This window comes from Arachis ipaensis, chromosome B3 (genome assembly GCF_059453495.1).
Source record: "Arachis ipaensis isolate K30076 ecotype BB chromosome B3, ASM5945349v1, whole genome shotgun sequence".
Lineage (NCBI taxonomy): Eukaryota > Viridiplantae > Streptophyta > Magnoliopsida > Fabales > Fabaceae > Arachis > Arachis ipaensis.
Genome location: NC_142438.1, coordinates 89,069,299 through 89,141,387, shown reverse-complemented (window position 1 = coordinate 89,141,387; position 72,089 = coordinate 89,069,299). Strand labels below are relative to the sequence as shown.

Here is a 72,089-nt window from a genome sequence, read left to right as displayed (position 1 = left end):
ACACCCCTAAAAATAGGTGTATGAGTTCTAAGATTGCGCGCAGTTTAGAACTCACACACTAGCATAGAGAGCTATGTCACAATTAACAAAAGAAGTGTGCACTTCACTCATTCTAGTATGCTTGAGATACTTCAAAGAAAAATTGTAGCTTAGACAACCAAACGAGTAATAAAGAAGCGTAAAAGCATTCAAGCAAAATTCAAGCAATTGTGAATTGGATAATGAATGGACATTGATTGATATGCAAGGTAACTTTAATTAACAAAATGGAATATGAAACTTACACATCAATCAATGACACACTTTGAATTTTATTTGCAATACCTAATTGACATAGAAGTGGGAGACATTGGTTCTATGGAACTTAGGAAAAGAGGTAGAAATTAAAATCAATCACATAGCATGAATGGTCCACAAAGCTTGAAAAGCTAAAAAATATGCAATTAGGTAAGCTTACTATCCAATTTCACAATTCCAAAATCTCAATGCATGAAATAGGTGATGTAAATAAGAGTAAATCATACACAAGCATCACCTAACAAAAAATGCATTGATAATCCACAAATTGCCTCATCATAATGAAATACTTTAAATCACATGGTGGCCAAAACATGTAATTCAAAAGATTAGAAAGCTTTGAAGGCAATGAGTACTTGGTATTTACAAATGTTAAACATTAAGAACTCAAAACCAAGTAACAAAATATAACATCAACAATGAATCCCAACAATGAATATCAAAAACAATTATGCCAAAATAGCATTCAGTTAATAATAAGCAGCAATAAATAGCAAACAAAATTAATAATCCAACACTTATAATGAAAAACAGAAAATTAAACATAAATCAAACTAAATAAATAACTAACTAACTAACTAACTAACTAACTAAATAACTAAAAGAGATGGTGATAGATGGTGATTGGTAGTGTTGGATGATGGTTGAGGGAGGGAAAGAAAAGAAGAGAAGAGAGAAAAAGGAAAGAAATGAAGCAGAAAAGAAAAGAAGGTGGGTGAAACAGGGCAGTGAGGCACGCGTACGCATCAGGTCACGCGTACGCATCAGGTCACGCGCATGCATGGATGGCAGAAGTGAGGTGCGACGCGCACGCATTGTTGACGCACACACGTAGGTGAAGAGAGATAAGTAACGCGTACGCGTGGTCCAAAATTGTGCTAGAGGCTCAACTTCAGCACACTACACGCATAACTCTCTGGTTTTTGTGCTGTGATAAACCACTATTTTATGGTTTATCTTGTGCTTAATTGAGTGGATTTTATCAATCTTTCATACACTTGTTCATATAAAATGCATGTTTTACATTCTCCTTCCTGATTTTGTGCTATGATTGAAAACATGCTTCTTTGGCCTTATATTTGCTAATATTAACCCTCTCTTATTACCATTCGATGCCTTGATATGTGCGTTAAGTGATTTCAGGATTTACAGGGCAAGAATGGCTTGGAGGATGGAAAGGAAGCATGCAAAAGTGGAAGGAATACAAGAAGTTGAAGGAACTGCAAAGCTGCCCAGCCTGACCTCTTCGCACTACAACAGTCATAACTTGAGCTACAGAGATCCAAACGACGCGGTTCTAGTTGCGTTGGAAAGATAACGTCCGGGGCTTCGATTTGATTAGGGGTGAAAAAAGGCTAGGCGGCCTGCCAGGGGCCTACAGCCTGGCCTGTGTTTGGCCTGGCCTGGCCTGGCCTATTATAAAATAGGCACATGCTCAGGCTGTTATAAAGGCCTTATTATGTTAATAGGCCAGGCCCAGGCTTACTAATTAGCTTGGCCTGGCCTGTCAGGCCTGTCTGAACCATTTAATACATAATTATATATATAAATAATTGAGATATTTTAAATTTACTATATTTAATTATAAATAGTTTTGTATATTTTAAATACTTTAAAGTTTAAAAATTCTTATAAATATTAAATATGACATTTTATATATAAATATGTTTATTAAAAAATATTTTTTTAAAATAATATTTTTATTTTTGTAAAAAAAAAAAATTAGCAGGCCTTTTAACAGGCTTCAGGCCAAGCCAGGCTGAATAACAGGCCATGCTTAGTACTTTAAAAAAAGCCTATAGCAGGCTACAGGCCAGGCTCAGGCCAATCAACTACATGACAGGCCAGGCCTGTTAAGATCAAAGCCTGGCCTGGCCTGGCCTGTTTCCACCCCTAGATTTGATATATAATATGCTATAGTTTCCCTGACGCTACGTGACGCGAACGCACGCTCCATGCGGACGCGTCGCAGTGGCGAAAATTAGCGTGGCAGATTTCTTCTCCAGCGATTCCTGGGCTGTTTTCGACCCTGTTTGCGGCCCAAAAAATACAGATTAAAGGCTATAAAGTGGGAGAATCCATTCATTCATAATAATCAGCTCATAATTCACTTTTCATAATTTTAGATGTAGTTTTTAGAGAAAGAGGTTCTCTCCTCTCTCTTAGGATTTAGGATTAGGATTCCTCTTAAAGAAATTAGGATTTCAACTTTATTATTTCAACTTATTATTTCAACTTCTTCTCAGGTTCAATGTTCCTTTAATTTATGTTTCCCTTTTACTTTTATATATTATAATACTTTTATTTGTATTTGACTTATGTTGCCCAATTGGCTTATGAACCCTTCATGTTAGGATTTTCTTAATTAATAATTTGAGGTATTTCAGATTTATGATTCTTATTTAGCTTTTTTATATTCTTGGATTTAATTGATTAACTGGAAGCTCTTGAGTTATCAACTATCCGTGATTGGTTGTTATGTCGGCTAAATTGACTGGTATTCCACTAACTCTAGTCTTTCCTTAGGAGTTGGCTAGGACTTGGGAATCTAACTAATTAGTTCACTTGACTTTCCCTTGCTTTCATAAGGGTTAACTAAGTGGGATTAACTTCCATTCTCATAGGAGTAACTAGGATAGGACTTCCGAATTTTCATACCTTGCCAAGAGTTTATTTTACAGTTATTTATTTATTTTATTTGTCATTTAAATTACTTGTTCCTTACTTTCAAAACCCCTAATTTACAAAACTCATAACCAATAATAAGAACACCTCCCTACAGTTCCTTGAGAAGACGATCCGAGGTTTAAATACTTCGGTTATCAATTTTAAAGGGGTTTGTTACTTGTGACAACCAAAACGTTTGTAAGAAAGGAATTCTTGTCGGTCTAGAAGCTATACTTACAACAGGAACTTATTTGTGAAAATTCTAGATCGCGCGAGAATTTCGTTCTTCAAAATGGCGCCGTTGCCGGGGAATTACAAACATGTGCCTTATTATTGGTTATTGTAAATATTTGCTTTTTACTTCTTTATTTATTTTTATTTTTGCTTTTTCATAAATTAAGAGGTTATTGGTTTTTATTTAGTTATTAAAAATTTTTTCAAAAAAAAAATTTTGTTCAACTTGTTCATCTTGACCTTCAAGTTGTTCTTAGTTGTTTTCTTCGTTTTGATCTAAAAATTTTAAGTTTGGTGTCATTTTATTGTTTTTCTCTTTTCTCATTTAATTCAAAAATATCTTTTCTCTTTATTTTTATTGAATTTTCGAAATTTCCATAAAAAAAATTCAGATTTTGATTTTAAAATTTTTATCTTATCTTATCTTAGTTTTAAATTTTAAAATTCAAATCTTTTTCAAAAATCATATCTTTTTCAAAATCTTATCTTATCTTATTTCAAAATCAAATTTCAAATTTCAGTATTTAAATTCCAAAATTCAAATTTCAAATTTTAAATTTAAAATTAAAAAAATCAAACCTTTTCAAAATTTAAATCTTTTTCAAAACTTTATCTCATATTGTTGACTTTTACAAAATTCAAATTTCAAAATTTAAAATTCAAATTTCAAAATTTAAAATTCAAAATTCAAAATTTAAAATTCAAAATTCAAAATTCAAAATTTAATTTTCAAATTCAAAAATTAAATTTCAATAACCTTTTAATTTAAATTTGTTTTTATTTTCGTTTTTAATTTTTATTTGCTATTATGAGTTCTCACCCCATTGCTTTAAGTTTGGTCCCAATGCTGTTGCAAGGAATATAAATTATAACAGGAACATGCATCAAGGTCAAAACAATCAGAGATGGAAGGAGCCACGAGGATCTGATCAACCCTTTCGGCAACATCACCTTCCAAGATACCATGGACAATGACCATCCTACAATGCATGCCAAGACAATAGATATGGTGGACCCCCTTGTAATTACCAGCAAGCTCCATCATATGCCAATGAACCACCTCCTCAAAATAGCTTTGGACCACCATACTCACAAGCCCCTTTCCACCATTCACGTCCATATGACCCTAACCCGTATCCACCATACCAACCACCTTATGAGCCAAATAAACCATACACAGAACCACCCCTATTCCAACACAACTACTCTCATGAACCACCACCTCAATATACACCATCTCCTTATCATTACCAAGATGAACCACCTTCCTACCATGAACCCTTTCTCCCAACAAATGAACCCTCCTATCCACCCCAAACCTCCATGGAGAAAGCACTTACCGATCTAAACTCTACTATACAAGCTCTCATCGCCCAAATCAGACCACCAAATACCTTCAACAATCAACCCTTAAACTCTAGTGCACTTCCTTTTCAACCACAGAATGATCTCTCCATCCCATCACCACCATCCATGGAAGAGCACCCACATCCATCAATCCAAGAGCAACATGATCCCAATGATGCTATTGACATGGAACAAGAGAGAAGAGATCATCTTCGCGAATCCATACTTCATAAGGAGCTAGAGGAGGCCTTAAAGGTGAAGGTAGTAAAGACCCTTGAAGTCGAAGGAGTGGTTAAAGAATCAGTGAAGGAAGACATCAAGGAGGAGTCTGATTTTGTCTTAAAGCAAGAGGAGGCCCAAAATGTGGAGATAGGAGAGACCCTTGAAGATGAAAGAATAGTTGAAAGGAGTTGTCATGGAAAGAAAATCATCAAGGACGAGTACGATTTTATATTAAAACTACTGGACAAAGCAGTAATTATTGAAGAGGAAGAAGTGGTTGAAGACTTGGGAGATGCTGAACCTCCATGGGAAAGTCAAGACATAGAGCCTCCTTCCAAGACAGTTGCATTTGATGTTGAGGAGGGTGTACAACCTCCAAGGCATGTCATGGTTAAGGACTTGGAAGAGGTCGATCAAGAGATGGAGATTCAAGAAGAAGAAGCACAACCTCCTATGCCCTTGGTAAGTAATGAAGAAGAGATTGAATTGGAAGAAATCTACCAAGAGGAAGAGGTTGAAATTGAAGAAGCTTGCAAGGAGGTGGAAGTTGTCAAGGAAGAACTCAAGGAAATGGAGCTGGAAATCACCTTGCCAATGTTGTTGGAGACCTCTCCCCCAAAGCCATCACCATCCATTCCTTCATTCAAGTAGGTAAATCTTTCATCTCTAAGCTTAATTAGCTCACTTGAATATGCTTTACTTGAAACAGATAGTCAGCTTAGAGCTCTTTGTGTCATTAAGCATAAAAGGAAGATGGTTAGTAGTTGGAGTTGTCATGCAAGGTTCAACAAGGTTATGTTCTCAAATTTAAATGCAAGGGTTGGTGTAAAGCTCAACTGAATGGGTCTAGGAAGTTGTTTGACCGCTTTAGTGAGAATTCAGATTGCTTGCTACCCGGATGGAATCATAATGATCAACAAGACGGGTGCAAAAGCAAGATTTGGGACCCCGGAATTCATTCTGGCAATCAACACTCTTGGGGCCTTGTCACTTGCTTTAACTTACTTGAAGGCTTTCTATGCCTAGTTTGGGATCCCAGAGGCTACTGGAATTCCAAACATTGGTGGAGATTTTTGGATGAGTTCAAGCACAATCCACCATAACAAAGGACTCACCAAATGTCCAACTTAAGGACTGTAACTAAAAGTGCTACGTGGGAGACAAACCACCATGGTATGATCGTTCCTTTTTCATTTTTATTTAGTTTTATTTGTTTTCGAGTTTTATTTTATTTTACTGTATTGAACCTGGAGTTTTGCATAACATTCATATTAGCATTGCATTCTGCATTTTTCATGCATAAAAAAAAATCGCACGCGACGCGACAGCGTCGCCAACGCGCCCGCGTCACCGACGCGCCCGCGTCGCCAGTGCATTGGGAAGAAAAGAAAATTGAACAGAGAGTCACGCGAGAGCGTGGCTAGAGGCGTGCCTTTGGCACAAATTGATCCACGTGACCGCGTTGCGGACGCATCCGCGTCATGTGCGAAAAATGCCTCACACACGTCCACATCACCCACGTGAACGCGTGGCCCTGTAAAATCGACGTAAACAGGTGTTTGGCAGCAAGTTAGGATGGAATGGGACTGGAACGGTGCTAGAAGCACAAGCCTTACCATGCGAACGCGTGCCCCACGCGTCCGCGTTGATTTGCAAATATGGCCATCCACGCGATCGCGTCAACCATGCGACCGCGTCACCCAAAATTTTCGCAAAATGAATTTCAAACAGAGAGTTGCACGAACGCGAGGCTGCACTCGCGCCAATCGCACAAATCAGGCCACGCGATCGCATGACCCACGCGTCCGCGTCACCTGATAATTATTGCACACCACGCGACCACGTCACTCACGCGTCCGCGTCGCCTGCGCCGCACAACTTATCCAGATCAGCGCCAATTATCTTATCTTTTCTTTTCTAATCCTAATTTCTTCTATCTTTTCTTCTTTTTCTTCCTTTCTTCTTCTTCATCTCTCTAACTTCTCATCCTTCTTCACTCCCATTCTATTTCATTTAATTTATTTGCATACTTTCATTCATTGCATTATTTTCATTGGTATTAGAAATTTATTTAGGTCATTATTTTCTATATTTTTGTGGATTATTAAAGGAATTGTTTGACAATTATATATTACCTTTTAAAGGGTTGTTTGCATGTTTAATTTAATACTTTCAATAGCTTATTTACCATGCTTGCTATGTGTTTGTGAAAAAGCCCGTATGGCGTTGTGCACTATTTTTCGATTCCTTTCTATCTACTACTCTAAATGCTTACTTTTTTACAAAACCCTTTTTATATTTTATTAATTAAATATAATTGTTATTCAAACATGTTGTTAGTTTGAAAGACTTGGTAATCTAACTTGGACATTGAATGCTTAATCTATGCTACTCATGCCTTTGCCAGCATGCCAATAAACATCTTGCATTTAATTGTCATCATATGCACTTGCTATATTTCCATTGATGATTTTTCACATGTAGTCATGACCATGTGTTAACGTCATTCTTCCTTGCTGTGCATTGATTACCACCTTTCCCGCTCTCTTCCTTGCTATAACCCTTAGCTTTAAAAGTTACTTTCTTTTTCCCTTTTCAGAATGGCCACCAAGAAGGACAAAGAAAAAGCTACTCCCAAACCACCGGCAAGGAAAGGAACAAAAAGAGTCCCAGCTGAGAAACCACAACCCCCATCCACTTGCACATCTTAGCATGCACCGAGGACGGTTGGTGCACGAAATTGTGATGTCCAGGCTCAAACAATCCCTGGCAACGTGAGCAACTTGGTACGCGCAATCGTGATTACACTTTGATTATATAAAATTCATGGCTCTTTCTTTCCCTGGCAATGGCGCCAAGAACATGGTGCCAATACCATGGTTCACAACTTCGATACAACTAACCAGCAAGTGCACTGGGTCGTCCAAGTAATACCTTACGTGAGTAAGGGTCGAATCCCACGGAGATTGTTGGTATGAAGCAAGCTATGGTCACCTTTCAAATCTCAGTTAGGCAGATATAAATTGATAATGGTGTTTTCGAATTTAATATAATAAAATAGGGATAGAAATACTTATGTAATTCATTGGTGAGAATTTCTGATAAGCGAATGGAGATGCTTTCGTTCCTCTGAACATCTGCTTTCCTGCTATCTTCATCCAATCAGTCTTACTCCTTTCCATGGCTGGCTTTATGCAAGGGCATCACCGTTGTTAGTGGCTACTGATGAGCGGATATTTTATACGCTTTTTGGGGGTAATTTCATATAGTTTTGAGTATGTTTTAGTTAGTTTTTAGTCTATTTTTATTAGTTTTTAGGAAAAATTCATTTTTCTGGACTTTACTATGAGTTGTGTGTTTTTTTGTAATTTCAGGTATTTTTCTGGCTGAAATTGAAGGAGCTGAGCAAAAATCTGATTCAGGCTGAAAAAGGACTGCTGATGCTGTTAGATTCTGACCTCCCTGCACTCAAAGTGGATTTTCTGGAGCTACAGAACTCGAAATGGCATGCTTCCAATTGCGTTGGAAAGTAGACATCCAGGGCTTTCCAGCAATATATAATAGTCTATACTTTGCACAAGGATAGACGACGTAAACTGGCGTTCAACGCCAGTTCTCTGCCCAATTCTGGCGCCCAGCGCCAGAAAAGGATCAAAAGCTGGAGTTGAACGCCCAAACTGGCATAAAAACTGGCGTTCAACTCCACAAATGGCCTCTGCACGTGAATTGCTTAAGTCTCAGCCCAGCACACACCAAGTGGGCCCCAGAAGTGGATCTCTGCATCATCCATCATAGTCTACTCATATTTTGTAACCCTAGGCTACTAGTTTAGTATTTAAACAACTTTTAGAGACTTATTTTGCATCTCATGACATTCTAGATCTAAACTTTATATTCTCTGACGGCATGATCTCTAAACCCCATTGTTGGGGGGTGAGGAGCTCTGCTGTGTCTCGATGAATTAATGCAAGTATTTCTGTTTTCCATTCAAACACGCTTGTTCCTATCTAAGATGTTCATTCGCGCTTAACTGTGATGGAGGTGATGATCTGTGACAATCATCACCTTCCTCAAATCATGAACGTGTGCCTGACAACCACCTCCGTTCTATATACGATTGAATGAGTATCTCTTAGATTCCTTAATCAGAATCTCCGTGGTATAAGCTAGAACTGATGGCGGCATTCATGAGAATCCGGAAAGTCTAAACCTTGTCTGTGGTATTCCGAGTAGGATTCAAGGATTGAATGACTGCGACGAGCTTCAAACTCCTGAAGGCTGGGCGTTAGTGACAGACGCAAAAGGATAGTAAATCCTATTCCAACCGGATCGAGAATCAACCGGTGATTAGCCGTGCTGTGACAGAGCGCGTGAGCGTAGTTTTCACTGGAAGGATGGAAGGTAGCCATTGACAACGGTGATCCACCAACATACAGTTTGCCATAGGAGGACATGCGTGCGTGAACAAGAAGTCAGAGGAAAGCAGAGATTCAGAAGACAAAGCATCTCCAAAGCTCCAACATATTCTCCATTACTGCATAACAAGTAACCTTTAATCCATGCTCTATTGTTTATTTGCAATTCAACTGATAAACATAATTGACTTCCTGACTAAGATTTACAAGATAACCATAGATTGCTTCAAACCAACAATCTCCGTGGGATTCGACCCTTACTCACGTGGGGTATTACTTGGACGACCCAGTGCACTTGCTGGTCAGTGGTACGAGTTGTGAAAAGTGTGATTCACAATTCGTGCACCAAGTTTTTGGCGCCGTTGCCGGGGATTGTTCGTGTTTGAACAACTGACGGATTATTTTGTTGCTTAGATTAGGAAAATTTTTCTTTTTGGTTTAGAGTCTCTTATTATTGTTCTTGGTTAAAAATATCCTTCTTTAAAACAAGCGTTACATTTACTGCCCAATTGGCTAGAGCGTTAGTCTAAGCCCGTGGCAGTTTGGTACACTCTTTTTAAAACCTTTTTCATAAATAATATTTTCTCTATTAAATTTTGTGCCAAACTTTAAGTTTGGTGTTTTCTTGTTGATTTTGCTGTGTTTTTTTTTTTTTTTTGAAAATTTATTTTGGTTTTCTAAAAATTTTAAGTTTGGTGTTCTTGAGTTTTCCTTGTGACTTGATCTTAAAATTTTTAAGTTTGGTGTTCCTTAGTATTTTTCCCTCCAAAATTTTCGAAAATAAGGAGCATTAGATCTAAAAAAATTTTTAAAACTTGTGCCATCTTATTGTTTTTCTCCTTCCTCTTAAAAATCAAAAATATCCTTTCTCTTTATTTTGAAAACAATTTTTCGAAATATACCTTTAAAAATTCAGATTTTTATTTCAAAATTTAAAACCTTTTTCAAAAATCATCATATCTTTTTTTAAAAAATCTCAACCACTTTCTCTCTCCTCACTTTTCGAAAATCTTTTACTCATTTTTATTTATTCTATTTTGATTTATTTTATTTTCGAAATAAATTAATAAATAAATAAATAAAAATATTTTTTCTATCTTACATCATCTCCCTTTCTCCATCATGGATCTAAGCGGAAATGAACAGTCCAGGAGGACTCTGGGGTCATATTCTAACCCCTCTACTGCTTCATATGGGAGTAGCATCTGCATACCCTCCATTGGAGTCAGTAGCTTTGAGTTGAATCCTCAGCTCATTTTCATGGTGCAGCAAAGTTGCCAGTATTTCGGTCTTCCACAGGAAGAACCTACAGAGTTTCTGGCACAGTTTCTACAGATTGCTGACACGGTACATGATAAGGAAATAGATCAGGATGTCTACAGACTATTGCTGTTTCCATTTGCTGTAAAAGATCAAGCTAAGAGGTGGTTAAATAACCAACCTAAGGCCAGCATAAGGACATGGAAACAGTTGATAGAAAAATTCCTGAATCAATATTTCCCTCCAAAAAGGATGACACAGCTAAGGCTGGACATCCAAGGCTTTAAACAATGAGATAATGAATCTCTTTATGATGCCTGGGAGAGATACAGAGAGATGCTACGAAAATGCCCCTCTGAAATGTTTTCAGAGTGGGTTCAGTTAGACATCTTCTACTATGGGCTTGCAGAAGGAGCTCAGATGTCTCTAGATTACTCAGCTGGTGGATCTATCCATATGAGAAAGACAATTGAAGAGGCTCAAGAGCTCATTGATACAGTTACCAGGAATCAGCATCTGTACCTAAGCAGCAACCCTTCCATGAATGAAGAGGTTGAAACAGTAACTGCTGAATTCAGTACTGTAAAACAAGCTGCTGAATTCAATCAGCAATTGGATTTTCTAACAAAGCAGCTAGCTGAATTCAAGGACAGGCTACAAGAGACAAGGATAGCTAATATACATATGGACGAACAGTTTAAGCAAACAAAGCAGCAGCTATCAAGGCAAATAGCAGAAGAATGCCAAGCAGTTCAATTAAGAAGTGGGAAAACATTAAATACCCCACCTCAAGGCATCAAAAAGTCAAGAAATGAGCAACCCACCAAAGATTCACCTGAGGACAGTAAGAGCCCAGGGAAAAATAATTCTGGCGCTAAAACGCCAGAGAATTGGTGGAAGGCTGGCGCTGAACGCCCAGACCATGCCCAAAACTGGCGTTCAACGCCAGAAACAAGGCAGGATTGGCGTTCAACGCCAGAAATGGGCAAGAATCTGGCGTTGAACGCCCAAATAGGGCAGAATCCAGCGTTGAACGCCCAAAATGGGCACAGTTCTGGCGTTCAGACGCCAGAAGCAGACAAGGAGTTGGCGTCCAGTTTCGCTCCAGCTTCTGACTCTGGCACTCAATTGCCAGTGAGGGATCAGACACACACAAATGCTGATAACAACCCCTCTAAAAAGGCTTCTTTAACCACTAAGGTTGAGGAATATAAAGCCAAGATACCTTATCCTCAAAAACTCCGGAAAGAGGAGCAGGATAAGCAATTTGCTCGCTTTGCAGATTATCTAAGGAGTGGAGAGAAACAGAAAGAGTTCTCCTCACTGAAGAATGCAGTGCAGTCATTCTGAAAAGCTTTCCTGAAAAGTTTAAAGACCCTGGGAGTTTTCTGATACCATGCATATTAGAAGGTGATTGCACCAAGACAGCTTTATGCGATCTTGGGGCAAGCATCAACCTAATACCTGCATCCACTATCAGAAAGCTTGGTTTAACTGAAGAAGTTAAACCAACCCGGATATGTCTTCAACTTGCTGATGGCTCCACTAAATATCCATCAGGCGTGATTGAAGACATGATTGTCAGGGTTGGGCCATTCGCCTTTCCCACTGACTTTGTTGTGCTGGAAATGGAGGAGCACAAGAGTGCTACTCTCATTCTAGGAAGACCCTTCCTAGCAACTGGACGATCCCTTATTGACGTCCAACAGGGGGAAATAACCCTGAGAGTCAATGATGATGAGTTCAAGTTGAACGCTGTCAAAGCCATGCAGCATCCAGACACATCAACAGACTGCATGAAAGTTGATCTTATTGACTCCTTGGTAGAAGAGATCAACATGGCTGAGAGTCTCGAATCAGAGTTGGAAGACATCTTTAAAGATGTTCAGCCTGATTTGGAGGATTCAGAGGACATGAAAGAGCCTCTGAAATTTCTTCTAAAAGAGGAAAAACCTCCTAAACCCGAGCTCAAGCCATTACCACCATCCTTGAAATATGCATTTCTAGGAGAAGGTGATACTTTTCCAGTGATCATAAGCTCTGCTCTAAGTTCACAGGAAGAGGAAGCACTTATTCAAGTGCTAAGGACACACAAGACAGCTCTTGGGTGGTCCATAGGTGACCTTAAGGGCATAAGCCCAGCTAGATGCATGCACAAAATCCTATTGGAGGATAATGCCAAACCAGTGGTTCAACCACAGAGGCGGCTAAATCCAGCCATGAAGGAAGTGGTGCAGAAAGAGGTCACCAAATTACTAGAGGCTGGGATTATTTATCCCATTTCTGATAGCCCCTGGGTGAGCCCTGTTCAAGTCTTCCCAAAAAAAGGAGGCATGACAGTGATTCATAATGAAAAAAATGAACTGGTTCCTACAAGAACAGTTACAGGGTGGCGCATGTGTATTGACTGCAGAAGGCTCAATACAGCCACCAGAAAGGATCATTTTCCTTTACCATTCATAGACCAGATGCTAGAAAGACTAGCAGGTCATGACTATTACTGCTTTTTGGATGGCTATTCAGGCTATAACCAGATTGCAGTGGATCCCCAGGATCAAGAGAAAACAACATTCACATGTCCATCCGGAGTGTTTGCTTATAGAAGGATGCCCTTTGGGCTATGTAATGCGCCTGCAACCTTCCAGAGATGCATGCTCTCTATTTTCTCTGACATGGTGGAAAAATTTCTGGAAGTCTTCATGGATGACTTCTCAGTATATGGAGACTCATTCAGCTCCTGTCTTGATCACCTGAAACTTGTTCTGAAAAGATGCCAAGAAACCAACCTAGTTTTAAACTGGGAAAAGTGTCACTTCATGGTGACTGAAGGAATTGTTCTTGGGCATAAAATCTCAAACAAGGGAATAGAGGTGGATCAAGTAAAAATAGAGGTAATTGAAAAATTACCACCACCTGCCAATGTTAAAGCAATCAGAAGCTTTCTGGGGCACGCAGGATTCTATAGGAGGTTTATAAAGGATTTTTCAAAAATCGCAAAACCTCTAAGCAATCTGCTAGCTGCTGACACGCCATTTGTGTTTGACACAAAGTGCCTGCAGGCGTTTGAAACGCTGAAAGCTAAGCTGGTCACAGCACCAGTCATTTCTGCACCAGACTGGACATTACCATTTGAGCTAATGTGTGATGCCAGTGATCATGCCATTGGTGCAGTATTGGGACAGAGGCATGACAAGCTTCTGCATATCATTTATTATGCCAGTCGCGTTCTAAATGATGCCCAGAAAAATTACACAACCACAGAAAAAGAACTACTTGCAGTGGTTTACGCCATTGACAAGTTCAGATCATACTTAGTAGGATCAAAAGTGATTGTGTATACTGATCATGCTGCTCTTAAATATCTACTCACAAAGCAGGATTCAAAACCCAGGCTCATCAGATGGGTATTGCTTTTGCAAGAGTTTGATATAGAAATAAGAGACAGAAAAGGGACAGAGAACCAAGTGGCTGATCATCTGTCCCGGATAGAGCCAGTGGAAGGGACGTCCCTCCCTTCTCTTGAGATCTCTGAGACGTTTCCTGATGAGCATTTATTCGCCATTCAGGAAGCACCATGGTTTGCCGATATTGCAAACTATAAAGCTGCAAGGTTCATACCCAAGGAGTACAACAGGATACAAAAGAAGAAATTAATTACTGATGCAAAGTACTACTTGTGGGATGAACCTTATCTCTTTAAGAGATGTGCAGACGGAATCATCCGTAGGTGTGTGCCTAGAGAAGAAGCACAGAGGATCCTGTGGCATTGCCACGGATCTCAATATGGAGGCCATTTCGGAGGTGAGCGAACAGCCACCAAGGTCCTCCAATGTGGCTTCTATTGGCCCACACTCTATAAAGATTCCCGAGAGTTTGTACGTAATTGTGACAGTTGCCAAAGAGCTGGTAACCTGCCTCATGGTTACGCCATGCCTCAACAAGGAATCTTGGAAATTGAGTTGTTTGACGTATGGGGAATTGACTTCATGGGACCTTTCCCACCATCATACTCAAACACTTATATTCTGGTGGCAGTTGACTATGTATCAAAATGGGTTGAGGCTATTGCCACACCCACCAATGATACTAAAACAGTGCTGAAGTTCCGCCAGAAACATATCTTTAGCAGGTTTGGTGTCCCTAGAGTACTAATTAGTGATGGGGGCACTCACTTCTGCAATAAACAGCTTTACTCTGCCATGGTTCGGTATGGAATTCGCCACAAGGTGGCCACTCCATATCACCCACAAACCAATGGGCAAGCTGAAGTCTCTAACAGAGAATTAAAGAGAATCCTGGAACGGACAGTAAATACCCGTAGAAAGGATTGGGCACGGAGCCTGGATGATGCTCTGTGGGCTTACAGGACAGCATTCAAGACCCCCATAGGAACATCTCTATACCAACTCGTATATGGTAAGGCATGTCACCTGCCCGTGGAACTGGAACATAAGGCCTACTGGGCAACCAGATTCCTAAACTTTGATGCCAAATTAGCAGGAGAAAAACGATTGCTCCAGCTAAATGAGCTAGAGGAATTCAGATTCACAGCTTTCGAAAATGCCAAGCTTTATAAAGAAAAATAAAAAAATGGCATGACAGAAAGCTGCATCTAGAATCTTTGAACCAGGACAGAAGGTCCTGTTGTTTAACTCTAGACTCAGGCTATTCCCCGGGAAACTGAAATCCCGGTGGAGGGGACCATACGTGATTACAAGTGTGTCACCATATGGTTATGTGGAGCTTCAAGATATTGATTCTGATAAGAAGTTCATTGTCAATGGACAGAGAATCAAGCATTATCTTGAAGGCAACATTGAGCAAGAATGCTCAAGGCTGAAGCTAGATTAAAAGCTCAGCAAAGTCCAGCTAAAGACAATAAAGAAGCGCTTGCTGGGAGGCAACCCAGCCATGGGGCAACAATCCTCTAAGCATTTTGCCCTATTTCTGTTTTTATTTTTAGTTGTTTATATAGAGTTCATTGATAACAAGGTAAATAATCATTTACAGAAGACCTCGGCACACAAAACAGAGAAAAAGATCCCACTGGCAAGAAAACGCCAGTAACAGTGCATTTTGGGCGTTCAACGCCCAAAATGGGCATCCACTGGGCGCTGAACGCCAGTGATGGTAGCAGCTGGGCGTTCAACGCCAGAAAGGGGCACCCACTGGGCGTTGAACGCCAGTAATGGCAGCAGCTGGGCGTTGAACGCCCAAGAGAGCAGCATTTGGGCGCTGAACGCCCAAAACAGGCAGTGTTTGGGCGTTCAAACGCCAGGAAGGCAGGGAGGAGCCAAATTCATTTTTTCCACACGTATTTCCATTTTAATTTAAAATTTTATGCTTCAATGCATGATTTTTACATGAATATGTCAAGAACCCTGATTTCTAAAATCCTTAATCCATCTTTCCAAATTCAATCCAACTCTTTTCAAATCTTTTCTGAAAACAAATCTATCTTTTTCACTCAAAAATCTTTTCAACTAATCCATATCTTTTTTAAATCTCCATATTATCTTTTTCAAAATTCAAATTTATCTTTTTCAAAAATCTATCATATCTTTTCAAAATTAAACTATATCTTCTATCTTATCTTTTTCAACTCAATCTTTTTATCTTATCTTTTCCAATTTTTCGAAAACCCACCCCCCATCCCTTTAAATTTGGGTTCGGCCTCCCTCCTCCTCCATCAACAATTGCACCTAGCTCTCCTTCTATCCCTCTCCTTTCTTTTCTTTTGCTTGAGGACAAGCAAACCTCTAAGTTTGGTGTGTTTATCCGAGATCATTAAGATCATGGCTCCTAAAGAAAAACAACCCACTCCAAGAGGCAAGAAAGAGAGCGTTCCAAAACCACTTTGGAATCAAGGGAAGTTCTTATCTAAAGAACATTCAGACCATTATCTTAAAGTAATGGGTCTGAGATCAGTGATCCCGGAAGTTAGATTCGATCTGAAAGAAGATGAATATCTGGAGATCCAGGAGCAAATTCGAATCAGGAACTGGGAAGTCCTAGCTAATCCTGAAACGAAAGTAGGAAGGAACATGGTCCAGGAGTTCTATGCTAATATGTGGCAGACTGACAAGCAAAAACTATCTGGAACTGCCTTCTATGAATTTCGGACCATGGTTAGAGGGAAGATTGTTCATACCACCCCTGACAAGATCAGAGAGATCTTAAAGCTACCTCAGCTAAAGGATGATCCAGATTCCTTCAACAGGAGGATGATGAGAGCAGACATTGACCTGGATAAGATTCTAGAGGACATATGTATCCCTGGAGCCAGGTGGACCACCAACACAAAGGGTGTCCCAAATCAACTCAAGAGAGAGGATCTCAAACCAGTCGCCAGAGGATGGCTGGACTTCATTGGGCGTTCTCTGTTGCCCACTAGCAACCGTTCTGAAGTCACAGTTAAAAGAGCAGTGATGATCCATTGCATCATGATGGGAAAGGAAGTGGAGGTTCATTAGCTGATTTCAACTGAACTCTACAAAATTGCTAACAAAAATTCTAAAGAGGCCAGGTTGGCTTATCCAAGCGTGATTTCTCTGCTCTGCAAGGACGCTGGAGTAAGGATGGGAATAACTGAATATATCCTAATTGAAAAGTCAATCACCAAAGCATCAATGGAAAAATAACAAGCACAGGAGGATCCCATCAAGAAGAGAGCACAGGAATTCCTCCCAGAGATCCCTCAATCTGAATACTGGGAGTATCTTGAGACGTCCGTTACCAAGATACGGGAAGCTATGGAGTAAATAATAAAAGAACAGAAGGAACACAGTCAAATGCTGACCTATATGTTTAAAGAACAAGAGGAGCAGGGGCGTGACTTAAGGGAATTGAAGCGCCAAAAGTCTTCTCTTGTAGGACCAAGCACCCCAAGGATCAGAGGAACCCCCGTTCCCCCAGAATAAAGGTTGTTAATTTCCAATTTCTGCCTTAACTCTGTGACAGTGTCCTTATAGAAGTTTACCTTAGGAGTCATATAGTAGTAATTAGTATCTATTTTGATTTTATCTCCAATTAAGCTATAATTTATTTTTCTCATCATCAGCAAACATGAATAAAGTAGTAGATCTTTTGAATAAGAGGCAATAAAATTTCGAGTTTTAATAAAAGAAATTCTAATTAGTTAAATGTGGTGGCCATGCTTTCTGTCTTCTGAATGAATGCTTGAACAGTGCATATATCTTTTGAATTTGTTGTTTAAGACTGTTAAATATGTTGGCTCTTGAAAGAATGATGAACATGAGACATGTTATTGATAATCTAAAAAATCATAAAAATGATTCTTGAAGCAAGAAAAAGCAGCAAAGAACAAAGCTTGCAAAAAAAAAAAAAAAAGAGAGAGAGAGAGAAAGAAAAAGAAAAAGCAAGCAGAAAAAGCCAATAACCCTTAAAACCAAAAGGCAAGGGCAAATAAAATGGATCCCAAGGCTTTGAGCATCAGTGGATAGGAGGGCCTAAAGGAATAAAATCCTGGTCTAAGCGGCTAAACCAAGCTGTCCCTAACCATGTGCTTGTGGCGTGAAGGTGTCAAGTGAAAACTTGAGACTGAGCGGTTAAAGTCAAGATCCAAAAGCTAAAAGAAGAGTGTGCTTAAGAACTCTGGACACCTCTAATTGGGGACTTTAGCAAAGCTGAGTCACAATCTAAAAGGTTCACCCAATTATGTGTCTGTGGCATTTATGTATCCGGTGGTAATACTGGAAAACAAAGTGCTTAGGGCCACGGCCAAGACTCATAAAATAGCTGTGTTCAAGAATCATCACACTGAAATAGGAGAATCAATAGCACTATCTGAATTCTAAATCCCTATAGATGCCAATCACTCTGAGCTTCAATGGATAAAGTGAGATGCCAAAACTGTTCAGAAGCAAAAAGCTACTAGTCCCGCTCATCTAATTAGAATCTGAGCTTCAAAAAAAAACTCTGAGATATTATTGCTTCTCAACCTATTAGTCTTCTATTTTATTTGTCTAGTTGCTTGAGGACAAGCAACAGTTTAAGTTTGGTGTTGTGATGAGCGGATATTTTATACGCTTTTTGGGGGTAATTTCATATAGTTTTGAGTATGTTTTAGTTAGTTTTTAGTCTATTTTTATTAGTTTTTAGGAAAAATTCATATTTCTGGACTTTACTATGAGTTGTATATTTTTCTGTAATTTCAGGTATTTTTCTGGCTGAAATTGAAGGAGCTGAGCAAAAATCTGATTCAGGCTGAAAAAGGACTGCTGATGCTGTTAGATTCTGACCTCCCTGCACCCAAAGTGGATTTTCTGGAGCTACAGAACTCGAAATGGCATGCTTCCAATTGCGTTGGAAAGTAGACATCCAGGGCTTTCCAGAAATATATAATAGTCCATACTTTGCACAAGGAAAGACGACGTAAACTGGCGTTCAACGCCAGTTCTCTGCCCAATTCTGGCGCCCAACGCCAGAAAAGGATCAAAAGCTGGAGTTGAACGCACAAACTGGCATAAAAACTGGCGTTCAACTCCACAAATGGCCTCTGCACGTGAATTGCTTAAGTCTCAGCCCAGCACACACCAAGTGGGCCCCAGAAGTGGATCTCTGCATCATCCATCATAGTCTACTCATATTTTGTAACCCTAGGCTACTAGTTTAGTATTTAAACAACTTTTAGAGACTTATTTTGCATCTCATGACATTCTAGATCTAAACTTTGTATTCTCTGACGGCATGAGTCTCTAAACCCCATTGTTGGGGGTGAGGAGCTCTGCTGTGTCTCGATGAATTAATGCAAGTATTTCTGTTTTCCATTCAAACACGCTTGTTCCTATCTAAGATGTTCATTCGCGCTTAACTGTGATGGAGGTGATGATCTGTGACAATCATCACCTTCCTCAAATCATGAACGTGTGCCTGACAACCACCTCCTTTCTATATACGATTGAATGAGTATCTCTTAGATTCCTTAATTAGAATCTCCGTGGTATAAGCTAGAACTGATGGCGGCATTCATGAGAATCCGGAAAGTCTAAACCTTGTCTGTGGTATTCCGAGTAGGATTCAAGGATTGAATGACTGCGACGAGCTTCAAACTCCTGAAGGCTGGGCGTTAGTGACAGACGCAAAAGGATAGTAAATCCTATTCCAACCGGATCGAGAACCAACCGGTGATTAGCCGTGCTGTGACAGAGCGCGTGAGCGTAGTTTTCACTGGAAGGATGGAAGGTAGCCATTGACAACGGTGATCCACCAACACACAGTTTGCCATAGGAGGACATGCGTGCGTGAACAAGAAGACAGAGGAAAGCAGAGATTCAGAAGACAAAGCATCTCCAAAGCTCCAACATATTCTCCATTACTGCATAACAAGTAACCTTTAATCCATGCTCTAGTGTTTATTTGCAATTCAACTGATAAACATAATTGACTTCCTGACTAAGATTTACAAGATAACCATAGATTGCTTCAAACCAACAATCTCCGTGGGATTCGACCCTTACTCACGTGAGGTATTACTTGGACGACCCAGTGCACTTGCTGGTCAGTGGTACGAGTTGTGAAAAGTGTGATTCACAATTCGTGCACCAGCTACATCCCCTCCTCTCAGTGAAAAATATGCTCACATGCTCTGTCACAGCACGGCTAATCATCTGTCGGTTCTCGATCATGCTGGAATAGGATTCACCCTCCTTTTGTGTCTATCACTAACGCCCAGCACTCGCGAGTTTGAAGCTCGTCACAGTCATTCAATCATTGAATCCTACTCGGAATACCACAGACAAGGTTTAGACTTTCCGGATTCTCTTGAATGCCGCCATCATTCTAGCTTACGCCACGAAGATTCTGGTTAGGAGATCTAAGAGATATTCATTCTAGCTTATTTCAAGTAGAACGGAAGTGTTTGTCAGGCACGTGTTCATAGGGGAGAATGGTGATGAGCGTCACACATAATCATCACCTTCATCACGTTCTTGGGTGCGAATGGATATCTTAGAAGCGAAATAAGATGAATTGAATAGAAAACAACAGTACTTTGCATTAATCTTTGAGGAACAGCAGAGCTCCACACCTTAATCTATGGAGTGTAGAAACTCTACCGTGAAAATACATAAGTGAAAGGTCCAGGCATGGCTGAGATGGCCAGCCCCCTAAAATGTGATCACAGGATCAGAATACAATCCAGGGTCAAAGATAGTATACAACTGATCAAAGATGGTCAAAAAGACTAGTAAAAGGTCCTATTTATAATAAACTAGCTACTAGGGTTTACATGAGTAAGTAATTGATGCATAAATCCACTTCCGGGGCCCACTTGGTGTGTGCTTGGGCTGAGCTTGAGTGTTGTACGTGTAGAGGTCCTTCTTGGAGTTGAACGCCAGCTTTTGTGCCAGTTTGGGCGTTCAACTCTTGTTTTGGCTCCTTTTCTGGCGCTGGACGCCAGATTTGGGCAGAAAACTGGAGTTGAACGCCAGTTTACGTCATCTATTCTTGGCCAAAGTATGGACTATTATATATTGCTGGAAAGCCCTGAATGTCTACTTTCCAACGAAATTGGAAGCGCGCCATTTCGAGTTCTGTAGCTCCAGAAAATCTATTTTGAGTGCAGGGAGGTCAGAATCCAACAGCATCAGCAGTCCTTCTTCAACCTCTGAATCTGATTTCTGCTCAAGTCCCTCAATTTCAGCCAGAAAATACTTGAAATCACAGAAAAACACACAAAATCATAGTAAAGTCCAGAAATGTCAATTTAACATAAAAACTAATGAAAACATCCCTCAAAATGTAACTAGATCCTACTAAAAACATACTAAAAACAATGTCAAAAAGCGTATAAATTATCCGCTCATCACAACATGAAACTTAAATTGTTGCTTGTCCCCAAGCAACTGAAAATCAAATAGGATAAAAAGAAGAGAATATACTATAAATTCCAAACTATCAATGAAACATAGCTCCAATTAAATGAGCGGGACTTATAGCTTTTTGCCTCTTAAATAGTTTTGGCATCTCACTTTATCCATTGAGGTTCAGAATGATTGGCATCTATAGGAACTCAGAGTTCAGACAGTGTTATTGATTCTCCTAGTTCAGTATGATGATTCTTGAACACAGCTATTTTATGAGTCTTGGCCGTGGCCCTAAGCACTTTGTTTTCCAGTATTACCACCGGATACATAAATGCCACAGACACATAATTGGGTGAACCTTTTCAAATTGTGACTCAGCTTTGCTAAAGTCCCCAATTAGAGGTGTCCAGGGTTCTTAAGCTCTCTCTTTTTTTGCTTTGGACCTTGACTTTAACCGCTCAGTCTCAAGTTTTCACTTGACACCTACACGCCACAAGCACATGATTAGGGACAACTTGGTTTAGCCGCTTAGACCAGGATTTTATTCCTTTAGGCCCTCCTATCCATTGATGCTCAAAGCCTTGGGATCCTTTTTATTTGCCCTTGCCTTTTGGTTTTAAGGGTTATTGGCTTTTTCTGCTTGCTTTTTCTTTTTCTTTCTATTTTTTTCTATTTTTTTGCCCCCTTTTTTTCTCTTTTTTTTTTCTGCAAGCTTTGTTCTTTGCTGCTTTTTCTTGCTTCAAGAATCATTTTTATGATTTTTCAGATTATCAAATAACATGTCTCCTAGTCATCATTCTTTCAAGAGCCAACATATTTAACATTCTTAAACAACAACTTCAAAAGACATATGCACTGTTCAAGCATACATTCAGAAACAAGAAGCATTGTCACCACATCAATATAATTAAGCTAAGTTCAAGGATAAATTCGAAACTCATGTACTTCTTGTTCTTTTGAATTAAAACATTTTTCATTTAAGAGAGGTGATGGATTCATAGGACATTCATAACTTTAAGACAAAGTTACTAACTACTAATGATCATATAATGAAGACACAAACATGGATAAGCACACAACATAGAAAACGAAAAACAGAAGAAATAAGAACAAGGAATGAATCCACCTTAGTGATGGTGGCGTTTCCTTCTTGAGGAACCAATGATGTCCCTGAGCTCTTCTATGTCTCTTCCTTGTCTTTGTTGCTCTTCCCTCATTGCTTTTTGATCTTCTCTTATTTAATGAAGCATGATGGAGTGCTCTTGATGTTCCACCCTTAGTTGTCCCACATTGGAACTCAATTCTCTTAGGGAGGTGTTGAATTGCTCCCAATAATTTTGTGGAGGAAAGTGCATTTGAGGCATCTCCGGGATCTCATGGAAATGAGTTTCTTGCGCCTCTTGAGCTCCATGACTGGGCTCTCTTGCTTGCTCCATCTTTTTCTTAGTGATGGGCTTGTCCTCTTTAATGGGGATATCTCCCTCTATGTCAATCCCAGCCGAATTGCATAGGTGGCAAATGAGGTGAGGAAAGGCTAACCTTGCCATGGTGGAGGACTTGTCAGCCACCTTGTAGAGTTTTTGAGGTATAATCTCATGAACTTCCACCTCTTTTCCAATCATGATGCTATGGATCATGATGGCCCGGTCTATAGTAACTTCAGACCGGTTGCTAGTGGGAATGATTGAGCATTGAATAAACTCCAACCATCCTCTAGCTATAGGCTTGAGGTCCAATCTTCTTAGTTGAACCGGCTTGCCTTTGGAGTCAATCTTCCATTGAGCTCCTTCTACACATATGTCCATAAGGACTTGGTCCAACCTTTGATCAAAGTTGACTCTCCTTGTGTAGGGGCGTGCATTCTCTTCCATGTTTGGCAAGTTGAACGCCAACCTCACATTTTCCGGACTAAAATCTAAGTATTTCCCCCGAACCATTGTAACATAGTTCTTTGGATCCGGGTTCTTACTTTGATCATGGTTCTTGGTGATCCATGCATTGGCATAGAACTCTTGAACCATTAGGATGCCGACTTGTTGGATGGGATTTGTTAGAATTTCCCAACCCCTTCTTTGAATTTCATGTCGGATCTCCGGATACTCATTTCTTTTGAGTTTGAAAGGGACCTCAGGGATCACCTTCTTCTTGGCCACAACATCATAGAAGTGGTCTTGATAGGCTTTAGAGATGAACCTTTCCATCTCCCATGACTCGGATGTTGAAGCTTTTGTCTTCCCTTTCCCCTTTCTAGAGGATTCTCCGGTCTTAGGTGCCATCAATGGTAATGGAAAAATAAAAAGCTTATGCTTTTACCACACCAAACTTAGAATTTTGCTCTCCCTCGAGCAATAAAAGAAAGAATAGATGAAGAAGAAGAAGAAATGGAGGAGAGGGAGAGGGTGATGTGGTTCGGCCAAGAAGGGTGTAGAGGGGTGTGTTGTGTGAATTTGATGAAGATTGGAGGGCTTTATATAGGGAAGGGAGGGGGGAAAGGTTTCGGCCATATGGGTGGGTTTGGGTGGGAAATTGGTTTTGAATTTTTGAAGGTAGGTGGAGTTTATGAGGTAGGTTTATGGGGAAGAGTGGATGGATGTGAGTGGTGAAGAGGTGATGGGGAAGAGAGTTTGAGGTGATTGGTGAAGGGTTTTTGGGGAAGAGTGTTTATAGGGATGTGTGAAAGAGAGTGGTGAGAAGAAGTGAGTGGAGGTAGGTGGGGTCCACAGATCCTGAGTGGATCCTGTGGGGTCCACAGATCCTGAGGTGTTCAAGGATTTACATCCCTGCACCCATTAGGCATGTAAAAATGCCTTTGCACACAACTCTGGGCGTTCAGCGCCAGGTTGGTGGCCATTTTGGGCGTTCAACGCCCATTTGTGTGCCATTTCTGGCGTTGAACGCCAGAACCATGCCTGTTTTGGCGTTCAGCGCCCAGAAGCTGCCCATTTTGGGCATTCAGCGCCAGAACCATGCTCTGTTCTGGCGCTGAACGCCAGACAGATGCTCCTCCAGGGTGTGATTTTTCTTCTGCTGTTTTTTATTTCGTTTTCAATTTTTATATTTATTTTGTGACTCCCCATGATCATGAACCTACAAAGACATATAACTAAGAGAAATATAGTTAGATAAATAAAAATTGGGTTGCCTCCCAACAAGCGCTTCTTTAATGTCAATAGCTTGACAGTGGGCTCTCATGGAGCCTCACAGATGTTCAGAGCATTGTTGAAACTCTCCAACACCAAACTCAGAGTTTGGATATGGGAGTTCAACACCAAACTTAGAGTTTGGTTGTGGCCTCCCAACACCAAACTTAGAGTTTGACTGTGGGGGCTCTGGTTGACTCTGCTTTGAGAGAAGCTTTTTCTGCTTCCTCTCCATGGTTGCAGAGGGAGATCCTTGAGTTTTAAACATAAGGGAGTCCTCATTCCATTGAAGGACTATTTCACCTCTGTCAACATCAATCACAGCTCTTGCTGTGGCCAGGAAAGGTCTTCCTAGGATGATGGATTCATCCTCTTCCTTTCCAGTATCTAGGACTATGAAATCAGCAGGGATGTAAAAGCCTTCAACCTTTACTAACACGTCCTCTACTTGTCCATAAGCCTGTTTTCTTGAACTGTCTGCCATCTCTAATGAGATTTTAGCAGCTTGCACCCCATAGATTTCCAGTTTCTCTATTACAGAGAGGGGCATGAGGTTTATCCCTGAACCAAGGTCACACAGAGCCTTAAAGATCATGGTGCCTATGGTACAGGGTATTATGAACTTTCCAGGATCCTGTCTCTTCTGAGGCAATGTCAGTTGATCCAGATCACTTAGTTCATTGATGAACAAGGGAGGTTCAACTTCCCAAGTATCAATGCCAAATAATTTGGCATTCATCTTCATGATTGCACCAAGAAACTTGGCAGTTTGCTCTTCAGTAACATCCTCATTCTCTTCAGAAGAGGAATACTCATCAGAGCTCATGAAGGGCATAAGGAGGTTCAATGGAATCTCTATGGTCTCTAGATGAGCCTCAGATTCCTTTGGTTCCTCAGAGGGAAGCTCCTTATTGGTCACTGGACGTCCCAGGAGGTCTTCCTCCTTGGGATTCACGTCCTCCTCTCCCTCATTGGGTTCGGCCATTTTGCTTATGTCAATGGCCTTGCACTCTCCTTTTGGATTCTCTTCTGTATTGCTTGGGAGAATACTGGAAGGGATTTTACTCAGCTGGCCCACTTGTGCTTCCAAATTTCTAATGGAAGATCTTGTTTCATTCATGAAACTTACAGTGGCCTTAGACAAATCAGAGACTAAGTTTGCCAGATTAGAAGTATTTTATTCACAGTTCTCTGTCTGTTGCTGAGTGGATGATGGAAAAGGCTTGCTGTTGCTAAACCTGTTCCTTCCACCATTATTAAAGCCTTGTTGAGGCTTTTGATCCTTCCATGAGAAATTTGGATGATTTCTCCATGATGAGTTATAGGTGTTTCCATAAGGTTCACCTAAGTAATTCACCTCTGCTATTGCAGGGTTCTCAGGATCATAAGCTTCTTCTTCATAAGAAGCCTCTTGAGTACTGTTGGATGCAGCTTGCATTCCATGCAGACTCTGAGAGATCATATTGACTTGCTGAGTCAATATTTTATTCTGAGCCAATATGGCATTCAGAGTATCAACTTCAAGAACTCCCTTCTTCATAGGCGTCCCATTATTCATAGGATTCCTTTCAGAAGTGTACATGAACTGGTTATTAGCAACCATGTCAATGAGTTCTTGAGCTTCTGCAGGCGTTTTCTTTAGGTGAATGGATCCACCTGCAGAAGTGTCCAGTGACATCTTTGATAGCTCAGATAAACCATCATAGAATATATCCAGGATGATCCATTCTGAAAGCATGTCAGAAGGACACTTTTTGGTCAACTGTTTGTATCTTTCCCAAGCTTCATAGAGGGATTCACCTTCTTTCTGTCTAAAGGTTTGAACATCAGCTCTAAGCTTGCTCAGCTTTTGAGGAGGAAAGTACTTGGCTAAGAAAGCCGTGACCAGCTTATCCCAAGAGTTCAGGCTGTCTTTGGGTTGAGACTCCAACCATAATCTAGCTCTGTCTCTTACAGCAAAAGGGAAAAGCATGAGCCTGTAGACTTCAGGATCTACTCCATTAGTCTTAACAGTATCACATATCTACAAGAATTCAGTTAAGAACTGAAAAGGATCTTCAGATGGAAGTCCATGAAACTTGCAGTTCTGCTGCATCAGAGAAACTAATTGAGGTTTCAGCTCAAAGTTGTTTGCTCCAATGGCAGGAATGGAGATGCTTCTTCCATGTAAATTGGAATTAGGTGCAGTAAAGTCACCAAGCATCTTCCTTACATTATTATTATTTTCGGCTGCCATCTCCTCTTCCTGTTCGAAAATTTCTAAAAGGTTATCTCTGGATTGTTGTATTTTAGCTTCTCTTAGTTTCCTTTTCAGAGTCCTTTCAGGTTCTGGATCTGCTTCCACAAGAATATTCTTATCCTTGCTCCTGCTCATATGACAAAGAAGAGGGCACAGAAAAAATAATAATAATAATATGGATCCTTTATACCACAGTATAGGGATCCCTTTGTGAGTGGAAGAAAAGAGGGAGACAAAGAGTGTGATGTAAAGAAAGAAACACAACTGTGAGGATGGCAGAGATGTGAGATGAGATGTTAGTAGATGAATAAATAAATAGAATAAGATGGGAGAGGGAGAATTTTCGAAAAATATTTTTGAAAAAGAGTTAGTGATTTTCAAAAATGGTTTTTGAAAAGTGTTAGTATTTTTCGAAAATTTTTAAAATCAAAAATAAAAAATAAGAATAATTAGTTAATTAAAAAGAAATTTTTGAAAAATAGGGAAGATATTTTCGAAAATTAGAGAGAGAGAGTTAGTTAGGTAGTTTTGAAAAAGTTAAGAAACAAACAAAAAGTTAGTTAGTTAGTTGAAACAAATTTTGAAAAGATAAGAAGTTAGGAGGTTAGAAAAGATATTTTGAAACCAACTTTTTGAAAAAGGTAAGATAAGAAGATATTTTAGAAATTAGTTTTGAAAAAGATTTGATTTTTAAAATCTCAATTAATGACTTGATTCATAAGAAATCACAAGATATGATTCTAGAACTTAAAGTTTGAATCTTTCTTAACAAGTAAGTAACAAACTTGAAATTTTTGAATCAAAACATTAATTGATTATGTTATTTTCGAAAATTTGGTATAAAAATAAGAAAAAGATTTTTGAAAAATATTTTTAGAATTTTCGAAAATAACTAAGAATTTTGAAAAAGATTTGATTTTTGAAAAAGATTTTGAAAAAGATAAGATTTTCAAATTGAAAATTTGATTTGACTCATGAGAAACAATTTGATTTTAAAAATTTTTGAAAAAGTCAATCCAACTTTTCAAATTTGATGAGAGAAAATGGGAAAGATATTTTTTTTTGATTTTTTGAAATTTTTATGATGAGAGAGAAAAACACTAAAGAGATGCAATGCATGAAGATTTTGGATCAAAACAATGAATGCATGCAAGAATGCTATGAATGTCAAGATGAACACCAAGAACACTTTGAAGATCATGATGAACACCAAGAACATATTTTTGAAAAATTTTTAATGCAAAGAAAACATGCAAGACACTAAACTTAGAATTTTTTAATGCTTAGACACTAAGAATTCAAGAATGCATATGATAAACATGAAAAGACACAAAACAAAAAATCATCAAGATCAAACAAGAAGACTTACCAAGAACAACTTGAAGATCATGAAGAACACCATGAATGCATGAGAATTTTCGAAAAATGCAAGATGCACATGCAATTGACACCAAACTTATAACATGACTCAAGACTCAAACAAGAAACAGAAAAATATTTTTGATTTTTATGATTTTCTAATTTTTTTGGTATTTTTCGAAAATTAATTGAAAAAGGAAAATAAGGATTCCAAAATTTTTAATATGAATTCCAGGAATCTTGCATGTTTAGTCTAAAGCTTCAGTTCAGGAATTAGACATGGCTCATGAGCCAGCCAAGCTTTCAATGAAAGCTCCAGTCCAAAACACTAGACATGGCCAATGGCCAGCCAAGCTTCAGCATTTTAACATCAGAGTATATTGCTCTTGATAACAAATTGCAAGCCTCAGTCCAAATAAATTTAGACATGGCTTTACAGCCAGCCAGGCTTCACATGCTTCATGAAACACTAGAATTCATTCTTAAAAATTTTGAAGTCATAGAATAATTTATTTTTGAAAACATTATATTATTATTTTATTTTATTTTTTTTTTCGAAAACAAAGGAGAAAATTTTGAAAGATTTTTTGAAAAATTTTTGAAAACAAAACAAAAAGAAAATTACCTAATATGAGCAATAAGATGAACTTTCAGTTGTCCAAACTCGAACAATCCCCGGCAACGGCGCCAAAAACTTGGTGCACGAAATTGTGATGTCCAGGCTCAAACAATCCCTGGCAACGTGAGCAACTTGGTACGCGCAATCGTGATTACACTTTGATTATGTAAAATTCATGGCTCTTTCTTTCCCTGGCAATGGCGCAAAGAACATGGTGCCAATACCATGGTTCACAACTTCGATACAACTAACCAGCAAGTGCACTGGGTCGTCCAAGTAATACCTTACGTGAGTAAGGGTCGAATCCCACGGAGATTGTTGGTATGAAGCAAGCTATGGTCACCTTGCAAATCTCAGTTAGGCAGATATAAATTGATAATGGTGTTTTTGAATTTAATATAATAAAATAGGGATAGAAATACTTATGTAATTCATTGGTGAGAATTTCTGATAAGCGAATGGAGATGCTTTCGTTCCTCTGAACCTCTGCTTTCCTGCTATCTTCATCCAATCAGTCTTACTCCTTTCCATGGCTGGCTTTATGCAAGGGCATCACCGTTGTCAGTGGCTACATCCCCTCCTCTCAGTGAAAAATATGCTCACATGCTCTGTCACAGCACGGCTAATCATCTGTCGGTTCTCGATCATGCTGGAATAGGATTCACCCTCCTTTTGCGTCTGTCACTAACGCCCAGCACTCGCGAGTTTGAAACTCGTCACAGTCATTCAATCATTGAATCCTACTCGGAATACCACAGACAAGGTTTAGACTTTCCGGATTCTCTTGAATGCCGCCATCATTCTAGCTTACGCCACGAAGATTCTGGTTAGGAGATCTAAGAGATATTCATTCTAGCTTATTTCAAGTAGAATGGAAGTGTTTGTCAGGCACGTGTTCATAGGGGAGAATGGTGATGAGCGTCACACATAATCATCACCTTCATCACGTTCTTGGGTGCGAATGGATATCTTAGAAGCGAAATAAGATGAATTGAATAGAAAATAGCAGTACTTTGCATTAATCTTTGAGGAACAGCAGAGCTCCATACCTTAATCTATGGAGTGTAGAAACTCTACCGTGAAAATACATAAGTGAAAGGTCCAGGCATGGCCAAGATGGCCAGCCCCCTAAAATGTGATCACAGGATAAGAATACAATCCAGGGTCAAAGATAGTATACAACTGATCAAAGATGGTCAAAAAGACTAGTAAAAGGTCCTATTTATAATAAACTAGCTACTAGGGTTTACATGAGTAAGTAATTGATGCATAAATCCACTTCCGAGGCCCACTTGGTGTGTGCTTGGGCTGAGCTTGAGTGTTGTACGTGTAGAGGTCCTTCTTGGAGTTGAACGCCAGCTTTTGTGCCAGTTTGGGCGTTCAACTCTGGTTTTGGCTCCTTTTCTGGCGCTGGACGCCAGATTTGGGCAGAAAGCTGGCGTTGAACGCCAGTTTACGTCATCTATTCTTGGCCAAAGTATGGACTATTATATATTGTTGGAAAGCCCTGAATGTCTACTTTCCAACGCAATTGAAAGAGCGCCATTTCGAGTTCTGTAGCTCCAGAAAATCCATTTTGAGTGAATGGAGGTCAGAATCCAACAGCATCAGCAGTCCTTCTTCAACCTCTGAATCTGATTTCTGCTCAAGTCCCTCAATTTCAGCCAGAAAATACCTGAAATCACAAAAAAATACACAAACTCATAGTAAAGTCCATAAATGTGAATTTAACATAAAAACTAATGAAAACATCCCTAAAAATAACTAGATCCTACTAAAAACATACTAAAAATAATGTCAAAAAGCGTATAAATTATCCGCTCATCAACGGTGCAATTTTTAAGTGTGAGGAGGTCGATACCGACTTCCAGGGGTTAGTTACCTTCTTTTCAACACCAATACTCTATTTTCTTTGTTTGTTCATTGTTGCATTTGCATATTTGATTGCATGTTTGTTTGATTTTATGCATTTAGTCACTACTTGGATGAAGTAATATTTTTTTTTTCAAGAAATTTTTATAGTATTTCACTAATTTAAAAATTAAAATTTTCTATGTGTTAAATTTGTTTGAAGAAATATTATTTTGGAACATGGTTTAGAGCTCGAACACACAAAACCTGTGAGATTTTGAGCCTATTTGAATTGGTTGCATTTTATCAACCAAAATTTTGTTTTAGTGTGTATTTTTCTCTCTAAAATTGTGATCTTTGTCTTGCTTGATTCTATATTTCCATTGTTTGATGTATGCATGCACTTACATGATTGAGGCCTTTGTTTCACTGAGCTTATATACCCATATGGCCTTACCTTTCATTATCCCTTGCAAACTAATTTTGAGCCTATTATACCCCTTTTGTTCTTTACTTTAGCACATCATTAACTCTAAGCGAAAAATAATAATGTCCTTAATTTGAATCCTTGGTTAGCTTAGAGTAGTGAGAGTGCTTATGATTTAAGTGTGGAGAAATTGGCTTTGGAAACATTTGGTTTGAGAATTGAGTATGTTAGAATTTTCTGAAAATGTGAAAGAAATGTTTAGGACATGTTCATGCATTCAATAATTTAATCATATGCATTGAGAAAAACAAAAGAAAAAAAATAATATAGATATATATAAAAAAATGAAAAAAGAGAAAAAGAAAAGAAAAGAAAAAAAAGAGCAAATAAGAAAAAAAAAGGGACAAAATGCCCCAAAGTAAATGTTGAAAGCAATGCATATGTACTGTACTTGAAATCAGAATGCATGAATATGTGGAAAACATGGTTAATGGATAGTTAGATGTTGTATTATGATTACATGGATTGTCTAAGTTAGGTGGAATAGTTTAAGTTAATTAAGGATTCAGATTTTAGTCCACTTGGCCAAATACAATCCTACCTTGACCCTAACCCCATTACAACCCTTAAAAGACCTCTTGATATGTGTATCTGTGCATTAAATTTATGTTGATTGTTAGATGAAGAGCAAGCCTTAGAAAGCAAGGTTAGTAGAGAATTGAGAGAATCAAACCTAAAACACTTGAGTGATTAGAGTGCATACACTTCCAGTAAGGATTCGATACTCGATTCTTTGTTCCCGACTTTCATGAGCTATTTTCTTCTTGCAAGTTTACTTGTACTTCATTTTTGTGATTTGAATTAGTGAAATTCAGTTCATATTTGTTCTTAAAAGATTTATTTACTTTTAACCAAGTAGGCAGAAACATTTTTGCATATAGTTGCATTAGATAGGTTGCATTTCATACATTCTACCATTCCTCTTCACTCCCTTATAGCTTCTCTTGAGCTTAGCATGAGGACATGCTATTGTTTAAGTGTGGGGAAGTTGATAAACCACTATTTTATGGTTTATCTTGTGCTTAATTGAGTGGATTTTATCAATCTTTCATACACTTGTTCATATAAAATGAATGTTTTACATTCTCCTTCCTGATTTTGTGCTATGATTGAAAACATGCTTCTTTGGCCTTATATTTGCTAATATTAACCCTCTCTTATTATCATTCGATGCCTTGATATGTGCGTTAAGTGATTTCAGGATTTACAGGGCAGGAATGGCTTGGAGAATGGAAAGGAAGCATGCAAAAGTGGAAGGAATACAAGAAGTTGAAGGAACTGCAAAGCTGCCCAGCCTGACCTCTTCGCACTAAAACAGTCATAACTTGAGCTACAGAGATCCAAACGATGCAGTTCTAGTTGCGTTGGAAAGATAACGTCCGGGGCTTCGATTTGATATATAATATGCTATAGTTTCCCTGATGCTAGGTGACGCAAACGCGCGCTCCACGCGGACGCGTCGCAGTGGCGAAAATTAGCGTGGTAGATTTCTTCTCCAGCGATTCCTGGGCTGTTTTCGACCCAGTTTGCGGCCCAGAAAACACAGATTAAAGGCTATAAAGTGGGAGAATCCATTCATTCATAATAATCAGCTCATAATTCACTTTCATAATTTTAGATGTAGTTTTTAGAGAGAGAGGTTCTCTCCTTTCTCTTAGGATTTAGGATTATGATTCCTCTTAAAGGAATTAGGATTTCAACTTTATTATTTCAACTTATTATTTCAACTTCTTCTCAGGTTCAATGTTCCTTTAATTTATGTTTCCCTTTTACTTTTATAAACTCTAATGCTTTTATTTGTATTTGACTTATGTTGTCCAATTGGCTTATGAACCCTTCATGTTAGGATTTTCTTAATTAATAATTTGAGGTATTTCAGATTTATGATTCTTATTTAACTTTTTTATATTCTTGGCTTTAATTAATTAACTGGAAGCTCTTGAGTTATCAACTATCTCTGATTGGTTGTTATGTCGGCTAAATTGACTGGTATTCCACTAACTCTAGTCTTTCCTTAGGAGTTGGCTAGGACTTGGGAATCTAACTAATTAGTTCACTTGACTTTCCCTTGCTTTCATAAGGGTTAACTAAGTGGGATTAACTTCCATTCTTATAGGAGTAACTAGGATAGGACTTCCGAATTTTCATACATTGCCAAGAGTTTATTTTACAGTTATTTATTTATTTTATTTGTCATTTAAATTACTTGTTCCTTACTTTTAAAACCCCCAATTTACAAAACTCATAACCAATAATAAGAACACCTCCCTGCAGTTCCTTGAGAAGACGACTCGAGGTTTAAATACTTTGGTTATCAATTTTAAAGGGGTTTGTTACTTGTGACAACCAAAACGTTTGTAAGAAAGGAATTTTTGTCGGTCTAGAAGCTATACTTACAACGGAAACTTATTTGTGAAAATTCTAGATCGCGCGAGAGTTTCGTTCTTCAACCATAGTGAACCTTGAATTGTGTTGCCTACCACTAACTAACTCTTTCTTGCTTTTCATGCCACAAAGAGCTCTAAGTTGACCATTGATGAATCCATATTTTATGATATTTATTTGCTCTATTTAGGTAGATTTCATCAACTTTTCTTGCATTTATCCATTGAAATAGCATAGTTTCATAAATTCTCCCAAAATTGTGCTTGAAAGTGAAAACATGCTTTTTAAGCTTTATAATTGCTAAATTTTATTCACTTTAATTCCATTTGATGCCTTGATGTATTTTTTGAGTAATTTTAGGCTTACAAGGCAAGTATGGATTGAAGAAGTGGAAGGAAAGCATGCAAAATGAGAGAATTCAAGAAATGAAGGATTTGTAAAGCTACCAGTCCTGACCTCTCGGTACTAAAGTGATCATAGCTTGAGCTAAAAAGGTCCAAATGAGGCGGTTCTAGTGGCATTGGAAAGCTAACGTCTGGGGCTTCAAAATGATATACAATTTGTTATATTGGACATAAGTCTAAGTGTGCAGATGCACATAATTTGTGCATACGCACAAGTCAGAAAATAGCAAGTGTGCGGACACACACATCTGTGCGTCCGCACAGGTCCTGGCACGTGAGCTCATTAATTGCAAATCGCTGGGAGCGATTTCTGGCCCCCCAAAACCCAATCCAACTCATTTATGAAGCTATTTCAAGCCAAATTGAAGAGGGATGAAGGGAGAGAGCACTTAGGTTTAGGTTTTTACATGTTTTAGTTAGTTTTCTAGAGAGAGAAGCTCCCCCTTCTCTCTAGAATTAGGATTTTTAGCTTAGTTTTCTTTTAATTTCAGCATTTTAATTCTTGTTTTAATGTAGTTTCCTTTATGTTTTCATGCTTTTTTGTTTCTATCTTCTTTATTTCTCTTGTCATTTTCGTTCTTTTGTCATTTTTATGTTTATGGATACTTTTGTTATTTTAATTTCATTTAATGCAATTTTGATGTTCTATGTTTCTTTAATGCTTATTTGAGTTGTTATTATTATTTTATTGCAATTGATAGTTATAGAATTTATTTCTATTGTAATTTATGATATTTTCCCTTCTATGCATGCTAGGTGTTTGATAAAATGTCTCGTTAATGTAATTTAATATTATTTTATTTTCATGCACACCAAGCGTTTGATAAAATGCTTGGCTTATTTTTTACATAGTTTTTCCTCACTCTTGGCTTGAAAATGTTGTCTTTGGTGATCCTTGAGTCATTGATGTCCATTCTTGTTAGATATATTAGAGTGAGTTAGTTGATTTGGTTTTCCTTGTTTCTATGTGACCCCTTAGTGTTGACATAGGACTTATGGATTGAAATTAACTATGCCTATTTAACTTATCTTCGATGTAAGGTTGACTAAGTAGGATTAAATCTTCATAATCATCATGTGTTTGTGGTCAATGGCTAGGATAGGTAGCCTTAGCTCTTAATTACTTGCCAAGAGGTTTTCTTGCATTTGAAGTTTTCTTTCCTTGCATTTAATTGCTTTTGAATTTTATTTCTTTAATATTTAATTTCTTGCATATTTAGTTTTCACACTTTTGGTTGAGAAATTGGGTATTTGGGTGGAATTGAGTTGTGGATGTCCATTCCGCATTGTGTTAGAATTGTTAGTTGGTTTGGTTTCCACTAACGCTAGTCTTTCACTAAGTTAATTAGTGAGTTGACTAGGACTTATGGATTGAGATCAATTACACTCTTTTGACTAATTTTCAAGGAGGATTGACTAGTTTGGATTAATTCCACACAATTGTCATGTTTGTGGTCCATAACTAGGATAGGAATCCTAAATTTCCTAATTCTTGCCAAGAGTTGTCATTTACATTCCTTGCATGCTCATTTACTTTCTTGCTATTTACATCTCTTGCTCTCTTGCTTTCATTTCCAATTTTCCCATGCTCTCTCATAGCCAATAATATGACATTTCATTGCAACTCCTAGGAAAGACGACCCGATGTTTAATTACTCTTGGTTTATATTTTGTATTGGATTTATTATTTGATCATGAGAATTCATTGTTGGTTTGGACTATGCTACCAATGAATTGATTCTTGTCTTTGATCGATTCCGAACCGACATAAAATTCTCATTATCAACCATCCGTTTCAAGCAAACCATATTCAAGTGGGATAACAAAAGCTTAGAGATAAGAGATTTACCCACTTGAATGAAAGAATGGATGGTTGATTAGGAAGAAAGGTCTCTAACAACTTTGACAATGTGAGCTCCACTCCCTTGTGCTCTTCTTTGACTACCTTCACCTTTTGACAAGGCTCTTCACATTCAATCACTTCCTCACCAACATCTTCTAGCTCTTCTCCATCCTTCATGTCACAACTTGGAGGTAATGTGAAACTTATCTCAACATCTACCTCAGTTTTAATGGGAGAAGACTCCTCAAATTCAAAAGGTTCATGTGTTGGTATGGAATCATCATCAAGATGCGGATTTGTTGCTTGCTCTACTTCTTCCAATTCTTCATCATTCACCATATGCTTCGGGGGTTGCGCACCCTCTTTGACATTGTTTTCAAGCTCAATGGAAGAAGGCTCAATAGGATCTTCGAGGTGATTCGTTAGTGTGGACAAGAACTCATCCATAATTGAGTCCAATTCTTGATCAACCTCCCCTAATTCTTCAACCGCTTCTTCCAGCTTAATTATCTCAACTTCCTGCTTTGGTTGTAATTCTTACTTCAACTCCTCTTCTTCACCTTGAAGCTCCAAATTCACTCTCTCACTATGCTCTTTGGTTGATCCTCCACATTCGTCAATGGGAGTGTCTTGAATATATGAGCTTAGGTAGGAGGCCATGCGATTAACAGCTTCAGTCATGGTAGCCACCATGATTTCTATCTTCTTTAGCTCATTTTGTTGCTCTTCTTGCCTTTGGATATAAGAGCTAATATCTCTTCGTTGTTCTTGCAAGAAGGTATGGAGCGCTTCATCCCTTGAAGGAGGTGGTGGAAGAGAGGGCTCATTGTTTGGGAGAAAGGGTTCATAATTGGAAGGTGGTTCATCTTGGTAAGGGTATAGAGGTGAGGTATATGGAATTGATGGTTCTTGAGAATATTGATGTTGGAATGGTGGTGACTCTAAGTATGGCTCATATGGTTGTTGGTATGGTAGATATGGGTTAGAATCATATGGAGGTAAATGATGGTATGAGGCTTGTGAGTAAGGTTGTTGAGGACTATGTTGAGGAAGAGCATCATATGCATATGGTGATTGTGGTTGATAACCACAAAGAGGTCCACCACACACATTAGATTGGTATGCATCATGGTATGATTCTTGATCATAGTACATTGGTGGAGGTTGTTGCCATGAAGGTTGCTCAAATGCTTGAGACTCCTTCCACCTTTGATTGTCCCATTCTTGATGCATATCATCATTGTAGCTTCAATTCCCTACAACATAGTTAGAACCAAACTCATAGCCAAAGTGGTGAGAATTCATAGTAGTAAGAGCAAATGAAACAAAAGCTAACAAAGAAAGCAAAGTCCTACAACTAGCAAAACTACTAAACAAATCAAAAATCAAGCTATTCACAATCTTAACATATATACAATAACCAATAACAAGCACACATTGCAACTTCCCGGAAATGGCGCCAAAAACTTGAAAAAGTAAAATCATCGGTTAGGAATTTCACACAAATAATCTCGTTGATAGTATAGTTCTAAACCGACAAGTAATGCTCAATCAAAGTTTAATTTTTGGTTGTCACAAGTTCAACCAAATAAAAGTAACCGAGAGTATTAGTCCGGAGTCATTCTCCCTAGGAATTGCAATCGAGTGCCTAATTATTGGTTATGAGTATCATGGGGGTTGGGTTGGTAAAACAAGAGGACAAGAAATTAAAAGGGAAAGAAATATAAATCAAACAACTAAAGAAAATAATTACTAAATAGAGACATTCATGGCAAGGATTGAGAATATAGGCCTTCTATCCTAGTTATCAATCATAACAAAATACTTAACAAGAGCTAATCCTATTAAGTCATCTCCAACATTGGAAGAAGGTATAATGTTATCTTCATATGAGAGAAAGTCAAATAAGACTAGTTAATCTCAATCCGAAAGTCCTAATCAACTTACTAATTGAATTAGCAAGAGATTAGAGTCAATGGAAATAATATTAACTAACAATTCTAGATCACCAATCTAAATTGGATATTAATGACTCAAGATTGCCTAATTTCTCTTTCGAAGCCAAGCATGCTCAAAAGCTACTCTAACATCCAACCAAGCATTTTATCAAACACTTGGAAGGCATCAAAGGAAAGCATCATAAATTTTAAGAAATAATAAAATCTATCACTACCCAATGCAAGAAATTAACACTAACAACTCAATTTAACATCAAAGGAACATAAAACTGATGCGTGAGCATCTTTCCTATCTTTTTCTAGTGAATTTGCATTCAAATTAGTGAGTTTAATCAAGAATTAAATATCTTTTAGCCACCATAGATGCTACTTTGAGTCATGTAAAATTATATTTATTTCAGGTAGCATTTGGATGGATTTGATGGAGTTTGTGTATAAAAAGAGAAGAAAGTGAATGATGCTGTCAACCCTGACCTCTCTGCACTCTAACCGGAATAACTCGAGCTACAGAGGTCCAATTGATATGATTTTAGTGGCGTTGGAAAGCTAACTTTTAGATCTTTCCAACGATATATAATAGTCCATACTTCTTCTCCATCAATTCTTCAAGGGTGGCGCCTAACTTGAGGTTTCTCAAGTTAGGCGCCAAGATCAACTAAATGCATTAATCCAAGGCTGCATGGTTGGCTCCTAACTTGGGTTTTACTAAGTTAGGCGCCAGGACAAGGGAATGAATCAATGGGAAGTCTGCCAAGGTGGTGCCTAACTTGAGATTCTCAAGTTAGGTGCCAAGCACAACAACCACACTAATTGGATTCGGCCACATTGAAGTTAGGTGCCAGGATTGCCAAGTTAGGCACCAACATCAACCACAACACACAAACCAATTTGGCCAGGTCCAAGTTAGGTGCCACTCCCCTCTAAGTTAGGCGCCAACAAAAAGAAGAAAGTGGTCCCCCTTTCATCCATCAAGGCTTGCACGAAGATCTCTTTTAATTCTGATTAAACTTTATTTCATTTAAAAATAGGAAAAGATATTATTTAGTTTTAGAAAATATAATTTACATTAATTAGGATTAGATATAAAAGAGAAAAGAATCAGACCTCATTCCACAATTTACAGTTTTACAGAATCCTAGTTTTCTCTCTGAACCATGAGCAACTAAACCTCCACTATTAAGTTAGGAGCTTTGTCTATTGTATGAATTGATACTATTATTTTTCTATTTTAATTCATGTACTGATTTCTATTTCAAGAATTATTTTCGTTCTTTATCTTATGAATTTGGGGGGAACGGATGTATGACCTTTGTTCTAATTGAGTTCTTGTATAACTTGGAAAAACTCTTTACTTGAACAACAGCTTGAAAATAATTTCTCCTAAATTTCTAATTATCTAGACTTAACGGGATACGTGACATAAATCCTCTTATGTTTGGGTAATTAGGGTTTCTGTGACATATAAACTAGAATTGAACTTCACCCTCTAATTGGAGTCAAGTGACCAAGGAATTGGCGGTTGATGAAAGTTAGAAGAGACTAAAAAGGTCTAAGGAATTAGGGTTTAGTCACATATAGTTTGCCATGAATTGAATCTTGAATGATTAAAATAGTTAATAAGAAAAGTCAATCCGGAAGATAGATATCTCTGAAACCTTAACTATTTTCTCCATATATATTTCACTTCAATTTACTGCTTGTTTTCTGATTCTCTGAATTACTGTTTGATGCATTTGAACTTAAAATACTCTTTTCTGTTTGTCTAACTAAGTGAATCACTTAACCATTGTTGCTTAGTGCATCAATCCTCGTGGGATCGACCTTTATTCACTTGAGGTACTACTTGGTACGACCCGGTGCACTTGCCAGTTAGTTTGTGGGTTATAAATTTTGCACCAAAAATATAAATTGCATTAATTGAAATTAAAATCAACAAAGTGCTCATAAACATAAAAAGTGGCTCAAAAGAGAAATTAACAAGTAAAACTAAGAGAATAAAGAAGTAGCAACAAGAAATTGCAAAGAAAACTAGATGAAAACAAGAATTAAAACTTAAATTAAAGAGAGTTTAACCCATATCTACCCTAATTCTAGAGAGAAAAGGGAGCTTTTCTCTCTAGAAACTACCTAAAGCATGGTCCTAATCTAATTTAATTGCTCCCCCTTGACCCATCTTGAATTCTGCATGAAAAAGCCTCAGAAATGAGTTGGACTTGGGCCTGGAAAGCTCAGAAATCGCCCCTAGCGAATTCACTTTAAGTGAGTCACGTGCCGCTCGTCACGCGTGCGCGTGGATGATGCATACGCGTCGCTGGCAAATTTCCACCTCACACGTACACATGGGTGACGTGTGCGCGTGGCCATGAATCTCCTTCTCACGCGTACACGTGGGTAACGCGTGCGCGTGGCCTTCAATTCTCCAAATGCTCATTTCTTCATGAATTCTCCACTTTGCATGCTTTTCTCTTCACTTCTTTCATCCAATACTTGCCTTAAGAATCTAAAATCACTCAACAAACATATCAAGGGAGAATTACAAAAGCATGCTATTTCATTGAATTAGTGTGAGATAAGTTGATAAAATTCCCTAAATTAAGCACAAGATAAACCACAAAATTGGGGTTTATCAGGAAATTTTGTTGATTGTCACAAAAGGAGGTTTGAGCTGCAGATCCTGTTGTGCATCATCAGGGGGTTTTTTGAAGGTTTGGATCAATAAGCTTAGTCTGCATGTACCTCTCTTCTTCACCTGATGAATGTACATCTTCACCTGATGAATGTACATTTTCGAAGACATGAAATACTAGTTGCTCATCATGCACTCTAAGCACTAATTCACCCACTTCTACATCAATTAGAGCTCTCCCAGTGGCTAGGAATGACCTTCCTAGAATTATAGAGGCATTCTCATCCTCTCCCATGTCAAGAATCACAAAATCTGTTGGGAGGAAGAACTTACCCACTTTGACCAAGATATTCTCCACTAATCCATATGCAGGCTTTAGAGATTTGTCTGCCATTTGTAATGTTATCCTTGGGGGTTGTGCCTCTTGGATTTGCAACTTCTTCATCATAGACAAGGGCATTAGATTTATGCTTGCACCCAGATCACATAGGGCTTTCTCAAATGTGGTGATCCCAATGGTACATGGAATTTGAAAGCTCCTTGGATCTGACATCTTTCTTGGCAAGTTATTCTGAATTATGACACTACATTCTTTAGTCAAGACCACTGGCTTATCTCCCTTTAAAGGCTTCTTCTTTGACAACAACTCCTTCATGAGTTTAATATAGAGAGGCACTTACTCTAAAACCTCAGCAAAAGGAATATTAATTTGCAACTTTCTGAAGACTTCCAAGAACTTTGAAAACTGCTTGTCCTTGGTCTCTTTTTGAAGTCTCTGAGGATATGGCATCTTAGGTTTGTATTCAGGAGCCTTAGGTAATGATGGATGTGTGTCAAGAGTGACTGGAACAGGGTTGTCTGCACGCCTAGGAGGGGCGTGTACTAATGTGTCTTCAGTCTGCTCTGGAGCTTCTTTTTCAACTGGCTCCTTAGTAACTTGTGCTTCCGTACTTGCCACTTGTCTACTTATCAAGGTGATAGCCTTACACTCTTCTCTTGGATTTGGAATTGTGTTACCAGGATGGCTATTAGTAGTCCTTTGATCAATTTCATTAACTTTTGTGGCTAATTGACCCATCTGAATCTTCAAGTTCTTGATTGATGCTCTGGTTTCCTGTATAAAACTCGCCATTAGTGCTTCCAAATTAGTTTTCTTCTGTGATTGAGAATTTCCTTCCTGAGGTGGTTGTTGTTGAGATGACTGAAACTGGCGGTTATTAAAATTATTCTGTTGAAAACCGCCCTGAGAATTATTATTAAAATTCTGTGGCCTCTGAGGTTGCTCTCTCCATCCTAAATTCGGGTGATTTTTCCACCCCTGATTATAGGTGGCATATGGATCATTATTAGGGGTTTTGGGAGCATTCCCCATGTAGTTGATCTGTTCAGAAGGAAATTGAGCATAATCATAATTCTCACCTTGCATGAAGCTACCAGTCATGTCATAAGGAGCCTCTTGAGGGGCATTCTGAGTATTAACAGCTGAAACCTGCATCCCACTCAAGTGTTGAGTAAGCATATTAATCTGCTGAGACATAACTTTGTTCTGAGCTAGAATAGCATCCAAGGTCTCTACTTCCAAAACACCTTTCTTCTGAGGAGTCCCAAAGTTTACAGGATTCCTGTTAGATGAGTAGAGATATTGGTTGTTAGCAACCAATTCAATAAGCTCAGTAGTCTCTTCAGACATCTTTTTCATGTACAATGAACCACCTGCAGAATTATCTAAACACATTTTGGATATTTCACATATGCCCTCATAAAAGATCTCCAGCTGAGTCCATTTAGAAAACATGTCATGAGGGCATTGCTTGGTCAGCAGCTTGTACCTCTCCCAGGCTTCATAGAGGGTCTCACCATCTCTCTGCCTGAAGGTGTGAACCTCCACCTTTAGCTTAGTCAGCTTCTGTGGTGGTAAAAATTTGGACAAAAATCTAGTGACTACTTTATCCCAAATGTTCAGGCTCTCCTTGGGTTAAGAATCTAGCCACAACTTTGCTCTATCCCTCACAGCAAATGGAAAGAGCATGAGCTTGTAAATCTCAAGATTCACTCCATTTGTTTTCACAATGTCACGAATCTACAGAAAATTAGAGATAAATTGGTTTGGATCTTCTTATGAGAGTCCATGATACTGACAATTTTGCTTCACCAGAGTGACTAACTAAGGCTTCAGCTCAAAGTTGTTTGCAGCTATAGGAGGTACCACAATACTGTTCCCATAGAGATATGGATTGGGGGAAGTGTATGAGCCAAGCACTCTTCTAGGTTGTTCATCTCATCCGGATTTTCCACATTTGCATTAACAGCACGATTATGATCCATAGTGGACTCTACAGCTTCCTTGTCAAAGGTCTCACTTAGATTTTCACTAGCCTTGTAGAGTCTAGCTTGTTGCAAGCGTCGTCTCAAAGTCCTTTCAAGTTCAGGATCAAAATCTATAAGAGTTTCCTTGTCTCTATTTCTGCTCATAAACAAACAGAAAACAAGAAAAGTGGGAGTCTCTACGTCAGAGTGTAGAGAATTCCTAGTGAGGTAACCTGTGTAAAGAAATAACATAAAACGCTAAACAATTAAAACAAGAAATTTTCGAAAATTGTACTAAGAACTAAACTAGAAATTTCGAATTCTATATAAAAAAAATGAACAAGAAAATTAAAATAAAATTATCTAGGTAACAGCAAACTTAATTTCAGAAATTAAAGAAAAACTAATAGCAGTAAATTTTGAAAATTAAGGAGCAAAAATAAATAAAATTAAAACTAAAATGCCTAATCTAAGCAATCAAACAACTAATAGTTTTCAATCATACTCAATCCCCCGCAACGGCGCCAAAAACTTGGTGCGAAATTTATAACCCACAAACTAACCAGCAAGTGCACCGGGTCGTACCAAGTAGTACCTCAAGTGAATGAGGGTCGATCCCACGAGAATTGATAGATCAAGCAACAATGATTGAGTTATTGGCTTAGTCAGACAAACAGAAAAGAGTGTTTGGGTCTCAATTGCATTAAATAGTAAATTCAGAAATTCAGAAAGCAAGCAGTAAACGGGTTGTGAAACGTATGAGTAAAACAGTTAAGGTTTCAGAGATATTTATTTTCTGGATTAACTTTTCTTACCAAATATTTTAATCATGCAAGATTCAATTCATGGCAAACTATATGTGACTAACCCCTAATTCCTTAGACCTTTTTAGTCTCCTTTAACCATCATCAACCGCCAATTCCTTGGTCACTTGATTCCAATTAAAGGGTTAAGTTCAAATCTAGTTTATGTGCCACAGAAACTCTAATTACCCAAATATAAGAGGATCATATGTCACGTATACCATTAAGTCTAGATAATTAGAAATTTAGGAGAATTGTTTTCAAGCTGTTGTTCAAGTAAAGAGCTTTTCCGAGGTTCACAAGAACTCAATTAGAATAAAGGTCATACTTCCATTCCACCCAGAATCATAAGATGAAGAACGAAAATATTTCTTAAATTTAAAATTAATACATGAATTAAAATAGAAAAGTAATAGTATTAATCCATAGAGTAAACAGAGCTCCTAACCTTAATAGTAGAGGTTTAGTTGCTCATGGTTCAGAGAGAAAACTAGGGTTCTCTAAAACTGTAAACTGCGAAATGAGGTCAGAGAGAAGAGAAGAGCCCGAAGGGCTAATTCTTTTTCCTTTTATATCTAATCCTAATTAATGTAAAATATATTTTCTAAAACTAAATAATATCTTTTCCTATTTATAAATAAAACAAAGTTTAATCAAAATTTAATAAAGATCTTCGTTGCACAACTTGATTGAGCGTGGGGACCATTGTTCTCCATAAAGTTGGCACCTAACTTCACAATTGTGAAGTTAGGCGTGAAGGGGGCAACAAGGCTTGGAGGCGCTTTCCTTTGTCTTGGCGCCTAACTTGGCAAAAGCCAAGTTAGGCGCCACCTATGCAGCATGAAACTCACGTGAAAGTCTTCCTTTGGCGCCTAACTTGGAGAAACCCAAGTCAAGCGCCACCAAGGCCGAGTGTGATGGAGAAGAAGTGTACACTATTATATATTGTTGGAAAGCTCTGAAAGTTAGCTTTCCAATGCCACTAGAATCATGTCAATTAGACCTCTGTAGCTCAAGTTATTTCTGTTGGAGTGTAGGGAGGGTTGACAACATCATTCACTTCTCTTTTTCTACAGAAACTCCATCAAATCCATCCGAATGCTACCTAAAATAAATAGAATTGCACACAACTCAAAGTAGCATCTATAGTGGCTAAAAGATATTTAAATTTTGATTAAACTCAATAATTCGAATGCAAATTTACTAGGAAAAGATAGAAAAGATGCTCACGCATCAACGCACAACCTACCGTGTGTAGGCATGGTTGCACCACTTCAAAACGTGCGTACACACGCATCACTGTGCATATGCATGGATGCTGAAACTTCCAAACTCTATTTTTTTCATGATTTCTCTTCTTTTGCATGCTTTTTCCTCATTTCTTCAATCCACACTTGCCTTGGAAACTTGAAATCACTCGACAAATACATCAAGGTATCAAATGGAATTAAAGTGAATAAAATTTAGCAATTATAAGGCCGAAAAATCATATTTTCACTTTCAAGCATAATTTAGGAAGAAATCATGAAACTAAGCTATTTCAATGGATAAATGTAAGAAAAATCAATAAAATTCACCCAATTGGAGCAAATAAATACTAGGAAATGTGGATTCATCACTTTGATACTTGTCTTGATTTAGTTTTCTTTACTATTTCTTGTTCTACCATCTTACTTCTTTTAGTTTTACTTGTTATTCCTTTTATTTGGTTATTTTACTATTGATGAACTCTTGTTAATTTTAATTTCTATTAATGCAATTTGATGTTTTTATATTTATTGATGTTTAATTGGGTTATTATTATTATTTTCTTGCATTTGGTAGTTTTAGATTTTATTATTATTGCAATTTAATATGCTTTTATTTTCATGCTCACTAAGTGTTTGATAAAATGTTTGGCTTAGTGTTAGTGCCTTTTTTCACACTCTTGGGTTGGAATTGAGGACCTAGGTGACTTGGAGTCAACAATGTCCATTATTGATTGATATAAGGGTAGTTAGTTGATTTGGTTTCCACTAACGCTAGTCTTTCACTAAGTTAATTAGTGAGTTGGCTAGGACTTGTAGATTGATATCAATTATACCTATTTAACTTATCCTCGATGTTAGGATTGATTAAGTAGGATTAACCCTTTATAATCATCTATGTTTGTGGTCAATGGCTAGGATAGGTAACCTTAACTCTCAATCCTTGCCAAGAGGTTTCTAGTATTTGAATTTCCCTTTCTTTTGATTAATTGCCTTAAGTTTAATTGCTTTTGATATTTAGTTATTGTTTGTTTCTTTGATTCCTTAATATTTACATTTCTTGTCTCTTGCCATCAAACCCCTTACCTCATAAGCCAATAATTGAGCACTCTATTGTAATTCCTAGAGAGAATGACCTAAAACTTAAAACTCCCGATTATTTTATTTGAATTGTAACGATTCCTTATTTAAACTTTGATGTGAGGATCCATTGCCGATTTGGACTATGTTATCAGCGGCATTGTTTTGTTAAATTTCCAACCAGCATAAATCCCTCCTCATCAAGTTGGCTTGGGCCCAATTCTACTACAACACATCATTTTGTAACAGCATCAAAATGTTCCCTTAAAAAGCCTTAAACACATCATTGCAGGAGTTGTTGGGTGAGAGGGACATGATTTTAGCACAATTGAAGCTTAACTTACACCATTCACAACAATTTATAAAGAATTATTCTAATCGCTCCCGAAGACACGTCGAATTTAAGGAAGGTGACCTAGTCTTAGTGATATTATAGCCTTATCGCCGACATTATGTTGGATTAAGGAAAAATAAAAACTTGGTATACGATACTTTGCTCCTTTCCATATCAGCAAGAAACTCAGTGCAATTGCCTATAAGTTGGAGTTGCCACTTGAAGCTCGTATACATGATGTTGATGCGGATTTTGAATACCACAAACGAACCGGCAAGTACACCGGGTCGTACCAAGTAATAACTCAGGTGAGTAAGTGTCGATCCCACGAGAATTAATGGATTAAGCAGTAATAGTCGAGTGATTAGGGTAGTTAGACAAGCTAAAATGAGTGATTTCAAGTTCTAATAGCATAAAACAGTAAATCAAAGAGTGAAACAGTGAATGGTTGGTGAAAATAATATAAGAAAATAGTTAAGGCTTTGGAGATGTTTAAATTTCCAGATTAACAATTCTTATCAACTACTTTAATCATGCAAAGATTCAATTCATAGCAAACCTTAAGTGATCAAACCCTAATTCCTTAGTAATTTAATCTCCTCTAACTCAATCAACTGCCAATTCCTTGGTCACTTAATTTAAATTAGAAGATTAAGTACAATTCTAGATGAGCCACACAAACCCTAAGTACCTAAAAATGAGGCGATTATATGTCACGTGTCACATTAAATCCAAATAATTAGAGAATTGTAAGGAATTAATTTCAAGCTATAATTCTAGTTATATAACGTTTCCAAGATTCAATAAGAATTCAAATAGAAAAAAAAGTTATCTTCCAATATACTCTAATTCCTAGGATGAAGAACGAAATTAATCCTTGAATTTAAATCAGTGCATTGATTAAGAGTAGAATAACAATAGTATCAATCCATTAAAATAAATAGAGCTCCTAACCTTAACAATGGAGGTTTACTTGCTCATGACTCAGAGAAAAACCTAGAGTTGTAAAAAGTATAAAAGTACGGAATGAGGAAGATGAAGAGAAGAGAGCCCGAAGGGCTGAATTTTTTCTCCTTTTATATCTAATCCTAATTGATACAAAATTAAAATTATAAAACCTAATAATATCTTTTCTTAATTTAACAACAAATTTAAAAAAAAAAAAACCAAAGAAGCTTTCCATGGAACTTGATGACACAGGCTTGGTGCTAAACGCCGAGTAGTGGCATTTAGTGCCACCAAACCGAATGCTTTTCACACTTTTCAAGGCACCTGGCACTAATCGCCGGGTAGTGGTGTGTAGTACCAACTTGACAGCAACTATTTTTCTCCCTTTTCTTCTGCACAAACTCTGTCAAACTTGCCCAAATTTTACCTGTAATTAACAAAATAGCAATACAACTCAAAGTAATATTGATGATGGTCTAAAACATCAAAATCTCTGAAAAACTCAACAAATCCACATCGAATTTACTAAGAAAATTAGGAAAAATGCTCATGCATCACAACACCAAACTTAAATTGTTGCTTGTCTTCAAGCAACTGAAAATAATGGGAACCTAAGATGTGGGTTTGCCTAAGAGTTGAGTTTTCAATTAAGCTCCTGTCTATCTTCTGAGTGGGGTTGATGACACTGTGATCATAAATAGTTTTAGCATCCCACTGTCCCTTGGAGGCTCAGGAATGCCAATATCATTCAGAACTAGAATCCAGATAATGTTATGAATTCTCTCTCTTTTAACTTCCAATTAATCCTTGAACACAATATTTTCTTTTCTTTTCTTTTCTTTTCTTTGGAGCTTTGCACCTTGAGCCTAACTGTGACTCTAAATATTTTGTCTCAAGTTTTACTTGACACAAAAACACCACAAGCACTTAACTGGGAAACCCTTTGAGCTTTCTATTGAATTTTCCCAGTCAGTGGTGCTCAGAGCCTTTGGCTTCTCTTTATTTGTACTTGGCTTTGACTCTAACTGCTCTGTCTCAAGAGGTCCTTAACACATTCACACCACAAGCATATAGCTAGGAAAATAACTCTTTGACCTTTGATCATTTTTAAACTCCCAGCCATTGATGCTCAGAGCCTTGGACCTTGCTTTTTATTTTCTTTTTCTTGCTGTTTCTTTTGTTTCATGGATCAACTTCTTGTTTAATTTTAGAGAATTCATAATACTTCTCTAAATTCTTGTTCCTTATAAATTAATATCCTTTATTCCAAGATCAAATATGTACTGTTCTTTTTCATGCGTTCAGAATCATAAATAAATACCGCCACATTTGATTAAATAAGGCAATTCTAAATATAAACTCAACTGCTCATGCATTTCACCATTTTTCTCTTCTTTTTTTCTAAATTTAAGCTTAGTGATCTATACATGAGACATCTTTTTTTTAAAATAAAATAAAAGTAACAAAAATAAACTAAATAGACTGAAAACATTAAAGATTATGCAAAGGACAAAAAATAAATCAACGAAAAATAAGAAATAGCAAAATAAAAATGGAAAGGGGAAATAAGAATGAAAGGAACCTCAACCACCTTAGTCATCTTGGTGGTCGTCTCCCTCGTCAAGCTGAGCTCCCCGATATCCTCTCAATCACCCTATGTCCTGTCTTATCTGGGTAAGCTCCTGGCACTGACTCTGCTATTCAGCCAAAACCTGGTGAAGGAGGGCACCATGACCATCTTGGCCAATCCTCAACTGCTCAATGGAGGAGGTCAGGTAATGCCAACACTCCTGCTGTGGGAAGTGGTGTCCCTGATGTATCATGGACTACTCCTAGTGAGGAGAGGGAACCGACTCTCCCTCGACTATGGGCTCGTCTCTCAAGGCCCGTGCATACTCTCTGGTGTACTTCATAATCCTCCTATGGGAATGAGTATCTCATTCTCTAGGCGCACACTTAAGGCATCATAAAGGCGGTGGATGAGATGTGGGAAGGCCATCTTGGCATGTGTGGAGGCGTTGGAGGCAATACTATATATCTGCAATGGAATTGTGAGCTCTACCTCCACCTCATTCCCTAGCATGATGCAGTGGATCATAACAGCCCGGTCCATTGTAACCTCAAAGTGGTTACTAGTAAGAATGATGGAGCGTTGGATAAACTCCAACCAACCTCAGACTACTGGCTTCAGATCATGCCGCCCTAGCTGGTTTGGTTGTCCTTCTAAATTAAGCCTCCATTGGGCTCCCAGAGGCATATGTCTAAAAGAATCTGATCATGCCTCTGATCACCACTCATCCTCTCACTATAGAAGTGATCATCATCCATCAGAGGTGGCACTTGGAGTGCCTCCCTCACACTCCTTGGGCCGAAGTCCAGATTCCTCCCTCTTACCATAGTGCGGTAGTTCTTAGGACTGGGATTCACACCCCGCACATTCTTGTATATAACCCACGCATTCCAGAAAACTCTTGGACCTTCAGCTGGCCTACTTTAATCTGCAGGTTACATAATGTTCTCTATCCTCTTCTCTGTATCTGCTCCTGAATCTTCAGATATTCATCCGGCTTGAGATCAAACCGGACTTCCAGAATGACTTTTTTTTCCGGTGATCTCAAAAAAATGCTCTTCATATAATTTAGAGCTAAATCGGTTAGCGTCAAACGGACTGATCTGAGGGGCCTTATCCTTCCTCTTCATTGAGGAGGAATCTCCTCCCTTTGGTTCCATGTATAAAAATCAAAGAACAAGCGACGCGACAATACCAAACATAAAAATTTTGGTTGTCTCTAAGCAAAAAAAATCATAAAATAGAGAAGAGAGTATGTGAGTAACAAAAGGACAAAGGGAATAAGGAAAAAAAGAATGGAAAAGGGAAGTGGAAATGGAAACAAAAAAAAGTTGAAGAGTGGAAGAGGATAAGAAAAATAAAGAAAGAGAATAAAAGAAGCAGTAAATAGTGAGAGGGGGTAGTGTGGGGTTAATGGGGAAGGGGAGGTAAATATATAGGAATGGGAAAAAATGGGTAGTTACTAGAGGGGGTAAAAGGGAATGAAGGAAATGGAAGGGGAATTGAATGGGGGTAAATGGAATTAAAGTTCGGGGAGGTGGGTTGGTGGGGTAACGTTAAGGAGATGATGAGGGGAAGAGATTTGTGTGGTAGGGAGGGTTGTGATTAGGTGAGAGAGGGGGTATAAGGCCCACACCCCTGTCAAATTCAAAATTTGAATCCCTACGAAGGGGTCTTCGAGGCATTGCCGGCGCTAAACGCTAGGTCGTGGCGTTTAGCACCACCCCCGAAGTATATATTTTTTTCTATTTTTTCCTTTTTTGTTAAGAATTCCCTTGCGCTAAATGACCAGATAGTGGCATTTAGCGCCACCAACAAAGTGGCTAAATCACAAATCGGAGCACTCCTTGTGCTAAACGCCAGATAGCGGCGTTTAGTACCACTAAGATAGTGTCATCTCCTCAAAATACATGGTGCTTGGCGTTTAGTGCCACCAAGACAGTGGCAACTCCTCAAAATACATGCATCTTGGCGATAAATGCCAGGTCTCGGTGTTTAGCACCACCATCACAGTAGCTTTGTCACGAAATACGTGCCTTCTGGCACTAAACGTCAAGTTGCGGCATTTAGCATCGAGACACCTGAATGAAAACTATTCTAGAGTGTTCTGAACTCCCTTCTAATTACACCTGTTCCTATTATAAACACCTTGCTTGACCAAAATCCACGTACAAAGAAGAAAAACTATAAATAATTAGAATAAGGTAAATAAAACCAAAATGAATATAAAATCAAAGGATACTAAAGATTGGGTTACCTTCCAATAAGCGCTTCTATAACGTCACTAGTTTGACGGTCAGATTTGCTAAGTCAGGAGATGAGTGGACCTCTGGCGATCAACTTTGCCTCCAAGATAGTGTTTTAGCCTCTGACCATTGACAGTGAACCTCCAGTCAGAGTTTTCTTCTTGGAGTTCTACATGACCATAAGGAGGCACTCTAGTTACCATAAACGGTCCTGACCACTAGGATTTCAGCTTCCTAGGAAAAATCTTGAGCCTTGAATTAAACAGTAAGACTTTCTGGCCTAGCTCAAATGTTCTGGTAGCTATCTTTTTATCATGCCACACCTTTGTCTTCTCCTTATAGACCTTGGCATTTTCATATGCTGAGTTTTTGAATTCATCAAGCTGGACAAGTAAATACCGTCTTCTCCTAATCTTGAGGGTCCACTGCAATCTGATTATATCCAGAATAACCATCTAGAAAATAATAAAATGCATGTCCAGCTAACCTCTCAAGCATCTGTCAATAAAAGGCAACGCAAAATGGTCCTTTCTAGTTGTAGTGTTGAGTCTCCTGTAGTCAATGCACATACGCCACCCGGTGATGATTCGTGTAGGAATTAGCTCATTCTTCTCATTCTTTACCATTGTCATGCCTCCCTTCTTGGGAACAACTTGCATGGGACTCACCCATGGATTGTCAGAAATTGGGTAAATTATCCCGACTTCCTACAGCTTCATGACCTCTTTCTAAACCACCTTTTTCATAGTTGAATTTAGCCGCTTTTCTGGTTGCACTACGGGTTTAGCATCCTCCTCAAGTAAAATATTGTGCATACACATAGCCAGACTTATCCCTTTCAAGTCACCAATAGTCCACTCAAGAGCTGTTTTGTGGCTTCTAAGCACCTGTATCAACGCCTCCTGTTCATCATGACTCAGAAAGGAGCTAATAATTATTGGATAGGAATTCTGCTTGCTTAGAAAAGCATACTTAAGAGAGGGAAGCAAGGGCATCAACTCAAGCTTAGGTGGCCCTTGCTCCTTAGTATGCGTGTTTGGTTCTCTCTTTTGTGGTGGTGAATCATCAATCTCTCGCAAACCATCCTCTAAAGGGGGTTCCAAAATACTATCAAGCTCTTCTGCTTTAAGGACCTCTTAAATCAATGGCTCAATTAAATTAATTCTCATACATCCCTCAAAATCACTAGGATGTTGCAAGGCCTCAAGCACATTAAGAATGTTGACTCTTAGAGTCAACTCACCCTTTTGTACATCAATAAGGACTCTCCCTGTAGCTAAAAAAAGTCTTCCCAAAACAGTGAAAGCATTCACATCTTCTTCCATATCCAATATTGCAAAATCAACAGGAAAATTAAAGGGTTTTACTTTCACTAGTAAATTCTCAACAGCTCCAAGAGAAAATTTAATTGAATGATCAACATGTTGAAGAGAGATTCTAGTGGGTTTTACTTCCTCAATATGGAGCTTTCTCATCAAAGAAAATGGCATGAGAATGATGCTTGTTCCAGGATCACATAATGCCCTTTGAATAGTAATATCTCTAATGATGCAAGGAATTAAAAAGCTTCCCGAATTTTGCATCTTCTCAGGGAGATCATGCTGGATAATTGCACTGCATTCCTTGGTGAGCACCATGGTTTCACTCTCTTTCCAATTCCTCTTGTTAGTCAACAAATCCTTCATGAATTTAGCATAGAGATGCATTTTCTCCTAAGCCTCTGCAAAAGGAATATTAATCTGCAGCTTCCTGAAGACTTCTAGAAATCTTAAAAATTGCTTATCTTTGGATGCCTTCTGAAGCCTCCGAGGATATGAGATTTTTGGCTTGTACTCAGGCACTAGAGACTTCACTTTGTATTCCTCAATATCAATTGAAAAAGGGTTGTTCGGGTGCCTCTCAGGGGCGTGCTCCACCTTATCTTGAGCCTCCTCCGGGGCTTCTTTTTCAACCGGTTCCTCACTAACTTGTGCTTCTGTACCTGCTACCTTACGACTTCTCAAATGTATGGCCTTGCACTCTTCCCTTGGATTGGGAACTGTATAACTAGGGAGGTGTGAGGAGGCCTTTCAACTATTTGCTTGCTTAACTGACCCATTTGAACCTCCAAGTTTCTAATTGAAGCTTTTGTTTCCTGCATGAAACTATTAGTGTCCTTGGAGAGTTCTACAACTAGAGATTCCAAGTAAGAAAGTTTTTGAGAAGGAGGGGGCACATGGTATTGTTGAGAGGACTGGAACTTGTTACACCCTACCACACAGAATCTTATGCTTAAGTTATAAGACAGAGGTGGTGAGCTATTACAACCTCTAAAAGCAAAATTATATTTATAATATAATTGAAAAAAATTTATATCTATGAGCCTTTGAAGAAAAGTTAAAACAAAAGCGTCAAAACGAAAAGCGCAACACTCACAGAGCGATAACTAAACATGGATATATACAAAAGAGAGTTCCAAGGTACAAATAACTAAACTCATGACTCGGCTCGTGAAGAGAAACCGGCCAGAGTACATAAGTATATATATACATATATATAAGAGAACCCCAAATAACCCAAAAGACATAGTTTTACAGAACCTATTTCTCCAAAATTTCCTCTAAAAGGGACGAACATAATATACAAAACAAGTGGAGATAAAAGTATTTAGTTATAAACAACATAAACAAAATAAAGTCCCAAAGTGCAAAAGATCTTCGCTGTGAGAAGCTTCCAGTATGTCTCAGTGAGGTCCCTCACATCCTGCATCTATAACCACAAAATATGTATGGGGTGAGAACTAGAGGTTCTCAGCATGGTAACAGTGCCCACATATCTAACATATAATGTCCCGAGAAAGCCGAAGGCAATCTTAGAACTTTCGACGTATGAATTAAACTTATAAAACATAGCTAAACCCAAAAGTAAAATAAGCCACTAACTAAGGATCTTCATGCTATCTAACACTCCCCTTTTCAACTCCTCCGAACCTCCCAACTGCCACTAGAATCGTTTGGTTCAAACACAATTATTACATGTAAGGAAATCACAGTTAGGATTCAAATACAACAGATAAGTAGATAGCAAGTAGTTTATGCAATCAGTTAGGCATTCCAAACAAATCACACCAAAAAAACACATAGATGCATATGATGCATGCCTGTCCTATGGCTGATGAGTCTCATCTGTCAGTTATGTAGCCAACTCGACGTGTTCGGTAACTAACCCGGGTACAATCTCTTTGTTGCGCCTTAATACCATGAGAGGGAATCTGTGCCCTATCACCATTAGAAGGTATCTATGCCCTGTCACCATTAGAGGGTATCTATGTCCTATCACCATTAGAGGGTATCTGTGCCCTGTCACCATTAGAGGGTATCAGTGCCCTGTCACCTTTACAACCAGAGAGATAAAATTACAACCATACTCACATTCAACATTTTCCATCGTGGTTCATTTACCACATTCATTCATTAATCACATATGCATCTCTGGCATACTTGCCACATTTTCAAGCTTTCTCAAATAATCATAATCATTTAATCATCAATCAGATTTCAGTAATAATTCTTCTTTCATTTTCCTATAAATTCATTCATTCATTCATTCATTTTTCAAACTTTCTTCATCTCCAAGTTACCACATTTTCCTAGCTTCATCTCATTACTAGGCATACCATTAAGGTCTAAGGCTAAAAGAGTAAAAATAGAGGTTTAGAGGTTCAAAATTAAGTTTTAAACACAAAACTTCATTTGCTAAAAATAGGGGCGTCACGTACGCAAGCACTTTGCTCGCGTATGCAAGGGCTTGTTTTAACCTTACTGGCGTACGCATCCTATTGCTCGCGTATGCAAGATACCAAATCCTAAAGGGTTGGTCACGTCGCGTGCAAGTGGTCGCGTACGCAACCCCTTAAAATCCCTTGCTCGCGTAGGCATGCACCATCCCGCGTACGCGAAATGCTCAACCCGAATAGAATGGTCGCATTGCATGCAATGGTCTCATACGCAAGATATGCATAGTGAAAAAAATGTTGAATGCTGCAGAATTTCAGTATTACACTCCGAACTTCCGACGCACATAACGTTTTTGTTTTAAAACATTTTTCATTTGTTCTTCAAACGGCGTAAACTTTCCAGACCCAATTTTTATATTAGATAAATTTGAAAGAATTTGGCGGTTCAAAAACTGATTTATGGCTCGCCGAAGTTTGGCCAAAAATAAGATTTTCAAAAAAATATTCCAACCTCTATTTTCATCAATTCACCATTAAATACCAACTTTCTATACTCATAATCAACACCAACACATACTATAACACAGCTGCACAACCCCATATCCTACCGTAACCAATCATACCTCAATTCTAAATAATCTCATATAAGAATTTCTCAACTATCCAAACAAATGCATCAGTATACCACCTCATACATATTCATTTGCATCACCATATCTATCATCATTAAAATCATCATTTATTATTCCATTTTCATCATAAACATCAAACATTATTCATATCATCATCAAACACCACATAGTCTCATCAACTTCTTCACTCGACACAATTATCATTAATCATTCATATACAATCCAACCACTCAACTCAACAATACTAACAACAAGTACTCATATGTTCTCCAATCAAATCAACACCCCCTCAATTATTCCCCAACACACCAATTCACAATTATAATCACGTCATACAATAATTCATATCCAAACAACATCATGCATAATCATCAACACCACAATTAATTCAACCTTATACTATGGTCAACTAGCCTAAGTTTTCATGACACATTATATTTTAGATACGAGAAACCGAAACCATACCTTGGCCGATTCTCCGATAAACCTGGAACACCTCCAATTCACCTTTCCTCAAGCTTTCAAGGCCTCAACACCTCACTAACAGATTTTTCAGCATACAATTCCACTCCAAGCTTCCAAGACCTCAATTACACATCATTGACACCCATACATATAAACTCAATAAAAATCACATATACTCAATGAATTCACTATGGGTTGAGGATTCTTACTGTACGTGCCTTAAACCAAACCAAATCCTGCTAGTTTATCGAGTTAGATTGACCCTAGAACATCAAATTAATCAAAATCTTAATCTCCAAGTCTTAGAATTTTAAAAATTAGGGGAAGGAAAAACTGAAAGTAAGATGGAGAGTTCCTCACTTTATAAAGCATTGGGCTTTGTAAATCTTGCTGCCGCGGTCACGTGGCCACAAACGGTGCGGTAATTGGAGCTCTGAGCGAAAAGTTATCTTGGATTGAAATCAAACCAAGGGTTTGATTCTTGTTCCTCCACCCCCAAATGTTTGCCCAGCGTGTTTAGCTTATGGGAACGGGAAGAAGAGATGAACTCTTTTGTTTAATGAGGCTTGGGTCGGTCCTAGGGACCAATACGGGCTCAATTCGTCCAGTTAAGCTCGTTTGGCCCAATCTTGGGTCAAATCCTTTAAAATTAGTGTCAAAATTCTCAGTTTAATTAGCTCTATCTCATTAAACTATAAAATTCAATTTTCTAATTTTCTAGAATAAATATTAATTTATGAGTTAATTATATATTAATTATCTGGGTTTTACAGAACTGACGGTTGTTGTTGTTGAAATTATTCTGATTGAAATTTCCCTAAGGAGAGTTGTTGTTGTTGAAATTTGATTGCCTCTGTGGTTGATTTTTTCATCCAAAATTTGGGTGATTCCTCCACCCTAAATTGTAAGTCTTGGAAAAAGGGTCATTATTTGGGGGGCCTAGAGGAATTGCTCATGTAATTAACCTATTCAGAGGAAAATTGACCATAATTAAAATTCTCAACTTGAAGAAATCCAACACTCATGTCATAAGGAGCATCTTGGGTATTAATAGCTAAAACTTGTAATCCACCCAAGTGTTGAGTAATGGCATTTATCTGTTGAGACATGGCTTTATTCTGAGTAAGAATAGTATCCAAAGCATCTAGTTCTATGACTCTTTTCCTCATGGCAGTTCTCTCAGAAGGGTATAAATACTGGTTATTAGCAACCATCTCAATCAACTCTAGAGCCTCTTCAGTGGTTTTTTTATATGAAGAGATCCTCCTGCAGAATTATCCATAGAAGTCCCGGCCTGAGTAATCCCATCATAAAAGATTTGCAATTGTATCTAGTCCGAAAACATGTCGAGAGGGCACTTTCTGAGCATAACCTTGTACCTCTCCCAAGCTTCATAGAAAGATTCGCCCTCTTGTTACCTAAAGGTCTGAACATCAGTCCTTAGCTTGGTCAACCTCTGAGATGGAAAGAATTTAGTAAAAAATTTGCTGACCACATTGTCCCATGTATCCAGGCTCTCCTTAGGTTATGTATCAAGTCACTGCTTGGCTTAGTTCCGTACAGCAAACGGAAAGAGCAACAACCAATAATATCAGGATAGACTCCATTAGTCTTGACTGTATCAAAAATCTGCAGAAAATTAGAGATGAACAAGTTTGTGTCTTCCTGCGGGAGTCTATAAAACTGACAGTTTTGCTGCACCAAAGTGATGAATTGAGGCTTCAACTCAAAATTATTAGTACTCACAAGGGGCACAACAATGCTACTGCCGTAGAAAGTGGGATTTGGAGTAGTGTAAAAGCCAAGAGTTTCCCTAGGTTGCTCAGAAACATTAGGGGAAACAACGTTGTTATTGTTAGGCTCTATAGTGATTTCTTCAGTTCCCTTGTTAGAATCATCCTTGAGACTTTCAATAGCTCTATAAGCTCTAGCTTGATGTTGGCGTCTTCTAACAGCCCTTTCAATCTCAAGATCAAAATTAAGAAGAGGTTCATTGTCCCTATTTCTACTCATAAACAAATAGAAAACAAGAAAAAGTGAGAATCTCTACATAAGAAGTGAAGAGAATTTCCAGTGAGGTAAATCGGATAAAAGAAATAAAATAAAACAAACTAAAATAAGAGAAAAGAAAATTTTCGAAAATAGGAAGAATTTTATGCAAAAATTTTGAAGCTAAGAAAGGAAAATAAGAAAATAAAATGAATAAAACTAAGAGAAATTAACACATAAATTACAAAAATTAAGGAAGAAAAATAAGCAAATTAAAACATTGAAAACGTCTAATCTAGGTAATCAAGCAACGGATAGTTGTCAATCACAGTTAATCCTCGGCAATGGCGTCAAAAACTTGATGTGGATTTTGAATACCACAAACTAACTGGCAAGTGCACTGGATCATACCAAGTAATAACTCAGGTGAGTGAATGTCGATCCCACGAGGATTCATGGATTAAGCAGCAATAGTCCCGAGATTAGGCTAGTTAGACAAGATAAAATGAGTGGTTTCAAGTTCAAATAGCATAAAACAGTAAATCAGAGAGTGCAAGAAAGTAAATAGTGAATGGTTGGTGAAAAATAATGAGAAAATAGTTAAGGCTTTGGAGATGTTTAAATTTTCGAATTAACAATTCTTATCAACTACTTTAATCATGCAAGGATTCAATTCATAGCAAATCTTAAGTGATCAAACCCTAATTCCTTAGTAATTTAATCTCCTCTAACTCAATCAACCGTCAATTCCTTGGTCACTTAATTTAAATTAGAAGATTAAGTACAATTCTAGTTTATGAGCCACACAAACCCTAAATACCCAAAAATGAGGCGATTATATGTCACGTATCGCGTTAAATCCAAATAATTAGAGAGTTGTGAGGAATTGATTTCAAGTTGTAATTATAGTAATGTAACTTTTCCAAGATTCAGCAAGAATTCAAATAGAAAAAGAGTTATCTTCCAATATACTCTAATTTCTAGGATGAAGAACGAAATCAATCCTTGAATTTAAATCAATGCATTGATTAAAAGTAGAATGACAATAATATTAATCTATTAAAATAAACAGAGCTCCTAACCTTAACAATGGAGGTTTAGTTGCTCATGGCTCAGAGAAAAACTTAGAGTTGTAAAAAGTGTAAAAGTGGGAATAAGGAAGAAGAAGAGAAGAGAGCCCGAAGGGCTGAATCTTTTCTCCTTTTATATCTAATCCTAATTAATACAAAATTAAAATTCTAAAACTTAATAATATCTTTTCTTAATTCAAAAACAAATTAAAAAAAAAAAAAACCAAAGCAACTTTCCGTGGAACTTGATGACACAAGCCTCGCGCAAAACGCCGAGTAGTAGCATTTAGCACCACCAAACAGAATGCTTTTCACACTTTTCAAGGCACCTGGCGCTAAACGTTGGGTAGTGGCGTCACCTTCACAAAATCATTGCACAAATTACGAGGCCCTCATCGTTGAATGCCGAATCGTGTAGTTTAGCGCCATCTTCACATAATGCTGGCACAAATTTTGAGGTTTGCGGCGCTAAACGCCGGGTAGTAGCGTTTAGTGCCAGCTTGATAGCAACCATTTTTATCCCTTTTCTTCTGCACGAATTTTGTCAAATTCGCCCGAATTTTACCTGTAATCAACAAAATAGCAATACAACTCAAAGTAGCATTAATGATGGTCTAAAGCACCAAAATCTCATGAAAACTCAACAAATTCACATCAAATTTACTAAGAAAAGATAGGAAAGATGTTCACGCATCACATGTATCCATGTTCATGAAGTTTCGAGGAGAGGAGCACCATCAATATTTGTCCATGTCTTTACAAATCTTAGTATTGGGTCCGATCTTAGCTCCATTCGAGGTTGTGGACAGCAAAATTGTGCTGCAAAATGGCAGAGAGGTGCACCAGGTACTTATCCAATGGGGCCAAGGCTCCGGCATAGGAGAATACATTAGAGTTTATGAAAGATTATTCTTTGTTTCAACTTTGAAGACAAGGTTGACGTTAAAGAAGGTAATAATGTTATGAATAGAGGGGTAAATAAGGAAAGAAATATTGTAACAAACTCCAAAATGAATGAAGTCTGCACCACTAATGATAGTTGGTAAGGCAAGAAGGATAAGTGTCAGACAATCCGCAAATTCAGAATCTCAAAAAGGGGCAACAGAACGAGAGCTACAAATAGGAAGTTGCAGGATTTTTAGTGGCAGCTGAATGTGGTAATTGTCGCCTCTTCCTTTTCTGAATTCTTCTCCTCTCTTCCTCTCTAACTTTTTCTGACCCCTTCCTTACTCTTCTTCGCAGGTCCTTGACGTAGGGAATTTCTGCTACATGTCCTCTACATCCACGTACCTGTATTCCTTTCGTATTTCCTAAAGTTATCTATATTTCGTTTATTTTTCCATGTAATTACTCATACCAGACTTCAGCGTTACATTGATTATTGAATTTCTATTACTGTTTCTTTGATTACTGCTGTACTTGTTGCTTAATATTTGATTCAAATTCAATACATTACACCCTTCCAGTGAATTTAAACCGTTTCTACTGCAAAATGGACTTGATTCAAGTGTGTTAAAGGAATCTCGCTGAAAAAATGTGCATCATATCTATCTAAAGGGAATCCTTTCTAAACACAATAAACCGAATATAGTAAACAAAATTCCCATTTGCAGGGTTTCTTTCTTTCTTACATTTCCTGTGTCCATCCATTAAAAAAATTCATGAATCACGGTTATATGTCTTGCATTTCCTGTGTCCATCCATTAACAAAATTTATTAATCATGGTTGTATGTCTAACAAAATATAACCTGTGTGTTCTTGACCAGATAAATAAATAAATTCGTTCGCTATATTCTCTGCATAAGCTAGGTAGTTCAGTATAAAAACCATACGAGCAAACAATATACACGTGCCATTAATCAATTGAGCATAGCCAAGTCTTCTTCATGCCCTGAGCATGTTATGCTAAGCCGCTTTAAAATCACACACACGTTTAAGGAATTAAGGAGGCATGTGATTCGTGAAAAGCTTTCACATTTCTAGGAATTTTACATTATAAAATCATTCCGATGTAAGATTTTTAGTGTAAAATTTCTAAATGTAAGAACATTCTTCTAACCACACATACCCTAAGGACATTCAAGACCTTCATCACAAGTTTTAAACTCGGAGTGCCAGATTTACTTTTCAGACAATAATAGCAGTATTACACAAACAGATACATTATTAACCACACAATTGATCAATACTTGCAGGTGTTAGCTAAGCCACTAAAGATTTCACTGGGCTACCTGATGATTAATTGGATAGAACACTTAGGGCTAACAACGTAAACTTTATTTGCTGGAATATTGCTTTACCAATTAGCACCATCTGCATCACGCGCTTGGTAGAAATCATTTGGCCGAACAATGTTGACCTCCTCAAACTCGTTATCATCTGGAAACAACATATGCAAACAATAAAATTATTTTCCCTAACAGGTCATGTGGTCTGGATGTTGACTTCCAGGACTATTTGCATTGGGAAACAACTAAAGGGGACAGAGAAGATGAGAAAGATATAAACTACACATAAGAACCACTTGAATGCATGTAGAGAGATCTTTCACAAAGATATAAGGACAAATACATATTTATTAAGACTTATATCACTACTCTAAGTAGTATCATGTCAGATGTGCTGAGTGGATCCTAAAACATATATGAATCATCAGTGTCAGATCCTTGTCCAGTAAGAGGAACGCCAAATAAAAAGCCTGCCCCATTAAGGTTATTTTTTAAAATTAATACCAGAAAAAAAAGTATCCAACAATCAATGAGGTAGAAATTCTAATATGAAAATAATAAATTTCAAATAAATGAAAAATAGTTGGTTTTCAAATGTTATCCAAAGAAAATAGAATTGGTATATAACCGAAAACTACAGAATTCCCATAGCGCAATCATGAGCTAGGATGTTCTTTGGTTTTGCAATTGAGAGAGCAGCGGAGGGGACTTCTCACTAACCACTAACAATAGCAACTTTTTCCTCCACTAAATGAGGTTGGATAAGTGGAATTCGAGCATCTCTTCCTTGGCAGGTGCAACTGCAACTATATATCATTATATATAATATATCGATTCCCACTTCAATCCTATCCATGGTTTTGAATTCTGGTTGCGGTTGCAGTTGCAGTCAAAGTATACAGCAATCGAGGATTGCAAGAAGAACATAAGTGTAACGGCAGCAATTGCTGCTACAAAGGCAATGCAGTGAGCATCGCAAAAGCAATATTGTGGCCACAATTACAATTAAAAACCGCAATTTGAAACCCTAATGCTATCTACTCATACAATGTAGCATCATCATGACAAGCACCTGGGTACTATGGGGCCTGGAGTCACACAGCGAGTAGCATGGGATGCTTGACTGGCTTTTGAGGATGTGGTTCCACACAACTAGCTTTAATCATTCTATACAACACTGCAAGTCTCAACTTTTCCCTTGAGATTGAGTGTAACTTTCCTGAGGGTGAACCTTGGCACAATAACAAGGTTAAGATCTTGTGAGGATAAGACTATGTACTTCTACCAACCTCCAAACCCCATCAGGAGGGAACCTTTTGTATTGTGCCACTAACAAAAGAACACCTGAAGCACTCCTTTATTTAATCAAGTCAATTTGAGATCATTCTTGTCTCGATTTAGTATTTTTCCCATCATTTGCGAAGCTTAAATGATTATTAATCACATGTTTAATAATTATATGCATTATACGTACAGGTAAAGATAACTAGTATTCAAACTGCAAAATGTATGAGTACATGACTCCTTAGCTATCAAAAAACCAAGCCTTTAGTTTCCTTAGGTGCAGAGTTGTAGCTAAGTAGTCCCTGGTAGGATGCAATATAACTGATACCAACTAGTGGCCAAACACTTAGTTGTTGAGTGGAAGGAGCTAAGACATGGACACAGATACATACAGAGGCATGGAGATAACAATACACAAATTTTTCAATTGTGTTTGGTAACTAATACACAACAGAACATACATCACAATTGTACTTAAATGTCAATATTTCCCTTCCTTTTGTCAGTTCAGTAGCGACAGCAACACAGACCCACCAGCACCACCTCTGCCTTTTTCCACCCTCCCTTCAAAGTTGACACAAACCACTGCCAACACCTTCAACCTAAAGCCAAATATAGAAGCAAAAAAACCCAAATCTAAATTTTAATTAAGAAAAATTAAAAAATAAAACAGAGGAAAAGGGGAAAATTCTGGAAGAAGCAGTATCTCCTCCACGAGGAATGACAGCAGTGACATCGTCCTCCACCATGGGGAAATACCAGAGGGTGAAGTGGGAAGCACCAAAGTGCATGAAAGAGGTTCTAGGTGGCTTAAAGAGAGAGAGAGAGAGAGAGAGAGAGAGAGAGAGAGATGTTGTCATCACAGGGAAAAACCAAGAGCTTTGCGGCGGTGAACGGTGTAAGGAAATTGTGGAGGAGGCTGAGACGTGGAGGAGGAGGCAATAGCAAGTAGCAGGAGTAACTAGAAGAGAAGAGGCAGCATATTTGTGAAAGTGAAGAAGGGAGAGTAACGTTGAGAAAGGAAGGGTAGATTTGAAGATATCACAAAATAGTATGGGTAAAAATGTCCAAAATTCCGTGTCCACCATAAGAAATTTGTCTCTCAACAATTTGGAGAGACACACAATACATGTCTATTGTGAGTAATTGTGTGCCCCCGTGTCCTTCAAGAATGTGTCACAATAATCAAATGGTGAATGTGTTCCACCGTGCCTATATTTTGGGCGGACACACTCACTAACCAAACACAACCTTAGTATATACCTTGAGACATGAGACAGACACATACACGCCCAATACAAAATATTAGTGTATGTGTATTGTGTTTAGTAAAAAATGTGAACAAGATACAAATACTCAAAAGGACTATATTACCCTTGATTTGTCTACCCCTACCAGCACCACCACCACTGCTAACGACGAAACAGTCACTGCTAATTTTTCATCACTCCAATCTAAACTCACTATCCTCAACAACACCTACTCAAGTAGATTCAAAATTTTAAAAAATATATATTATAAAAAATAATGAAATTTTTAATTGAAAAAATAAAACAAAAAACAGGTAGTGGAAGTGGGAAGAACACAATCACAACAAAAGATGCAGCGGGCGGACAAAGATGCAAACAAAGCAACAAAGAAGGAAGATGAACAGGGAGCAGATGCAATGGGGAGCAGATGCAATGGAGCTGATCCAGAGGCGACGCAGATGCAGGAAGAAGAGGTGGCAAAGGGAAGAAGGCCAACACGGCAGAGGAAGACGTGGAAGAGGTAGCAAATAGAGGCGGCAATAGAGGAGGATCAACAAAGGCCGACGCGATGAAGATAAAGAGAGCCGAGGAGGTAGATGACAACGACGACAACTGCGATGGCAGAGGGGCGACAGATTGGAGGTGAAGACTGAAGAGGTACATGAAGACAAAGCAGAGGAAAAAATGAAAGAGAAACGGAAGATGAAGATTGAAGAAAAGATTGTGAGGCGGAAAAAGAAAGGTGGAATTGGCAATGGTGGTGAAGGGAAGTGGCAGTGGTTGAGGGTGGAGGGAGGAGAAAAAGAGAAAAAGGGAAGAAGAGGAGAGAAGGGAATAAGTGAGGTTAGTGTAAGGGGGTAAAACAGGAATTTTTGAAAAATATCGAGGGATAAAAGTAGAAAATTTGTTTCTCATAAGTTGTCTCTCAATGTCCCAGTTTTAAGGAAAGACATTGAATATATGTATTTTGTGTAGGGATGACAAAACGGGCCAAATCCAACAAAAAGGATGGGTCGGGTTAACATTTGGAACCCGCCAAACTCGCAGGTTTTGGCAGGACAGCCCACCGGGCAAAAGGTTTTTTTTTTCTATTTTTATTAAATAAAAGAGTGATTAGTACTATAAAATTAACAATTATATAATTTTCGAACACATTTTTTTATTTTTATTCTTCTTTTTGTTATTAACTTTATTTATTTTATTTTACACTTTTATATATATGCTTAAATTATGTGACTTATTTCTTAAAATAAAGATGATTCTATTAACAGATATTATTTTGAACAATTATATTTAAGTTAAAAATTTAGAAAAAGATAGTGAAAAAATGATATTGTAATTTGACTATTTTTTATTTATATTTGATTTTTTAATTATTATTTTTTACTAATCTTAATTAATTTTATTAATTTATTTTTAAAGAGTTAAGCGGAATAGCCCACCTACCCGCCAACCTGACATAAAGCGGGGTGGGCTAGCATTTGAAGCCCACTTTTGTTGGCAGGGCAGGCCGGTTGCCCCGTTTTTGAGGCAGGCCTTGGCAGGGTGGACAGACAACCGCTTTGCCACCCCTAATTTTGTGTGCTACCGTATCCATTAAAAATTTGTCTCAACAAACACTGAACATGGTCATTAACCAATCACTACCTTGATGTTGTGCAAAGACTAGGTTTAGAATCCATCTTTTTGTTTCTCCCCCAAAAAGATGATAATAGGTATATCTTATGCAACACAAATATAAGTATGTTATTGACGATGAGGAGGTTAAGGAAAAGGATAATATGTCCATATTACTTTACCTTTTCTCAAGGTCAGTGCAACAACTGCATCATTTTCAACCTGAAAATTAAAACGAATTGTAGAATATTGTCAACATCAACGGCAACATCTGTGCTGCATAAGTCGTACACGGAGACTCCAGAATTATTTGGCTATTCTAGATACTAAGAATAGATGTAATCAATAGATCCAAAAGATAGAAGAATGCGACAAGCTGATGTTAAATGATGATGATACATTGATGAGGACGACGATCATAATGATACTATAGAACAAAAATCATGTCAAACATGACACTACAGTACCTTTTGATCCGCCAGAGTCCTTGAGTCCTCTAATACTTCCCCTGTAGCAGGTATAATTAACCTTTGGTTATTAGTAGGCTGATCAACAAGTTCTTGCAACTTAAGCTTTATGTCCAGAATTTTATCAGTTGGCTTGCACCTGATGAAGTATGTTGTCTTACTACGTTTAACACGAATGTACATATCCTGTCATGAAATCACAATTTAGTTTACTTATAATGTCAGATAATATATAATAGATACCTTAGTAATTTTAGAGAAGGATTTTTTGCCTAAATTAATAGTTGCTAGTGGTCAAATTGGCTCTAATTCATGAGATTTCATCCCGTAAAAGAAAAATCAAGGGGTGTTTGAAAGAACTGGGCTCTTTCACTCTATTAAATCCATGAATCAAGAAAGAAAACTGGGTGGTTAAGAAAATAAGTTAACATCAAAACTACTCTAGAACTCAACCCACTATTTTGGGAATTGGAATCACCAATGAGAGGAGAAGCTTAATATACTCAGTAGCGGGACATAGTTAACAACGGAGATGTGCCTTAGTATTAGAGAAAAAGCTGAACACTGCCTGTCCCAATTACAATAATGTCTGGTCAGAGTGCTGAAATTCATTTAACTCCCTAGAATTCTTGATGTCACATAAGGATGTCAAGGTTAAAATCTTGTGATACAGATATAGAAATTGAAGCTCCACTGCATTTTTTGAGGTTTCAAGAATAATCTCAAACAATTCAACATAGAAAGTTAATTTAGATAAAATGAGAATAAATAATGCAAAATTAGGTTGAACAAGATTACACCAAGGTGTGTGGACTTTTATGTAATGGAGATGATCTTGATTATATTCATGATAACAATGAAAGTGTACTTCTTACACTGTGTTGCTTTATTTCATAGCTTACATAGCTAGTTGAAAGCTTGCATAAAAGAGGATTTTGCGTTAGAGCAGCCATGAGATGGATCAGGGAGGAAGTGTTTGATCCATGTAGCCAACCTCTCTTAGTGAGACAAAGCTTAGTCATTTTTGTTGTTGATGAAGGCCTACTTCTAGATGTATCTAGTTCGAACATGTAGAATATTTAGGAAGCAGGCTTTAACTTTGATTTAATGGTAGCTTGCAAGGATTAAAGGACCATCTTAAAAAACAAAATTAACGAGGTTAGAGAACAAGATAGTATAGACTTCCAAGTTCGAAAATGAGGATGATTCACTTGTTAAAATGATGAGGAATCTACATCACAATCATCTAAAGGTGATTCTTGATCGACAAAAAGATCAAAGAATGTCTTGAATTCAGTGGAAGCTTACAAGGAGTGATGGAGCTTTACTAAGTACTAACAACACAAATTACAGGGTATAGCACATCATGTTAGGGGGCAAGTTGATCAATGTTAGTTCTGAAAACGTGTTCAGCATCCAGAAGTCAAAACATTAGAGTGAGGGGACATTGAATAAGAAAGTAGTCTCCCCTTAAGAATTTTGGCAATGCAAGGGATTTGCATCATCCACAATGCTCCATGCAGATCCGCAAATGTCAAGGTAGCTTTCTAACTAAATGTGTATAACATAATGAGAAAGCAACACAAATACATGCAATAAAAAGAAAGTTGAAAAGGAACTTCAAAGTCTAGGCTGAGTTGAAGCAACTGTAAATAACAGAGGGCCTAAAGGATTTCAAGGCTTAATTGGGTTGTTTCATGAAAAGGGAACCATTTTGTTTTGTGGATATTATTTTAATTTCCATATAGAGCTGTTGCATTGAGGGTGTTTTATATTTGTTAACTCTGAAGTTTTGTTTTACTTTAGCATTGTGGTTTCATTTTGGATTATACCTTATCCTCTCGTAATTTCCCATTCTTTTCTAATATTTCCTTTCCATCCTAACACCACTACCAGGGCTTCTTACTAGCTGGGTGTGCCCAGCCTTGTTTTTCTTAGTATTGTTCAGGTGTAGGGCCTATTGTTCACCTAGACCGAAAAAAAAGAGGGCCCAACAAAGCATGATTACACATTGTATCTCAAAAATTATAATTTAAAATGATAGTATTTAATGCAAACCACTGCTTCTTAAAACTCCCACTGAAGGCCATACATTTGAAAGAAAACTGACAATAATCCTTTTCAGATAGGATTTAAATAAAAACTATGCAGCAGCAAAGGAAATATCTCCAAAGAAAAAGATAGGCATCCTTTGAGGAAGTCAAGATGGTGGAACATCTAATAAGAAAATCCACAATGCTGACGAAGAGTGTCAGCAACTAAATAAAGGAAACTGATCCTGAACTGCAACAACTGACCTAATTTGGAAGTAACACCTTGTTGCCAACTTGAGACACCTCATGATTAATGAACCAGCGTTGGACTTGGTAAAGCATTATATGCATGAGGGACACTACTATGAGATATAGACAGCAAACTCCAAAAAAGAGCAGGTGAAGCACCTCATAGAGGATGCATGTTTAAGAAACTTTTAGCATGTTTGTGAGTTGGAGTTTTGAAGGAAAAGGAGGGAAGGGAAGGGCTTTAAGAGTAAAATGAACTCCAGTTTACACATCAAACCATTCCCTTCCACTCCAAGATCACCACACACACACATTGTAACCTGATATCTTTGTGGGACCAGTTAACATCCCTTCTCTTCCTATTTCTTGCAAGACACAGTTTTCCTTTGATCAATCCCAGTTCAACACATAGCCTAGTGATGTGGCAGCTCCTCTCCAATTTGTGGGCATGTGATAACTACATAAGAAATACGGCATGCTAGCAACCCATCCTCCTCCACATAAAAAGCAGAAAAGGGCTTCAGATGACTCCCATTGCCCTCTTACCTTGTTAAAACAGAAGCTTCAGCAAAATTCATCAACTAGACTTCTCTCGAGTATTGTAAACCCAGAAACCAAGAAAAAATAGAAGTGCAAATGCTATGGACCACAAATATTATCCCAATCTTGTATTTTTGCATATCTTTCAGTCTCGTTCTTGATTATTAATATTATATAGTTCTCTCACATCTGCTGTTGATATTGATTCACCCAGTTAGAAATAAGATTAGAAAGACATGGATGAAGCTAAGTTTACACACTACGAAAACCCAGTTACAGATTTCCAAAAATGACCATCAATGATTCCAAAATTCACATTTTTGAATCATCATAAATTGGTTACTCAATTTGCTCACGCCCAAGCAATTGAAAGGTCAATTAAGAAGCACAGATAACAACAACCAGAAAGAAAAATGAATCACCTACCATTCCTTTGGTTCCCGGTTATTCTCCTTTGTAAAAAGGAATTTACTGGCTCCCCAATCCACACAACTGAAGAAGAAATTCAGGAAAAATAAAGTTGTTAAAAAACATAAAAGTTTTTGTGATTTGTATTTTGGGAAAGGGGAACTCTGAAAAAAAGAAAAATTAGAAACTTAACAACATCCAAATTTCCAAACAAGATCGAAGGATAGATTTGCACCTGGAAGGCTGGCAATTGATCAATCTTTGGCAGAATCAGATTCTGGTGAACTGGTGCGTTGTTACAACCTCACCCTACCTGCTGCTGTCACTTGTCTGAAGCGCCAAATTGAAGAACAAATAACAAAGCTAATATCAAATTTTATTATCAATCACCATTTAAAACCTGAGAAATGCTCAAGGACCAGCAGAATTTACTACTTTTGGCCATCACTCTTAGCCATCAATCCAATTCTTTTAGTCTAGTAATCCAACAACATACTTTTAGCCCACACTTTTAAACAATATAGCTAATTGATGGGAAAAAACAATAAATTCTGCTGGCCCTCTAGCATTTCTCAAAAGATAATAATTAAAAAGCTGACCTAATTTGGTCAACAATTTGATAAGCAATTTTATTAACAAATTAATCAGCAATTTGATCTAGTTTTATCAACAATCAGCACCAACAAGAAGAGCAGATCAATAGCAGAATTTCACTTATCGCAGCAGCAACAATAGCACATAATCAACAATAACACATCTGATCAATAATAAAAATTAAAACATAAATAGCACAAAAGAAAAAAATACCAGAGGCAAAGAGGCAGAGCAGACCGACGGAGAAGAGGTTGCGGCGGCGGAGCAGAAAAGAGACAAGGCGCAGCAGAAGCACAGGTAGGAGGAGGCGAATGCGGCTGCGAGATGAAGAGGCAAAGGCGGCGAACGGAGCAGAGCACGCAGTAATCAGAGAGGAGAGTCGGCGGGAACAGAGACGATGTGCGACGGCGGTACAGTGGCGAAGGTGACGTGCGACGGAGGAACTGGGACGCGACGATGAAGATGCGCGAACAGTACAGAGAGGTGTGAAACGATCGAGGGGCCGAGGCCTGCCGAGGGCGTCTAAGTCATTATTGTTACTTTGGGTGTTATTGTTATTTTGGAATTTCTGGGTTTGTTGGGACACAAATTAGTCAAAAAATTAGGATTTTTTATTTTTTATTTAAATAAATAACAGCAAGTTAGATTTTTTTTTTATTTAAAGAAAATAAGTATAAGTTGTGCTAATGTGATTATTAATACCAAGATTAAAAATTTAAATTATTCCTAAAATTTAATGTGTGTCTTAATTTTATTTTTAATATATTAAGATATTTTTACAGGTATTATTATAGATTTTTTAACAGCTATTTAATATGATATTTAAAATTTAATTCTTATTTTAATCTCTACAAATCTTTAAAAACATTAATTCTAATTTTCATAAAAAAAAGTTATGCATCATTGTCTATTATTTTTTTTTTCCTTCATTTCTTCTACTTTTAATAGATAGTATTTCTAAAGTATAATAGATGATAGTAATAATGTTATTGAGAGCTCCAACCAAGCACTGTTCTAATAGAAATTGTACAAGAAAAACTAATAAAAATAGAGATATACAATTTTTAGAGTAATGTAAGTATGAATATCAACCATTTTACAATAGTCAAAATATAAATACAAATTTAAAAAGATTCTTTTTGAGTGTTCAAACGGTAATGTTAATATAATATTACTTTTCATTTTTTTCGTCTTTTTATCTTTTAAAATATCTAATTTTTTCTACGTCTTCATTGTTAATTCTTATTTTAATCTATACAAATCTTTAAAAATAGTATGAATCCTAATTTCCATAAAAAAAATAATTATACATCATTGTCCTCTTTATTTCTTCAGTTCTTCCACCTCTAATAGATAGCATTTCTGAAGTATGATGGATGGTGGCAATAATATCATTGAGAGTTCCAACCAAACACTACTTTAATAGAAGTTGTGCAGAAAAAACTAATAAAAACAAAGATATACGACTTTTAGAGTGATGTGGATATAGATGTCAACCCTTTTGCAATAATTAGATATAAATACAAATTCAAAGAGATTTTTTTTAGTGTCCAAACTATAATGTTAGTATAAAATTACTTTTATGTCTTTTTTCCGTCTTTTTGTCTTTTAAAATGGAGGTCTGCTACACATACAAGCTTTTTGGCTTACAAGTCTTACAAGTCCAATAAAATACACGCATTACATTTAATTAACACATTACACACTTCCACATTCAAGAGTAAATAAAACGCACGTTATTCAACAACTTCCTGTTTCTAAAGCGCGCTACTCACCATGCATTATGAATGACTCTTCTTTTTCCTCCTCCATGAAAACAATTTTCTTGCCAAATTTGAAGATAATGGAACTTCAGAAATACACCCAAACGATTACAGAAATATACCCCAACGATTACAGAAATACACTCAAAGAATTACAGAAATACACCCAAACGGTTACAAGAATTCACCCAAACGATTATAGAAATACACCCAAAAGATTATAGAAATACACCCAAAGGATTACAAAAATACACCCAAAGGATTTAAGAAATACACTCAAAATTCGTTGAAGTACACCTTATCCATATTTCAAAACTCTTTCTCTTTTTCCTCCTCATCTTCTACTGTTTCTTCTTCTTCAAAAACGATTTCAGAGCTTGATGTCAAAAAACAATGGAAATCGAGAATAACGAAGAAAGAAAACAGAGAGAAAAGCACGTAAATGAAGAAGAAGAACAGAAAGAGGAAGAAGAACGTGCAGCAAGAAGAAGAAGATGGAGAAAGAGAAGGCAAGAAACGAAAGAAAAGAAGAAGAAGAGGAAGAGGAAGAAGAACGTGCAAGAAGAAGAAGGAGAAAGAGAAAGCAAGAAACGAAAGAAAAGAAGAAGAAGAAGAAGAGGAGGAAGAGGAAGAAGAAGAAGAAGAAGAACGTAGACCTTGCATCGCGTTTTTGGGGTTTATTCGTTAATTAACTTGTAAAGCATACAAGCCCTAATGACTTGTATGCAAAGCTTTTCTGTTTAAAATGTCTAACTTTTTCTCCATCTCCATTGAATGTGCCTTAGAATGTTGAAAAGAAATGGGGTGGGTTATTTATTTGAGCCAATAAATTTGAAAAAGAAGAAAAAAAAATGTCAGTGATAAAGTAGTATTTGAAATTGAAAAAAAAAAGAATAGAGGAAGAACTTTGTAAGAACCTAATCTTTCGTAAAATGACTTTTAGAATTTTCTATAATTGGAATCTGCAAAAATCATGTAGCACAGTTTGACTTCGTTAAATGACAAAGACCCGTATCAAAAATAAAAATATTTGGAGTTACTATTAACTAAAATAATATTTTATTAGTGAA

At 37.6% G+C, this 72,089-nt stretch overlaps 1 protein-coding gene, 1 long non-coding RNA gene and 2 other non-coding genes across 6 annotated transcripts; 3 read left to right on the top strand and 1 right to left on the bottom strand.

Moving 5' to 3' along the window:
• The first annotated feature begins 26,140 nt into the window (after nt 1-26,140).
• LOC148571513 (small nucleolar RNA R71) lies at nt 26,141-26,248 on the top strand. The gene has a single exon (XR_015907850.1). It is a non-coding gene; the product is annotated as a small nucleolar RNA R71 (small nucleolar RNA).
• A 15,720-nt stretch (nt 26,249-41,968) lies between these two features.
• LOC148571512 (small nucleolar RNA R71) lies at nt 41,969-42,076 on the top strand. Its single transcript, XR_015908708.1, has one exon. It is a non-coding gene; the product is annotated as a small nucleolar RNA R71 (small nucleolar RNA).
• Nucleotides 42,077-59,394: 17,318 nt separating this feature from the next.
• Nucleotides 59,395-60,061, top strand: LOC110270209 (uncharacterized). The gene is made up of 2 exons (XR_002359469.2): nt 59,395-59,742; nt 59,828-60,061. It is a non-coding gene; the product is annotated as an uncharacterized LOC110270209 (long non-coding RNA).
• A 482-nt stretch (nt 60,062-60,543) lies between these two features.
• LOC107630615 (Ubiquitin-like superfamily protein) lies at nt 60,544-69,851 on the bottom strand. Of its 3 annotated transcripts, XM_088508921.1 has the most exons (6): nt 69,470-69,851; nt 68,898-68,992; nt 68,681-68,746; nt 65,433-65,618; nt 65,148-65,187; nt 60,544-60,965 (listed from the first exon to the last, which is right to left on the bottom strand). In XM_088508921.1, the coding sequence occupies exons 3-6, from the start codon at nt 68,681-68,683 to the stop codon at nt 60,883-60,885; spliced, it is 312 nt and encodes a 103-aa protein (XP_088365047.1). In that variant the 5' UTR covers nt 68,684-68,746; nt 68,898-68,992; nt 69,470-69,851; the 3' UTR covers nt 60,544-60,882. The 3 variants fall into 3 exon arrangements, 2 of the variants coding, with proteins under 2 accessions (XP_088365047.1, XP_020974670.2); XR_002359468.2 differs by lacking the exons at nt 65,148-65,187; nt 65,433-65,618 and having other exon boundaries at nt 69,470-69,823; XM_021119011.2 differs by lacking the exons at nt 68,681-68,746; nt 68,898-68,992; nt 69,470-69,851 and adding an exon at nt 66,308-68,582.
• Nucleotides 69,852-72,089: the final 2,238 nt, after the last annotated feature.

Bases quoted from the DNA above. Each gene is read 5' to 3' on its own strand.
- LOC107630615 (XM_021119011.2), bottom strand. From the start codon at position 66,502: ATGTTCGAACTAGATACATCTAGAAGTAGGCCTTCATCAACAACAAAA. The intron at 65,619-66,307 runs GTAAGAAGTACA...ATTTCATGACAG, and splicing joins ATGAAATAAAGCAACACAGT to GATATGTACATTCGTGTTAA. The intron at 65,188-65,432 runs GTACTGTAGTGT...TTTAATTTTCAG, and splicing joins GGACTCTGGCGGATCAAAAG to GTTGAAAATGATGCAGTTGT.